The sequence below is a fragment of the Homalodisca vitripennis genome, chromosome X (genome assembly GCF_021130785.1).
Source record: "Homalodisca vitripennis isolate AUS2020 chromosome X, UT_GWSS_2.1, whole genome shotgun sequence".
Classification (NCBI taxonomy): Eukaryota; Metazoa; Arthropoda; class Insecta; order Hemiptera; family Cicadellidae; genus Homalodisca; species Homalodisca vitripennis.
In genome coordinates, this window is record NC_060215.1 from 81,973,513 (window position 1) to 82,045,601 (window position 72,089).

General features: G+C 31.8%; 1 protein-coding gene across 1 annotated transcript; it reads right to left on the reverse strand.

The window, feature by feature from the left end:
• Positions 1-16,617: 16,617 nt before the first annotated feature.
• LOC124369263 lies at positions 16,618-31,005 on the reverse strand. Its single transcript, XM_046827162.1, has 7 exons — positions 30,897-31,005; positions 29,429-29,547; positions 28,552-28,688; positions 25,465-25,535; positions 21,916-21,999; positions 18,812-19,046; positions 16,618-16,763 (listed from the first exon to the last, which is right to left on the reverse strand). Exons 2-6 carry the CDS (start codon positions 29,537-29,539, stop codon positions 18,814-18,816), a joined length of 636 nt encoding a protein of 211 aa, XP_046683118.1. The 5' UTR covers positions 29,540-29,547; positions 30,897-31,005; the 3' UTR covers positions 16,618-16,763; positions 18,812-18,813.
• Between the last annotated feature and the right edge of the window lie 41,084 nt (positions 31,006-72,089).

Consider the following 72,089-nt stretch of genomic DNA (forward strand, 5'->3'; position numbering starts at 1 on the left):
AATCTGCCAGAAGTTGAAAATTGTCTTAAGCTAGGAGCTGATAAGGACCTGGAGGATTGAGAGCTTCCTGTGAATGGGAGCCTCCGCAGACTAGGAGCTCCTAGAGAGCTGTAAGTGCCTTTATGACTTGAAAGCTGCAATCGAAATTAAGTTTCAAAATACCAAGTGCAGATGGATATCGTTAGCTCCAAGAGGTCGGAAGATACAGCATGCCGCCAGCTCCCACAATTCAGAATTTAGCTATAGGATGACAGTTGCCAAATTCCGGGAGATCCTAATATCTGAACTGAAGGTTGAATACTCCCAAATCCTGGTATTTTCGGGATGGGAGATCTGTGAATTTGAGAAGTCAAACACAGGGACTTGATAAAGGCCACAAACTATCAGAAGACGAGACCTTAGAGTTTCTACAGAGTTACTTTAATGTATATTTTTGTGGTATTTACGAAACTAGGTAAGTTATTGACAAACGTTTCAATGTATCAGTCATACTAATTGAAATCAGTTTAGTTATAACCTCAAACAGCCAATCAACAAAATCAGCATTTAAAAAAAAACTAAAATTCCTTTTGAAATTCCTTTTTTTATCCACCAAGGAACTGAGCATAAACATCCTTCAAAGAATGCATGAACAAACGTATACGAACGAAGCTAAAACTGTAGAAAAAGTGTTTTCTAATGTGCCAAGGAAACGTGCACAAACGAAGTACTGACAATTGATGTAGTTTTATTAAAGCATTCTTTTATAGGAATATTTTAAAGTTACATTGCCAACTTTACAGACATGGCGTTCTTCGTATTGTATCCGTATAGCTACAGGGTCCTATATACAGTTTCCGTGTCCAATTAATAAAACTAATACCATTATCCTCTACTGTTGTAGAAGGAAGCAGTTGTTGCCTGGATACTATAGAGTCATCATCGACTGTGATTTTTCCTTGGTTTACCAGCAAACATAAAGCGTCCCCTTGTCTAAGTATACCATACTCTTAACTTGTTCGGCCAATTTCTTTCAATATACGTATTATTTTAAGAGGTTTATAGAGTATCATTCTGAACACATGGGTAGACACCGCAGAATAAGTATAGTACATCATAAACATCATCACAAGTTTAACAAAAAAAGAAAAACTATGCATTTTAGATCTACAAGCTTACCTCTTTTTCAGTTGAACAACTGACCTAACAAATAGACTATGTTTAACTCTGTTTAAAATGATATTACATAATATCATAATGATAATCATATTGTACCGTTAGGCTAAGACACACATAACTCAGAAACACGGTAATACATTGCAAATCAAGTCCATACAAAAGATTTCCAAAACATGCAATTAATAAAAATTAATACTAATTTTTATAAACCGAACTAACAAACACAGGTTACTTCACAGCCCGTGAGTTCTGGTTACAGAGTGTTTTTTATTGGTTGGTGGCAGACATGTTGGTTAGGCCTTAATAATACAGTTTATAAAAATCGATTTACCCTCAACAAATCCTTCATCGTCTAAAACAAACTTTTAAAAAGTTATGGTCTGGAGAGGTAGTAAAGATATTTTGAGAAATGTTTTACTGAAAAAAGCTAAATATTTAAAAGTATCAAAATGTTCACAAAACTTACTAAACTCGAGAGGAATAGATAATGAAAGTGCTGGGATCATCTGGCAAGGGGAAACAGTGTTATACAGACATTATCAATTAGTTCCCACTCCGGTAACTTCTCCACTAATGTGAGGAAGACAGGTTGGTTACAGAAAATCTGCAAACAGAAAAAAAAACAAAAACATTTGAAAGTAATTCACACGATTGTGCTACAGTTCAAAAACAGAAAATAATAGTTCTCTCATAATATAAAAATATAGTATTTTATCTACCTACAACAATGATAGAAGCCAAAAAATCAAACATTCCAACAAAATAAAAAGTTGCAGAGGAGTAAATAAATATTAGCAGTGGGGATATATAAATAATGGATGTATGCTTCACAAGAAGAAATCTTATGGTTGGTATAGAAGCTTTCAGTAGCATAAAAATATCTTGTTTAGTTCGTCTAGAGCTTGTTTACAATCAACGAGATTAAATATAACATGTGTAAATAAAGTATCCAGATATAACTTTTATTTGAGAGACCCAATCAATTCTCTATTTTGGATTTTGTTGTCTCTTGGATTTATTATAATGTCATTTGCCAGTGGAAGAACTGGTTTGATTTGTCCTGGCTATTTTTAATACAGAATATATTGAATTTAAATTGTTTTATATAATGCCATGCTTAACAATAGTATACCCCATAAAATATATAATATAATAATTTTAACTTAAAGATAAATTCCGTTAATAATCTTAGTTAATACTACCTTTCAGCTGCAAGAGAAGATACTTACTTCATTGAGAGATATGTCTATGGTTTTGACAGATTTACACTGTTGTTTACTACTTTTTTGCCGTGCAGCTACTGCAAGTCCAATCAACAGCAACAATGCAAAACGGATCATAACTGCCCCTGTACATAATTGGAACACACAATTAGGGGTACATTATGTTCCAAAGTTTATTCATAATGGGGGAGAGTTTAGGTATGGAGAAACTATAGTACCATACATATCAATGCAAGCGTAGGTTGTGGCACGATTATGCAAGCTGTAACTTGGGAAGGGATAATCGATTGTATTCAACTATCGAGCAGTCGTTACTATTCATCTTTACTTCTCATCTATCTTCCTGAATCTTTTACCTTCACGGAGAAATTAACACGTAATTACACTACGACACAGAACATGAGTATAATATAATAATAAAATAAGCAGAAAGCAAGCAGAACATCGAACGCCGGAGAACAAAACGGATAGAAATAAACGGAACGAATCTTGCGTTGCCTCATACTAAGCATATGTTTACATGACAATGTGGCAATGCCACCGCCAGGTGAGGAGGAAAGTGGGAGCAGTCATACGGAACTGTCCATACGGCCATGCTTGCAATGATGTGTCCCGTATTACAGCTAAAATTATTTCTTGCTTAACTTCTATCGCTAATATTGGATTGTTTTGTTGTAAATCATATTTTAAGGCACGGCAGTTTTATTTAAAATCAATAAATCGTTTTGTAAAAAAAAATATGAGAATGTTCGTGTTTCAGGTTTATTACGAAAATTTTGAAATTATATGACTAATGATTAACACTCTTTAACGTATTTATGCTAATAAAAATCCTACTGTCAATTTCTAGCAACAAAATTAAAAATACACACAAACACTGATTACTTTCTACTTTTTACACTTTTACCACCATTTTTTGATATCCACTAAAAATAGCACAGAGGACGATGCAGTTCGTTCTTAGTAGAAATGTCTGCATTCATTTAACGAAATCTATATGGCACATATGATACCAATTGGTTTTAGTTTCTTGGACTATAAACATATTCGATCCGTTATTGGAACTCTCTATCAATTATATACGTATCGGTAATGGCGTTGGAGTGACTCTTGATATTACGTATTCATATTGTATAGCATGGGTTGAAGGTGTTTGATCGTGATACAGTAAATTATACAAGTAACGGTGGTGGCATTCTCTACAACAGTGGCAACCATTGGAATTATTAAATTATTAATTTTAATAAATATTATAATAGAAAATGTACCGCTTTATGTGGAACAAAAGGAAATTTTAACCTGGTTTGTCTGTTTCATACTTAACTATCCTCCCAGATTTTAAAATTAATTATTAAGTCTTTACTTTGAATGTTTATCATTCAACTTGCAAATGTGGTAGTGGTTTTTATTTTAAGATAAGAGGTGTCACTCACCTTACTCACTCACCTTCCTCTCTTGTATCTACTGGACACCTCCAAAGTAAATTTCTTCAAGTGTATTTTCTTACCTCTTTTTCTTCATAAGTTAGAACAAAACGAACATTCATTTTATCTAACAAAGCATACTGTTATCTGTTATCAAGTTTGCATAGTTCATTGCCAATATTTATGTTGCTGTAAGATACGGTGGACTATACATTGGAAACTTATCAGAGAACGACCAACAGAGTACTGGAAACTAACAGTGGATGAATGGACACTGGAAAAGGTACCCGTAGCAAAAAATTAGGCACCGGTACGTTAATTAAACAGTTATTTATTTTTTGGACATGCTCAACTATTGAAGACAAACAAATAATTTTATCGCTGGCGACAGCTAAGCTGTAATATTCTATCAGAGTGTAACAAAAATCTTGAGGACTATAATATGAACTATTAAAAAGGTTTATATTAAAACTGTAATCTTAATATAATAATTAAATCATTGTAACTCATACACTTTTTAATTACCTGAAAATCTCTTATCGTAATATTTAAAACGTGCATGAAAATTGAAATTGATCATAAATTTTAGAAACTTTAAAAATAGTCAAGCTGGAATCTTTTAATCCTAGTGCATTTTGAATATTTAAATTTCCATTCAATAGGCAATACCATATTATTATTCTTTTTTTACAACTTGTTAATCGTCATTAAAAAGAATAATAATATGGTATTTTAATGACGATTAACAAGTTGTAAAAAAAGAATAATAATATGGTATTGCCTATTCAATGGAAATTTAAATATTCAAAATGCACTAGGATTTAAAGATTCCAGCTTGAATATTTTTAAAGTTTCTAAAATTTATGATCAATTTCAATCTTGTAACCGTCGTGGAAGATTGAAAGCATAACAGGGTTTTGGACGTTTGCTTTCGTTGTATGTTACAAAATTGTATAACACTACTATTTTCTTGGAATTATGAAAGACAAATTCTTTTTCATACCAGTCTTGAGTTCTTCTGCCTTTGTATCATCATTACAGGGAAACCATTGTTTTTTATGTTTGTATTTGTTATAATTTTATTTGCTGTTATTGATTTTTCTACGTCCTTATTGAATGTTATATTTAATTATCGTTAAACTGATACTATATCTATTTATGTTATTTGCGTCATTTAAAAATTTATTATTCCGATATTTATTATTTTTGTATTCAATATTTAAATATATACTCAGGTCCTACTTCGTCATTATTGGCTTTGTTGTTTTATGCATATTTATGATGGTTTATAACTAAAACTATTTATGATGGTTTTTACTATATAATTGTTAATAATAAATAAATTAACTATTACAAAAGGTTTTTACTGTCCGAAATATTCTTAGGATATTTTATAACAAATGAAAGGGTGTTTTGAATTTTAAATTACGTGCAAATGAATTATACATCTTATGTCCAAAGTAAAGCGGTGGTTGTTTCAGTAAAAGAAAGATGGAATCGATTAAAAAGTGACTTTCCTTGTAAATATTAGCAGGAATTTAATAATTAAAGTATATATTCATTATATTTATTATTTTTAATTTAATTTAAATTTGATTAATCCTAGGTATTTCCTAAAATGTACAACATGTACTTATCATGACAATATATAAAAGTAGGTCATTCATAAATTACACAAGTGCGTACCCATCACATTAATCAAAACTAGTTTACTTTTACTAACAGTACGCGTTTTAACAAACAATCCATAGCGTACTCTGCTGATTACTAGTGACCTACACTGAATTTTACATTATTAATGTAATAACTATTATGTTTACAGAAAGTAAACAAAGACACTGTACTGTAAGCACTTGATCCAGTGTTAACGTCGACTATTCACTAGTGAGTGAGTGAAGTGGATATTTTGTTTTAGTCACATCCCGGCCCCGCGTAACTCATTATTTCCGTATACGCGTGGTGTAATTTCAAGGACACAGCTACAGCTTACTCCTGCCATCCTGCAAGGGCTAAATTGTGATTAACCTATAACAATTACGGGTTTTTAGCGATTATTGTAGTTATCTAATTGCTAAATTCGTACTCTATTTGGAGAGACCAATCATAGGTGGTTGGTCGACGAATGCAGACCTATTGTGACCTCCATTATGTAGTTTAGTTTTTATAATTAGTAGTGTATTTATTTTTTTATTAAGTGCATGTCTTAGAGCTTAGAGTGAAGTTGCCACACAACATAGTGGTTGTGATTCTTGACTTACGTTTGTCACAACGCTCTGGTATGATTTGTTTATTTTAACCTACTTTGTTATTATATGTTAGGTTAGTTATTTCCCTGAAGAAGAGATCAGATCTCGAAACGTAGTGTTACCGATTTTTTGTGTCACTGAACGATGGCAAATGTCTGGAACAATCCTGTTTCCTTCCTTCTCATGTAGTATTTTACTCTTGATATCTTTGTCAGAATACTTAGGGATACCGTATAGTATGGTGTTCTTCAAGGGTAGGTTCCGGTCATTAATTTCAGCAATGACAGTTTCTGAATCAAAAACCTTATTATTTTTTAATACTTTAACCTCAGTAACTAGGGATTAAATCATATACTCGTTAGCCAAGACTCTTGGTTCAAGCTGGGATAATTGATCTTAAATTTAACCGACATCCGACTTTATGGCTTCAACCCCAATGGAGAAACTGCCAATTGGTTCGATTTTCTCTGCCCAGTCTTCAATTTTGTTCATCAGTTTATTTACAATTAAAGTTTGTGCAACTATCGGGTCCTCAATTAGCGGTTTACAATCCACTCTGCTACAGTACCATTCTCTGTTTAAGTCCTTAAAGAGCTGAGTATACTCGGTTTTGGATAAATTCAAGCAATCTCGGCGGAACCAGTGCTTGCAACCACCATCGCATTCAATACCCTCCTCAGAATCCAAAAGCATTTTTATACATGTTATACAAGAGGTGGAATCCTATGGCATTATGTAAGTAGTAGTAATTCAACCAACTCCAGAAGTATTATTAAATTATTTCATAAACTTTGCCAGAGGTCCTTAATACCTGGAGCTACTCGATCCACCCCAGTTTGCTCGAATGCAATCAGTTAGGACAGGAAATATTTCACGTAGCTTTTACTGTAGTACTGCACAGCAAAGCCGATGATGATATTAAAAACTGATGATAAGCGAGAGTTTCACAATAAAAAATTGTTAGTGGCCATATTCAATGTACACAGCAAATCAAAAAACATCTTTATTTCCATTATGGTACAAAGATTAAGAAATCGTAGGCGCACAATTTTACATTTATAATATAAAATTACTTCATTGAGAAATAAAAACCGACAGACAAATAGACTTCTCACTCAGGATAATGCTTGAGGCCTCTGCCCCCTCCTTTCAGTTATCCTACCCCAAACTAATTTTACCCCGCACCTCTACCTACCACGCTGGCAACCAACACTGCACGCTCCCACTCTCACGCCTACCCCCTCCCCCCCCACACACACACACACACACACACACACACACACACACACACACACACACACACACACACACACTCACAAAACTATCACCATGCGATCACAAATGTAAAAACACGCTCCCATCCTGTAATCCAATTTTGGACAATAAATTCTGTAATCAGATGTTATAATCCTTTCTGTATTATCACGACCCACACTTTTTAACCAATTTTTTACTTTTATTGTATAAGTTGATAATGTATATGAAAACATATCCTTTGGAATTTCTGGTAAATTTCTATAAATAATGTGAGAAACATAAAATGTATTTGTTTTTGAAAAATTTATATTTAGCCTGGGTGTAAATATGGAGGATGTAAAATTTCTTGTTGCACAATGGTGAGTCAGAAAATCAAGTATACTTTTGTAATGTTTGAAAATATATATAACAACTACTCTAACAAACAGTTGTCTTATATCATTCATTTTGGTGAGCAGCGCCTCCGATGCGTAATTCCTATTTTTCCCAGTGCTGCTTTAAGTATTGCTTTCTACTAGTCTGATTTTAAGATTTGGCTTATGAGTATGTGGTTAACCTCTGATTTTAGTGTAGGAGGTTATGTATTTGTCATTTCGAGTTGGTATTACTCTGTTTCTGGTATACTTTTGTATTTGGTTACTGTGGCATTTTGAAATTGTATGTATTCTTGGTTTGCGTCTTTTTTGGAGAATTTTAAGTTTGTTGCTGTCAATAAACGTTTCAACTCTTTTTGATTTGTTGTGTTGTCGATAATTACCACAGTATTCCTTAGTCATACTTTTACATCATACAGATATCAATAATAAGTCATATTGATTGTCTGCAAGAGAGCGCGCGGTAAAGACAATGTGAAAGACGTAGTGTAAAAACGTACGGAAAAGCGTCTGATATTTGGGTTAAACTCTATGGAAAGTGTTCACAATGGTTTTATTCTAATATTTTTGGATTCTCGGAACAATCATCTGTAAGTTATATGTATTTGTGAGCAACGTAAAGTGAATATATCCGGACTGTGTCTTGATCAAATTTAACGTTGTAAACGAACATAACCTAAACAACTCTAGGTTAATTCTGGATCAAGATGAGCTTTACCCATGCAGTGCCATAAATCATGAGACATTAAGTAAACCTACTAGGAATAATGTGGACTGTAGTTGGTTTTACCCTAGTAAAAGATAAAAAGGAGTAAATAAAACCTTAAGAAATAACTCTGAACTAAATGTGACTATATAAAGTGTACAAAACGTCTCAAACTTATCCAACTAAGCATATAATTGGTAGTGTCCAGTGTAATAAAATCTATTGAACTGGAGAAATGGGTTTTTGTATCAAGAGTTGCTACCAACGTGAAAACTGACAAGCTTGCCCTCAGACTTTGGCAGTAGGAAGTTGGCTCAAGCATTCGGGCTTTCCTTATGACAGTTCCCATCCCTGCAGTCACCTTAAGAAACACTACGTCGTTAACCTTCTTGTGGACCCCCTTCACGTTAAGAACATCAATGTAGTTACACAACCTACTAGATCCCTAATCTTTTAGAATGTCTGCATTCTCTGTCCACACACTGCCTTGAAATTCCGCATTTCCCGCGAATTGTTGTTTGACTTGTTTTAAGTAAAAACCAAGAAATATCCTCATCATGGGTGCTCTCTCATTGGTGATCCGCCCAAAGAGTGACCGCTAACAGAGCCTTATTGGCTACAGGTATGGAATATGATAATCCCTTTTTTATAAAGTTCAATAATATCTGTGCTACTAAGTACATTAAATGCTACACAAGTTTCTGTGTTTGGTATATCTCTAAAAACTGTACATATTGAAGTAGTGAAAGGCATCTGATGCTTTTCAGTTGCACTCACCCGTTTTGTTTCTAGACGTAACCTCTGCATTGACTTGTGTAATGACTTTGGCCGCAACATCGTGGGAGCTCGAAATGCTCTCCACGACACACTTTTCTCCTCTGGCCAAATTGAAGTTGAGAACTTTTCAGTTATAAATTATATCTAATTCCATTACTAACTCCCTTATACGTTTCATCAAGGTGGCATGTAGGAAATTCCCATAAGAGTGCCAAGTATCACTTCACCAAACGTGTTAGAGGGAAATACGTTTTAACAGTCCCCCTCTCCATATCCCTAACTTGTCAAATAGAGGCGATCCAAAATTCTCGTCCGATCACTCCTCTCTCGAGAAGCCCGAATGATCCTCAGGCGGTGACTCCAGATCGCCTCCTCATTGGTGCCCCTCGTACCTGAGCACAACCTGAGTATACACCCCTCTGAATGGCTAAAGATCGTGCAGCTCGTCCAAGCTTCCTACCAGCGAACCTGAAGTAAGGCAATCTTATTCTGGTGCAGCAGGACACACAATCTCACTCTTACCTTCACAAATGAATTCCCTGGTAGTGACATTGTGATGCATGTGGAAACTCCAGGTGAAACCCTTGTGATACCTGCGGTCAAGATGTTTCCACTTCCTCTCAACTAAGCTCTACTCTACGGATTTTCTTTCTCTAAGTGTTTTAAATTAGCTTTAAAGTGTGTTTTGGTTTGTTTTGTTGAATTCAAAGAGGTCGGTGTATAATGTTTACAACTCTGTTTCATTAAATAAAATATGATTTCATTGTTTAGATTAATTTGGTTTCTTATTGTGTTCTCTCTCTAATGCTCAATAAGCTTGCTGCATTTCATTGTATAGATGATGACGAAGACTAAGAATCAGTTGCACACGATTGGCCGAGATAATTTTAAACACCTCTGGTATATCACCTGACGTACGCGATCACGTGACATGGCCTGATCGGTTGGCACGAAGATCCTTGTTTGCTGTCCAGGCTAGCAGTCGTTCGAAAATGTGACTCAGTGTGGAATGGGTCTCTAACTCTCTCGTTTCTTGTGCCGGTTACTCGTCTCGTTAAACTGTTTTATTTGCGTAATGTAAGTAACGACAATTTAAACATAACTGTGTCGGCCCTTTAGAAGGATGCTATATATCAGCCGTGCCGTGCTGTACGTTTTATATATATATATATACAGGGTGTATATTATGTCTGGAAACACCCAAATATATCCCTTTAATAATTTAAATATAAATTTGAAACCTCTTACAATCGTGATAGAGATTGGGCATCTACTTTTTGGAAACAATGTTTTGTTATGTCACACCAACGGGGGACGTCCTGCCGAGGGTATCGTGAATATTCTTAATGGAAGCCTATACCTTGTGATACATAATTTTAAAGGTAATAGCTTACTGAATTGAATGCCACAAACGCGCATCTCAAAGGAATTATTCTATCAGAAAATAGAGCATTTTTAGTATTGAAAATTTACTGATGTTCAACAATGTAATTTTAACATGGTTCTTGCCACAAAATGTGTTTACACTAATTTTTTTAGCATTTTTTAAATGTTCAATTAAAATAAAATAAACAATTTATTTTTAAGCTGGTTTCATTAGTACAAATTTACCAGTTTTTATTACAATGAATAAAACTTATGAGTCACTTTCTCTGATTACTTATGAATCTGTACTTGGTGTTTTCCAGTCAGCAGGAAGGTTTAAAGAGACAAAGGTCACTTAGCCTATGAGAAACATTATTGTGTTATTAATCATCTGGTCTACAGGTTTCCGTTTGTTGAGCATGGAGGAGCTTTCACTAGACAGGTCTAAGCTTGGGAATTACAAATGGACAACGGTCATATCATTCCTGTCGAGTTAATCAGTGTCTCTGAAAGCATTGCTGTCAACAAGTTATCTAATTACAGTAGTTCAGTTTTTATTTGGCATTTTAATGGAATTGTCTGAAAGAGAACGAATTACTCTGTTGATGATGCGAGGATATGGCGATCGTCAAAGATCTTATCGGGAAGTTTGTAATTTGTTTAATGACACTTTCCCAGAAAGGAATCCCATAAGTGTTTCAACAATATCAAAAACTATTGAGCGTTTTGAAATGACAGGGAGTGTACGTAATCGGCCAAAGTCGGGTAGGATACAATCTGCACTAGATGTTTTGCAAACATTTATTGAAGACCCACATACATCGCTCAGAAAAGCTGCACAGCAACATGATATGCACCCTATGTCTGGTGAGTAAGATTTTTGAAAATTAATAAATACAAACCATTTTAAAGTTCATTTAGTCCAACAGTTAAGTGAGGATGATTACGACAGAAGAGTTGAGTTTTGTGAACTTGTGATGCGCAAATGTGATGACAATAGAGATTTTCTGACCAACATACTATTTTCTGATGAGGCAACTTTTTTCCTAAATGGCAATGTTAACAGGCACAATTGCCGTTACTGGGCTAGTGAAAACCCACATTGGATTACTGAGTCCCATTCACAGCAACCACAAAAACTGAACGTATGGTGTGGAATTTTAGGTAACAAAATTGTTGGACCCTTTTTCATCAATGGAAATTTAAATGCCGAACTTTACTACAATATGCTCCAAAATGAAATAATCCCAGCTATTCAAATTGCATCAGGAGAATACTTTGATAATGTATGGTTTCAGCAGGATGGTGCTCCACCCCATTATGGGAGACAGGTAAAGAGAGTATTTGGATTTAAGGTTTCCTCATAAATGGATTGGCCGAAGAGGAGAAATCGAATGGCCTCCAAGATCTCCGGATTTGTCACCAATCGATTATTTCCTATGGGGTCATTTAAAATCCAATGTTTTATAGAAGAAAGCCTCATAATTTGGAAGACCTAAGAAGAAACAGGATTATAGAGGAGATTGCTTTGATAACTGAAGAAATGTTAGGCAACTCTGTCGAATCATTTTACACAAGATTGGCTCATTGTCAAACCGTATAGAAAGGAACACAGTTCGAACAATTGCTTTGACACCAAATGCAGGTAAAAACGTTTGTTGTAAGACTTTTCTAACAGCATACATTATTTTTTATTTGTAATAAGAAATCAATAACATAAGTATTTCCATAATTGTACTGTAATAAAAAACTGGCAAATTTTGTGCTAATAGAACCAGCTTTAAAATGAAATTTTTGTTTTATTTAATTGAACATTTAAAAAAATGCTAAAAAATTAGTGTAACACATTTTGTGGCAAGAACCCATGTTAAAATTACATTGTTGAACATCAGTAAATTTTCAATACTAAAAATGCTCTATTTTCTGATAGAATAATTCCCTTGAGATGCGGTTTGTGGCATTCAATTCAGTAAGCTATTACCTTTAAAATTATTTATCACAAGGTATAGGCTTCCATTAAGAATATTCACGATACCCTCGGCAGGACGTCCCCCGTTGGTGTGACATAACAAAACATTGTTCCAAAAAAGTAGATGCCCAATCTCTATCACGATTGTAAGAGGTTTCAAATTTATATTTAAATTATTAAAGGATATATTTGGGTGTTTCCAGACATAATATACACCCTGTATATATATATATATGGATACGACTTCGGTGAGTGGCATCATTCTTCTATTCAACCCCTCCTTCTTTCTACACACCTTGTCCTTTCCAACCAAGTCTTCGTTACGCAAGCTTTGACCTGGGATTACCACGTGAATTCAATAGGAGACTATATTTTTTCCAACGAAGGCACTACTTATGACATACTATGGCCTAAGCATGCCATAAGCGGTACCTTCTAGGGCAAACATTAATAGTCTCCTGCTGAAGTTACGTGGTAATACCAGGTCAAAGCTCAATCTGGGTATATCCATAAGAACTTAACATAGTCTGTCTCTTCCACCATGGTCTCGTCAGCTATAAGTATTGTGCGAAGGTCTGAGTTTACTGATAAAAAACATTAACATTTGACAAAAATTAAATTATATTATTAGATGGTATTAGCTTTTTAACCGAAGTAAAATGTTAACACCAACTTATTTATATAATCTCTTGATCGGAACAGCAATGAAAACGTTACTAGAGCACTGCGAATGACGGAGGATTAAAAAGGACAAAATTAGACATATTTGGTCAAAATTGGGTTTCTTAGACGTTTATGTATGTATTTTTTACCGTAGCAACACCGAAAACTTCACTCTGGCTTGTGAAATATGTAAAATACCATGTTCGCTTTCACTAAACTTAGTACGGACGTACTATATCTCAACTCTGCTATATTGCCGTCTGCTACTTACTATTTCGAGTAATAGTCATCCCTTTTTGTCATTACTTTTCTTTTTTAAGAATATGAGATTTCAACGCAATAGAGTATTGAAGTTGAGCCAAAAAGTTGAACAAGTTAAAACAATCTTCCATCTACGGGCATATATCCTTATGTATTATAAAGAATTACTTCACGTGCATTGAAATAATTAAAGAATATAGTTGCTTGAGAAGAATCACCACATGTCTATGATCAAACAATTTATTTCATAGTTCTATTGTTAAGTTCAAGAATGTGTTTATTTTGAGGGATAAGAAATAAAAAAAGTTTAAGAGTGATAAGTAATGCCGAAATTTACTGAGTTATTTGAATTTTTTAACATAACAGTAAACCTTAGGTAAATATGGGTAAATACTTCTTTTCACACGTGATTTTATAGAGTATGGAAAATACAAATATCCTGGTCAAGTCCTGACAGTTTATTATTATTGTTTTTGCTTATACATTTTTTTACATTTTATATTTTAATAGATAGTACTTTGAGATAGGACTGTTTAATATTCATAAGATATGATTGACTGATGATGATAAATTATAATATATATTTACGACATATACTTCCTATGGAATAATGGTCTTAAGTGAAAATCGTACGTCAGTGATTGTAAATTAAAATATTACATGTTTAGAAATAAAGCGTCAAAAATAAAATAGTAGATGTTATACTCGTATGTACGATGGTGTAATGCAGGAAGCATGTTTGATTTCATTTCAAATACTAACGTTTATGTATGCCTAAATAATTTAAATGTTTCCCCGTTTGAACGAGATTTCAGCATCAAATACTTTTCTATCTGCACAAAATAACTTTAAATAATGCCTGCTAACTCAAACCTGCTAAACATTATTTATCAAACCTGCTCCTTCGCAGGCAGGAGTTCGTTTTCTCAACAAGTTGCCAAATTCAATCAAAAACGCCCCAACGCCCAAGGCGTTAAAAGCTCGTTTAAAACGCTTTTTAGCGTCTCAAGCATTTTATAATGCTGACGAGTTTATGGCATTCGACTGGGTGACCGCACAATTGGAACACTGACAGCCGGCGTTGGAAAATGGGAAAATTGGCATGAGTAAATGTGGTGCGACTGAAATTCTGTATGTTTGACTGGTCTCAATGTGGAGTGATTGGTCCAAATTATAGAAAAATGACTATTGCTATACATTTTTGTAATGTTCTGGCAAAATAAAATTAAAAAAAAAAAAAAAAAAAAAAACACATATTTATAAATATTTTAAACAATGCTTAGAAATAAATCTTCTAACGTTATTTCGATGTAAAAATATAATATCATAGTAAGGAGAATTAAATTCATAAAATACTGTTTATGAGACAGCATTTTTGCCGTTAAGTGGGCAGTACTTTTTATTTATGCACAGCACTGAAATACAATTTAAAATGTTTTTGTAATATTATGATTAGACTAATAATAGTTAATGGTAACAACGCCTCTCTTAATGTTCATTGTAGAGTGCTATATACATTTTTATTCAAAGATATAATTGTATTTAACTTGTTTAACTAGGAAAGATGTAACGCATTTTGATAAAATAAGTAATATAATGCGTGAGTTCATTATTTTTTAGTATTATTGCATTTTAACGGTTTCTTATCTTTATGGAAAATGAAACTAAATTAAATATATAGTATGATAACGTTATAATTATTTAAAATTTAAATGCTGGACTATAATTTTGTGTGTGTGTTATTTTTATATAAAAATGCATGGTTTTTATACGAATTATTTTTATTTGAAAAGGTTAAAAACTGGTTTAATTTAAATTATTTACATCTTTATTAACTATTTTTAATTTACGTTTACTGATGTTCATGAGTATTAGTATAGTAATATTATATAATTATTAATCCAAATACTTGCTGTATTAAATACCATGCATTCTCTATTCTTTAGTTTTATTTTGTATTAACGTACTAACTTTTATCCATTTGATTTAATTTTCTAAGATAACGTTATATTTTTAACTACAACGTTAATTTGTGAATTATAAATCAAAAAGTTTTCTTCAATTTCGTGATTATTGTTATTGACCAAGTCAAGTTTATATTGATAATGTATAACTGTGAGTAATTAGTGAGGGTATAAAATTAATACTCTTGGAAATATTTAAATTATTTTCATAACTCGTAAAGTTTCTTTATTAAATGGACTTAAGTGGAGCGGATGCTCTATTTTTGCATACATGAGTTATTATCAATAAACCGTACACCAAGGTCTGTATAACTGTAGTTGTTCAAAACGATGATTTCAAAGGAAACTTTTCAGCCTTTTTGAACAAATTGTATTCTAAGATTAATATAAATGTAAGGACTATAAGAACCTTACTTATTAAAATTAAATCTTATGAAAAGCATTACCTAAGTGCAATGTATTTGATTATATTTTACTTACTTTAATAAGTTGATTGAATAGGTTACGTCTTAATTATGAATATAGCAAAATTCACTGGTATCCTGTATATTCGACTGTAATATTTTATTCTGCCTGTTTACTTCAGAGTAAGTGCATTATAATGTAAGTCCATTAATGTAGTATTTGCTGGTAATTTATTTCCCTTATCTTATTTATTTTAGATACTATTATTTTACGATACGTGCGCGAAGTCAGTTTTCCCGGACACATAACGTGCTTATCTACAAATGATTCATGAACAGGAAGTTTTGCAAAAAATATTATTCATACATATGCATTTATATTTCCTATGCAAGCAGTACAGTATTATATTTCAAACAAAAGTAAAATAATAAAATGTATACTATAACTCTAAAAAAGTTATTTGAAAACATATAGATTATCATGTTATATAGTTATTATTTTAAATTATAGATTTTTTATTTTAATAAAGTTTATATTTATGCATGTGTTAACTAATTTATCTTAGCATTTTTATTTCATCGTAACAACACTTGTATATCTTATATAAGATATAGGTCAAGTGTTTAGGAACATTACAGCCTGTTGTCTGGATGAATAATTTTCTGAAGTATTAACTACGTTGAAATTTTAATTTATTTTAATTACAACAAACCATAAATGATTAAAATATCTCATATTTATGTTATTGTTGTTTAAGTTTTGACATTTTCGATTATTCCATATTTACATTTAAAAATATAAATGTAGGTTTTTATAAAAAGGAACTCAATAACAAATGTTTTATTTTATTTTTAAGTTAATTTAGGAGTATTCGTTATTTATTACTATATTTCGACGATTTGTTTCTCTCCCACACAACTTCGACTGCGCTGCTTCATTATAGCGTGTGAGAGTTTTTTCATCTTAACTATCTGAAAAAGTTTAAAGGTTAGTAGTATAAAATTTATTGAAAGTTTTCAATTAGCTTAGTATTAAAGTCTTTCATATGTATAAAGCAACAATAAGGAGAAATTACTAATAGAAAACATTATACTTAAACTTACATTTAAGACCTCTTATTTATATCTTATAATACTTACTCTAAGTTAATGAAAAGTAATCAAACATAATATAATAACTATAATGATGAACTGATTAATTGTTGCTTATTATTTGGAACACACAAGTACGTCTTGTTTCACTGTCAACTATGTGGCAGTACATCAGTAAATATGTATACCCCTTACGGTACAGCAAGAGATCATTATAACTACATTTCTTACATTCCACATTACGATGTTTGACTTCAGCTCTTCAAACTGTTCTAGACTTCTTTATTTTCATTGAATATTATTATTACGCATTATTCATGCTGGCCAAATCTATGTTAATTGTTCACATAAAATCTTAACATAGATTTTCTTATTTGAAACAATTGTTTTTAATTATCTTGTATTTTACATCCCCAATATAACGGTGGTGTTAATTTATCATGAAATGTCATTTAACACAACGTATTCTTAGATATATTTTCTAATAGCCAATAGATACTAATAACCAATGTTTAGGTTTATATGTCTATTGAAACTGGTCTTAACTAAAATTTACATACAACATACATATACACGCACGCACACACGCACACATTACACATACATAATATATACAAATATTATACAAATATTACACATGCGTATGTGTGAATGTGTATCTTGGTTGTATAATTGTTTTACTACTACTATTTACTTTAATTAATGACTTAAAAAGTTTTAAATACATCTCTGGATATGGTACAAGGTAAAGGTCTCATTGGAGTTATTGATGGAGTAAGATCTGAATAATTCCTGTCGCACCAAATCCAACATTCATTACTGATTCATTAAGAAGAGATGTATGTCATTCGATAACATTCCCCATTTTCATTATGAATCCAATTTCTCCCAGGCCAACGTTAAAATAATAATTGTTTATAAACCTCCAAAAATCAAAATTTCGACAACTTAAATCAAGCATTCAGGCATACTACTGAACATCAGTCTTCTCTATACTACAAATTTGAAGGGACTCGTGCAATAACAATTTAAGTTATTGTTGTTCATATATCTTATGAAATAGATTTTTCAAAACCTCTTCGTGTTTAGCTTTAACGAATTTGTAGGTATTGCACTAGCCTGCTAGCCTTATTGAAATTATATTAACTTGTCCTTCCGTTCTTGCAGCTAGTTAGTGAAATCAATGTAAGTTTGGAGAAGACCTATCCTGAAATCAATGGAAATTATTGCATAACCTATAATATTCGTTCTTTATTAAACTATGATTGTTTCATATACACGATCATCTTCTCAGATATGTCTAAATTATCTGGTTTTAAAAGCACTCATGTTCCAGTTTAACCTTCTGGTATTTACTAAACATGAGGTTTCCGGATATGCAAAGTTGATTCTCACAAATGATCTTGCTTTTCTGAACCAATAATTAAAATTTTGAAAAATAAAAAAACCCACAAAGACTGAAACCATTTGTTGCCATACGTGACTTGATACACTTATTTAATGACAACCTACAAGTGTTTTAGTGTTTTATAATCATGTCTGACTAGGGTTTATTACGAATTGTAATCACTGAATTTGTAATTATATAATATGAATACATAGTTCAACTACATCCGCCAATCACAAAATAATGTAAAGGAAAATACTTGGACAGTAAATACAACGAAGAATACCTTCCGAGGTAACCGCATGAGTCACGAGGTAATTTTCTCTAAAAACTAGCAAATGTAAACATACTGCGTTACCTGAATAAGTAATAATTAGTTTCAATTTGACTAAAATTTAAATATATACCATTGTAGCTATATGATGGTTCTTTTCCAATACAGCCTTAATGCGTTGTATTTTTTACCAATCATTAATAAACCACTAGTTTAAAATAACACCAATAAAATAAAGTTTTTACAAAATAAAAATATTTCATTTACCTTTAGAACAATATGGGGCTACGATATTTTGACACTGCGTTAGAGAATGGGTTTGGTGGTAACGTGCAAACTTGCTGTGTCACACACCGATTAGGCAACTTCATCGGTAGGACGTAGAATTCCGGGTAAGGTAGTCCACTGTCTATGACGATCTCCTCGATCTTCCGTAAGCAAGACAGGCCAATAGGACGGCAATCGTAGGAGGTCCCGAATATAGTGAGATCCAAATACGTCTCTGTACAATAAATTAAAAATAATATTGTAATACCTGTACAAAAGTTAATATTTAAAACGTATTATTAATATTATTATTGGACATCAGTTCTATGGAAAACCCCCGCATTTGAAAGGTAAAATTTCACTAACAACATGGCTAAATTGCGTACAACCTTTTGAAAATTTTTCAATAAACCAATACTGACCAGAAATTACAATATATAACGTGATGTTTTTGGATGTCTTGTATTTTTGAAATAGCTTTCATACATTTTATTTACCTAATACATTCAACTTTCTTGGTATGATCTAGAGAATTCCTGCTTATCGAATTCCATTCATGAGTAATGTACTTAGATAAAAGTCAAATGTGATACGACGAATAAAGAAATTTGTGTCATTTAAGAGCCTAAACAGTAAACACTTTCTAAGATGATTTCACATCTTTGGAGTAGCAGTTTCCAAAAAAGGAAGTTTTTTTGTTTATGATTAGTATTTTATTTAGACCATTGATGGAACACTCTTAAAGATGGTGTCTTATTGATCGCCAAAGATTATATTCGAAGCAGCGGTGGCACAAAACAGTAAGGGGTCAGGGACAAAATGTAACCAGTAATCTACTGGATTTGGAAGCAAGGGCCTAAAGAAATAACCCAACTTTAAGCGTTTTAAACGGGCAGAAAATACAACAGATTTCAAACATTTAACGAAACGTTTGGGTGCGCTGATCGATTGTGGGTCAGTAGGGATCATCCAGTAGCAAGGGATAAATCAGGTGCCATCGCTTTTTTCCTGGAAGATTGAGGTATAGAATATGTTATGTCAAAATAGAATTTAGGTTCGAGAAATTAGAGTATATTTGACAACTGCAGTGAGAGCGGAGGTAGAGAGAGCGGCAAGGAGACAAACGATGCCGCAGTTTTTCGACCACATCAACATAGAGCGCTGCAGGTTTACGCGGGAAGAATGGAGGTTGGTGGCAGAACGCAGAATGGGATTGAAAGGTTAAACAGCATATTTAAGTATGCTTTTTCCGACTTCCTCACATGCCTCAAACACCGGTTTCCAGCGCAACTACGGCGATTCTGGAGACAGATTCATCATCCGCTTGGATGACCAATCGACCAGGTGTGAGAAGAGACTCTGAAAGTGGCTGAGGGCGCAGCTCTTTTAGTTTACGAATTGTTGTCTCAAAGGCCCTATTGTTAATTTTTAATTTCAGTGAAGAGTTTAAACTACCAATCACTGACTCAACGTCTCTGTCCGAAAAAATAATAAATAATAGAGTGTTCTTTCACTTTACGAAACTTTGTGACAAAGATACGACTTAATAAAGAAAATAAAAGTGAAATCAAAAGTTTCTTTGTTACAAAGATCCATATTAAGAAAATGAGGACATAATTACAAATAGATTCGTAGAAACAACAACTATTTCATCTTTTCATCTCAATCATTCGATTAGGCTGTTTATACTACGGATATTTGTATCAACGGCCCAAATATAAATTAAAAATTGAGAAGTAGTATAAGGTTCTTGGAATAAAGACATGTTTTCAGAATAAGAGGAACGTATACATTTTTGTATACTGATTTAAACCATTATTGATGAATAATTTTGACAATTGTTGTTATATTACTGGTATTTTTTTATTATTGTATTTTACACTATTGCAATAGTGGTTAGTTTTTGCATTATTATTGTACTTCAACTTTTGTCGTAACAATTTTATAGTGACAGAGTTGCCGTAGAAAGAAAAAATAAATAAGCACTTAAAGCCTTCCTGTAATGAGAAATGTGGCAAAATTTCACGCAGAATGAATCGTTTATTGTGCGCAAGGAAGATATTATACAGATTTGTTTCCATTATTGTTCTACCTCGTTTTGTTAGATTGTTTTTTTGTGTGCAGCTTAGATCTGTAACAGATCAATCCATTTATTAAAGTTGCTAATGTTTCAGAATCATTTACATATTTATGTATTAGCAAAAGGTAGATTGGTTCAAAGGTAAATATGTAGTTTTGAAGCTTTTATTTCAAGTAATTTGTCTTTATTTCATGAAAAACATTCTTAATTAACTAGATTATTCAGAGATTGGACCAATATTGAAATATTAGATGTGAGGAATGCTTTTTCAGGCTGCTTAGATGTGAAGAAGCTCATAGAAGCTTTACCTCATTAGGCTGGATTTGTTCAAAGTCACATTTTGAAGTTTATATCCTCTTTTCCCAAGATTAACATTATGAAAAAGAGGTGTGGAGGAGCAAGCTTCGAAGAGCCTTACTATTTCCACAGTCTTTTTAAGTCGTCTTTCATACCATTATAGTTGATATTTGCAAGATATGTGAAGGAGTGAGGATGTGCTGAGAGAAGAATTGCCTTATTCATTGATTTCATAAGGCATTTTTCACCCTATTATTTTATGTGGAGGATTGTTATGTGGAGGAGCCATAGAGAAACTAATCAATAGAAGCCTCACTTCTTAACCTAGCTTTTTGGATTAACTTTTAAATGCTTGTAAATTGATTTTAAGCCTACGAATAGCACATTATTAAGGTAATTTTTGAAGATCAGAACTTACAATTTTCATCTCAATTTTTGAATTAATATGGTACTGTTGTACTATTTCAAAAAGTTCATGGTTCATAATATTATAATCGTAGTGCACGCTTGCTTTTATAACGGTAAAATTCTTGTTAACTTACACATTTTTTTTTTTATTTGATGATCAATCCTATGAATTACATTACAACAATTTTAAGAGTCATGATCTTCTGTACTTTTAAATTTACAGAATTGTTATTTTCAATATGTTTTTTTTAATATTTTAATATCCCATAACATTTACCCTATATTATGAAATTACCAATTATGGTAATTTCCAACTCACCTCCAAATTCCGGGCAATTATATAAGAGATATGTATCACAGCCTGCATATCCGAACACGTATTGTGTGAAAGTAGAATAAGGATCTGAAACAAGAAAACAGTTTATTGTACTTTGTCTTCACAACTGATAATCATATGAAACTTAAGTAACATGCAAATTATATTTGTATATTAAACAATATTTTTAATGTCTTTTTACATACAGTTATTGTTATAAAAAAATTGGTAATCTTATTGGAATAGGTTAAAATTTATATTCCGAAATAGGGGAATAGTTATTTAGACAAAATTTTAGAGGTAACCCGTTTTTTTAAATAAACATTTATGATGAGGAATACTGTTCAGATCCTCCATTTTACATCTACACTACAACTACAACTGAAATTTAATAACAAAAATACTTTAACGGTTTTGAGATGAAAATAATAAAGTTTCGTTCAAAGGTAAAGATGTTTGTAAAATTTTATAATATGGAAATACGAGGCAAACAATTATATTAAACACAGACGATGACGATAAAATCTTACATTGTGATGTAAATATTTAAGAGGTTTAAAAATCTTCATCCCTTGTACAGTTTTTATCAATGAATTGATCTCTATTCTTTGATTTTTAGATCACAACAAATGGAAGCAAAAATCGTTAAAAAGTGGGTTACAAAATAGTTTTTACCCTCAATTAGAAATTATTGTCATTGCTAAAATATGATATAATATTACATTATTTATAAAACATATAAATTACATGGTAATACATTTTATTAAACTCTTTTTATCATAATTTGATTTTAAATGTTTACGAAAAGTACATGAATATTGTTTAATTCTTCCACGCTCACAAGGAACTGTTTTATAGGAAATATTTCTAATACAGTCTCTATAATTCTTTTTTTGTTCTCTTAGAACAATAAGCTTATAAATTGCACTAAGTCCTGTAAGAACCTTTGCCCTGCTTCCGGAGTGACAGGATATTCAGGATGGGTAAGGTTAGGGAATAGGGGCCGCCTCCTATCGAGATCCTTGAGGAAGAATTAGGGCACTACATCTCAAAGTCACTGTATCGTTTCCCCGGAAGAAAGGGAGGCCAGCTCTGAACCAGCCTCTCCAGTCAAAGTAGGTAGGGGGTGGCACACCCTTGTTGAGGTTGACAAGAACCTCTGAGGATAGGGAACAAAACCCACCAACTCCAACAGTCATCTCCCACAGTAGACTAGATCTATCAAATTTCCCATGAACCCCAGAATCTCGACATTTGCGGTTAATGATGTGCCGCTCCTGGACACCCATAAGGCTGCCCAGATTGAAGTGACACATCAGATTTTGCTGTGCCCAGTGGTGACTATAATATACTTAGTTATTATCTTTGCTATAATGTTAATTGTGAAATAATAAAATATTTTTAATTTCTTCACAACGGATATATTCTTTCTCCTCTAAATGTACTTTTTACATTTTCTTTTACAATTTCTATAATATGCATTCTTATTATTTTTACATGGCATTTTATGATTCCAACAATCAAACAATTATTTTCTATATTTATGATTAAAATCCATACAATAATAGTATAGTCTTTATGTCTTATTTATGTCTTTATAAAATTCTTTCAAATCTTTCAACGCTTTATATTTTGAAAATTTCTTTTGAGCCTCCATTTATATGTGGGAAAAAGTTTTAATCGAGAATTTGAAAATTAACAAAATTAGGCAAAACGAACAGAATTTTAGGTTAAATACCACTATATTCTTCTTTTCATTATTACAATTTTACAAATAGAAAAAAGAGATTTTTTCAAGTTATTAAGCAATATTTATATAAATTCTTTAACATATTTAATTTTCAAAGCTCCTAATGTTATTTAAATCTTCTAACATATCAGTTTTTACATAGTTTTTATAGCCATATGGTAATGTTTCAGTCCTATTTTCCTAGACAACTCGTTTTCATATTTGGAACATTACGCTAATTTGTTCATTATCGCAGTGTAAAGTTCGTGTTTATAGCTTTATATAACATTAATTTAGCTAAACTCTGTAGTATTTCCGAACAAGCATCTCTTTAGATTTTCTGTTGACATCGCTTTATCTACAAAGCTTCTATTAATCCCTTTGTATTTAACTAGATTTTTATCAAGATTTTTATACGACTACATCTTCGATCACAAACGACAAGATTCTTCTAATATCTTACCATTCAGCTCTTCTTTCGATTTATCGATAACATTCTTATTTTTTGTACTAACGTATTCGTGATTTTTCGTATAATCACTCCTTTTAAACTCGACCAAATTTTCTTTAACAATTTTTTAAGGTTCCTTCGTCATCTCCAGAAGATAGCCGTCTGTATCCATATAACCAAGATTCGTATCTGAATTATATTTTTTCGATTTATCGTAATAAAACTCGTACATATGCAATTCGTAAAGGTCAAGAACAGAAAATATATGTAAATTGGTTTGCTAAATTTAGCTTTTACTCGTACATGTGGCTCGCAATGCGGTTTAGCGAAAGTTGTGAAGCTTTTGAAGTTTGTTTTCTTCGATTGTTTTATTGAAAATTCTTCATTGCCTAGTTTGATATCACATCTATTTCAAACACTTTCCATACTCTTTCCAAAGACAAAAGTTTTCATCAGCTTAAAAGTCTTTTTCGAAGTCGCTTACCGCTTTGGTCCTTATATTTGTGTTCTATGTATTATATCATGTACGGTTTTTGGTCAAAAGCAATTACAACTTTTCAAATTTCTCGAATGAACGACATACTCCGTTTTCTATAGTAAAGTTATGCACAACTTGTTTTTATAATGTTCTGAGCAAGAGATAAGTTTCTATGTCTTTCATACAAATTTTCAGAATGTTCTAGATAAGCTTCTAAAAAATATGAAAAATCTTCATCTCCCGAAAGTTTCAAAACTGTGTCTTTCCACTGTAATTTCGTAAAGTTTTTGGATCCATACACTTTATTTCGTCGTACGGCAATTTTAACGTTAAAGTACAACCGTAGAAATTATTTGCATCTACTTAAAGAAGATAATTTTCAGGTATTGTATCGTCAAAATCGTTTAACTATTTTTTATTTGCTTTAATATATCTTTTGGCATGTTGTAATCGTTTATCAACCGCTAATCGCTAATTAATTGTAGCTCAATTTTTTCATTGCATCCCAAGCATAACTAGAGGGTGTTAGATAAATTAATGAGGTGGATCGAGTTTTTAGTGCAAGTTCTGTTTGTATTAATCGTATTTCGTAATAATACATGTGTTGGTTAAAGAATTTAATTTGTATTTGAAAACTAAGTTTCATTTCTTTTAATAAGTCTATTGTAAAATTTATGTTGGTTTGCTAAAGTTGCAGCGGTAAATTAATAAAGTAAAAGTAATTAGAAACGTTAAAAATACTTTTTAGATATTTAATGCTTTAAATTATCTTACAATTCAGCTCATTACTTGATTTTCCTTATTGAATGTAACAAGTTTTACAGAGGTTTTAATACTCATGTGTCATTTATATTGTCTAAATTAATTCTAAATAAACACATTTAATATTCTTACTTGCTCTTCGATATGTTCCTGTAGTAATATCAGTAGCAATTGTAGTTACAACCTCGTTGGAGCCATCGCAACTGCAAAATAGTAATTGATTAAGCAACGAAACATGATAGTTTAGCTAGAAAAAATGTTTAGAGTTATTAAATATTTTTTTCTTATTGGGTAATATTCAATCCAGATTATATTAGTAAATATTTATGTAAAATATTAGATGAAAATCAAATAAGTTATATTATGTTAAACCTTTTAATTCAGATGTAAATTGCCCAAAAATATTCGGTTACCATGTTAAACCTTGTACCGTTTACCACATAGCGCCTCTTTTGCACCAAACCTAACAAATATACACTGGTACAAATTCACCTATATGTGTTGAACATTGAGAAATTGCAGGGTTAACATAGGAATGTACTGAATAAATAATTTTTATGTAAGGCCGCTTAACTGGTACTACATTCTACTACATATTGCATTTATTTTGTTAAGCACGCACACACCACTGTGTTTATACGACAAATGCAGGTTAAGGGTTACTAATATTAGATTAACATTTTTATCTGATGATATGAATCTTATTTCAATTTCCTCTACGCGTAAAAGTAATCAAATAATACAATATGAGAGAATACGTATAATGAAAGGTGAAAAAACAAAGTATCTACAAACAGTACATTTGTGCTTTGTTACTCTCAGTTACTATATCTATATGTCAAAAGTGAAATTTAATTACACTTGATTTTATTGATTAGTTAAAATATTAGATATATACGTAATTCCTACACCACCTACTATAGTCAAATATCTCAGTAAAATTGGAGTTGTTCGAACTGTTACTGTCAATCAGTGTGGTTGCAGCCTCAACTGTCAAAAACTCTGTCGGAACTGCATTAATTCCTTCGTATCTTAAAAATCTACCTGTTTACACCTATATGTGCTCTAAGTTGTTTAAAATTCACAGTGTATACTCAACATTATAGTAAAATATAATTTAAAGCTGTACATGTTAGCTAAACTTTTTTATTTTTGTGTTGTATAAACAATAAGACGCTTTTTTCAGTAAAATGTTCTTTTCAGCATCAAAATAAAATAATATACTTTTAAAGATCATCTTCAGATCTTATTGTTATATCCCAGAGACAGCCCGATATAGAAACCTAACCCCTAAAAGACCTTATTTCGGTGTTCTCTTTCCACAATTTATTTCTATCAGCTGCATGATATCAAATCTACGTATCTCAGTGTGTAAATGTAAACAACTTCTCTATATATTTGTGCATCATCACTATTACGGATGCGGATCCAATACCAAGAGTTCCTAATACCAGAGAGCTTCCAAAGGCCGGGAACTGACAGAGGTTTGGAGCTTCCAGTTCGAAGATGGAAGGACCAAAGACCACAATCTTCAAGAGGCCGTGCGATTAAGATTAGAATCTGTCAGAGTCGGCTAAGTATCGGCGGAATGTGATAGAGGGTGAGTGATCTTATAAACCATGAGGTCTCAGAAAGGAAGAGTTGGCAGAATTTTGTAAAGGCCAAGAAACGCCCTAAGACCTCGATCTGCCAGAAGTTGAAAATTGTCTAAAAGTGGGAGTTGATAAGGACCTGGAGGGTTGAGAGCTTCCTGTGAATGGGAGCCTCCGCAGACCAGGAACTCTTAGAGAGCTGTAAGTGCCTTTATGACTTGAAATCTGCAATCGACCTTAAATTTCAAAATGCCAAGTGCAGCCGGAAATCTGGAGCTCCAAGAGGTCGGAAGATACAGCATGCCGGCAGTTCCTACAGTTCGGAATTAAGCTATAGGATGGCAGTTGCCAAATTCCGGGAGATCCTAATATCGGAACTCAAGTTTTGAATACGCCCAAATCCTGGTACTTGCCGCATGGAAGATCTGTGAGTTCGAGAAGTTAAAAAGAGGGACACGATAGAGGCCACAAACTGTCGGAAGACGAGACCTTAGAGTTTCTACAGAGTTAGATCAATGTATATTTTTGTGGTATTTAAGGAACTAGGAAAGTTATTCACATAAATTTAAATGTACCAGTCTTATGGACTTAAATCCGTTTAGTTGTAACCTCAAACAGCAAATGAACAAAATCAGCAGTCTATTTAAAAAAACACTAAACGCAGTACTTTTGAAATTCCTTTTTTTATCCACCAAGGAACTGAGCACAAACATCCTCCAAAGAATGCATGAACAAACGTACACAAACGATAGCAAAATTGATTTCTTATGTGCCCAGGAAACGTGCACAAACGAAGTACTGACGATGTATGTAGTTTTATTAAAGTATTCATTTATAAGAATATTTTAAAGTTACATTGCCAACTTTACAGACATGTGGTTCTTCATATTGTATCCGTATAGCTATAGTGCCCGTATTCTTCCAGAGACCGTGTCCCATTCATAAAACTAATACCAATATCCTCTACTGTTGTAGAAAGGAAGCAGTCGTTGCCTGGATACTATAGAATCATTATCGACTGTGATTTTTTCTTGGTTTACCAGGGAACATGAGCGTCCCCTTGTCTAAGTATACCATACTCTTGTTCGGTCAATTTCTTTCAATATACGTATTATTTTAAGAGGTTTATAGAGTATCATTCTGAACACATGGGTAGACACCGCAGAATAAGTATAGTACATCATAAACATCATCAGTTGGACAAGTAACCAAACAAATAGACTACAAACTCTGTTTAAAATTATATTACAAGTCATATTGTACCAATAGGCTAGGACACACAGAATTCAGAAACACTGTAATACATGGCGAGTCAAAGCCATGAATAACATCTCCAAAATAAGCACTTAATTATAATAATACTAATTTTTATGAACAGAACTAAACAACACAGGTTATAACACAGCTCGTGAGTTCTGGATACAAAGTGTTTTTACTGGTTGGTGCGAGCAGACACGTTGTTTAGTTCATAATAATAAGTTTATAAAAATCGTTTTACCCCAACAAACCCTTCATCGTCTAAAACAAACTTTTTAAAAAGTTATGATCTGGAGTAAAGATATTTTTAGAAATGTTTTACTGAAAAAAGCTAAATACTTGAAAGTATCAAAATTTTTACAAGACTTACTAAACTCGAGAGGAATAGATAATGAAAGTGCTGGGATCATCTGGCAACGGGAACAGGGTTACACAGACATTATCAATTAGTTCCCACTCCGGTAACTTCTCCACTAATGTGAGGAAGACAGGTTGGTTACAGAAAATCTGCAAACAGAAAAAAACAAAAACATTTGAAAGTAATTGACACGATGGTGCTACAGTTCAAAAACAGAAAATAATAGTTCTCTCATAATTTAAAATATAGTATTTTATCTACCTACAACAATGATAGAAGCCAAAAATCAACCATTCCAACAAAATAAAAAGTTGCAGAGGAGTAAATAAATATTAGCAGTGGAGATATATAAATAATGGATGTATGCTTCACAAGAAGAAATCTTATGGTTGGTATAGAAGCTTTCAGTAGCATGAAAATATCTTCTTTAGTTCTTCTAGAGCTTTTTTACAATCAACGAGATTAAATATAACATGTGTAAATAAAGTACCCAGATATAACTTTTATTTGAGAGACCCAATCAATTCTTTATTTTGGATTTTGTTGTCTCACTGCCATGCAAACTAATTTAATCATCTGAATTGTTTTAACAATGACTTAAGCAAGTTTTTGTGGAGAGTAAAGGGCATATTATTTTTGCAACCTTAGAGTATATGTGCAGTTTCAGACCTTTTGAATATTATAATTATAATGTCGTTTGCCAGTGGGAGAACTGGTGTGAATTGTACTGACGAGTTTTAATGTACTTAATTTGAATTGTTTTACATAATGCCATGCTTAACAATAGTATACCCCATAAAATATATAATATAATAATCGTAACTTAAAGGTAAATTCCATTAATAATCTTAGTTAATACTACCTTTCAGCTTCAAGAGAAGATACTTACTTCATTGAGAGATATGTCTATGGTTTTGACAGATTTACACTGTTGTTTACTATTTTTTTGCCGTGCAGCTACTGCAAGTCCAATCAACAGCAACAATGCAAAACGGATCATAACTGCCCCTGTACATAATTGGAACACACAATTAGGGGTACATTATGTTCCAAAGTTTATTCATAATGGGGGAGAGTTTAGGTATGGAGAAACTATAGTACCATACATATCAATGCAAGCGTAGGTTGTGGCACGATTATGCAAGCTGTAACTTGGGAAGGGATAATCGTTTGTATTCAACTATCGATCAGTCGTTACTACTCATCTTTACTTCTCATCTATCTTCGTGAATCTTTTACCTTCACGGATAAATTAGCACGTAATTACACTACGACACAGAACATGAGTAAAATATAATAATAAAATAAGCAGAAATCAAGCAGAATAATCGAACGCCGGAGAACAAAACGGATATAAACAACCGGAACGAATCATGTGTCGCCTCATACTAAGCATATGTTTACATGACAATGTGGCAACGCCACCGCCAGGTGAGGAGGAAAGTGGGGAGCAGTAACTGTCCATACGGCCATGCTTGCAATGATGTGTCCCGTATTACAGCTAAAATTATTTCTTGCTTAACTCCTTGCTAAAATTGATTTTTTTTGTAAATAATATTTTAAAAACCCGCAGTCAGTTTTATTTACAATCATTAAATCGTTTCGTAAAGAAAAATATTAGAACGTTCGTGTTCCAGGTTAATTATGAAAATTTTGAAATTATATTTCTAATATATGATTAACACTCTTTAACGTATTTATGCTAATAAAAATCCTACTGTCAACTTCTAGCTACAAAATTAAAAAAATACACACAAACACTGATTACTTTCTATTTTTCACCCATTTACTACTATCTTTTGATATCCACTAAAAATAGCACAGAGGACGATGCAGTTCTTTCTTAGTAGAAATGTCTGTATTCATTTAACGAAAAACTATATTGCACATATGATACAAATTGGTTCTATTTTCTTGGACTATAAACATATTCGATCCGTTATTGGAACTATCTATCAATTATATAAGTATCGGTAATGGCGTCTGACCTTAAGAGTCTGCTTATAGATTTTAATCACATTGTTGGAGTGGCTCTTGATATTACGTATTCATATTGTATAGCATGGGTTGAAGGTGTTCGATCATGATACAGTAAATGATACAAGTAACGGTGGTGGCATTCTGTACAGCAGTGGCAACCATTGGAATTATTAAATTATTTATTTCAATAAATATTATGATAGAAAAGGTACCACTTTATGTGGTACAAAAGGAAATTTTAACCTGGTTTGTCTGCCTCATACTTAACTATCCTCCCAGATTTTAAAATTATTTATTAAGTCTTTACTTTGAATGTGTATCATTTAACTTGCAAATGTGGTAGTGGTTTTTATTTTAAGATAAGAGGTGTCACTCACCTTACTCACTCACCTTCCTCTCTTGTATCTACTGGACACCTGCAAATTAAATTTCTTCAAGTGTATTTTCTTACCTATTTTTCTTCATAAGTTAGAACAAAACGAACATTCACTTTATCTAACAAAGCACACTGTTATCTGTTATCAAGTTTGCATAGTTCATTGCCAATATTTATGTTGCTGTAAGATAAGGTGGACAAAACAATGGAAACTTATCAGAGAACTAACAACAGACTGCTGCAAACTAACAGTGGATGAATGGACACTGAAAAAGGTACCTGTAGCTAAAAATGAGGTACCGGTATGTTAGTTAAAGTTATTTATTTTTGGACATGCTCAACTATTGAATGCAATTAAATAATTTATATCGCTGGCGACAACTAAGCTGTAATATTCCATCAGAGTGTATCAGAACTCTTGAGGACCATAATATGAACTATTAAAAAGGTTTATTTTAAAACTGTAATCTTAATATAATAATTAAAGCATTGTAACTCATACTCTTTTTAATTACCTGAAAATCTCTTATCGTAATATTTAAAACGTTCATGAAAATTTAAATTGATCATAAATTTTAGAACCTTTAAAAATAGTCAACCTGGAATCTTTAAACCCTAGTGCATTTTGAATATTTGAATTTCCATGTAATAGGCAATACCATATTATTATTCTTTGTTTACAACTTGTTAATGACGGTGGAAAATTGAAAGGATAACAGGGTTTTGGACATTTGCTTTCGTTGTATGTTACAAAATTGTATAACACTACTATGATCTTGAAATTATGAAAGACAAATAATTCTTTTTCATACCAGTATTGACTTCTTCTGCTTTTATATCACCATTACAGGGAGACCATTGTTTACTATGTTTGTATTTGTTATAATTTTATTTGCTGTTATTGATTTTTCTACGTCCTTATTGACTGTTAATATTTAATTATCGTTAAACTGATGTTATATTTATTTATGTTATCGCGTCATGTAAACATTTATTATTGTGATATATTATTATTTTTGTATTCAATATTTAAATATATACTCAGGTCCTACTTCTTCATTATTGGCTTTGTTGTTTTATGCATATTTATGAAGGTTTATAACTAAAAATGTTACTATATAATTTGTAATAATAAATACATTAACTATTACCAACTTTTTTTAGCTGTTCGAAATATTCTTAGGATATTTTATAACAAATGAAACAGTGTTTTGAGTTTTAAATTACGTGTAAATGAATTATACAACTTATGTCCAAATAAAACGGTGGTTTTTGAGTTAAAGAAAGGTGGAATCGATAAAAAAGTGACTTTCCTTGTAAATATTAGCAGGAATTTAGTAATTAAATTATATATTCATAAAGACAGTTATTAGTGCGTTGGAATTTAGAAAACATGCTAGTGCGGTATTACCGTCGATCGGGAAAAAGTACCCCAGCTGTTCCTATGGTCTAGCTCCTCTAAAGTATAGACAGGTTAGGCAAAGAAAGAGCCTTTGAGTAGAATGGGTTTTGAGGGAGAGCACAGGCCTTTTGGGTGACTCAGCGATTAGGTAACTTCATAGGCTGAGTATGTAGTACATATGTACATATGTATTAGTTTCATACTGGCAGGTCGTTATCCACAATAATCTCTTCTACCTTTTTGAGACACAACAGCCCAATAGGGCCGGCAGGTGTAGGAATATCCGTAAATAAGAGGAATTGTTTCTTCCATAGATAAAATACCAAATATTATTAATGTTAATAAAAGTGAAACTTTAGACAACATGTTATAACGTTTTACACTATAAGTAACTAAAAATTCTAAAGTTGTAGCTATCTATAATAAGAATTAAGGGATGAAATTCTTAGTGATGATGCACCATAATAATGGCTATCACTTAAAAAATCTACTTTAGTTTTTATGCCCTTAAATGATCCATCAACAAGGAGGTGTGTATTAAAAAACCAGCTTATAAAAATAAAATATAATCCTTAAGGGTATATTAACTAAACTATCAATAATAATAAATAACATATCTACCATAGCTCTTTTCTTTACTGTGCGTTTTTAAATTTCGGTTTTAATAAATATTCTGATCTACAACTAGTAAATTTGCACGAATTGTGTATATTTCACTCAACATTATATTTCCAGAAGATACGTAAAGTATATTAAGTGTTTATAATAAAACGTAGTTAAATAATTAATGGTTAAAATAACAGTTGATTATGTTACTTAATTTATTGTTATTTATATTTAACTCATTCTGCTATGCAAGTTAAGGTATAACAAAAATTAGTAAAGTTTAACGAACTCTAAACGCACTGTGAATGTAACTAAATATTTCTCCAACGTTTTTATAGAAAATTATGACTGATTAATCACTAAGAACGGGAATTGAAACAAAATTTATCTTTTTTATATCGTAGAAATGTAGGCTAAATGACCTTATCTTGTACTATTTGAAGATCAATCCAAAGTAGAGGGCTATTAAAAAATTGATTTCCTTTTATATGTGAAATGAACTTTTGGTTCAACCGTACTCTACGCAACATAGTATATGACAACAGTTTTATCCCCATTATTCTACTGTAATTAGTCACTGTCTCTAACCATAATGGTAGTAATACTCTACAGGCAGATGTGAGATATAATAGTGTAGCCTATGGCGATTTTAAATTAATATATAACAGTTGAAGTATAGTTATTTATGTATTTTTAAACGTATCATGGTCGTAGGTTATATCGAATATGACAAGTATTCTAATTCATACATCTGTTCACTGATGAAGGCTTGGTATAAAGTCTTGGTATAAAATTCTGGTAACATAATAGTTTTCAATATTGGATTAACACTTGCAATAAAAATATATTTTAACTGTTACGTATGTTCCATTGTCTAGTTAAAATTTGGCAACGTAACAGGTTTTGTAAAAAGAATGTTAAATGGGTAATTTATAATTTTGTTTAAAAGCTTTGTATCTACGTTTAAAGCATTGCTTGGTTTACCTCTTCGTTTTTTTCTAAAAGGTCTTTTACATTTTCATTTAAAAAGAAGTCATCATATTTGCTAGGTCACATCCATCTTTTAATTGAGTGAGTTCCAATAAATTGCATGATTGTATTTGTACCCAAACACTCTCATCTGGTTCTTTCTGTGTCACTTATGTCAAGTCTCGCACTATAATACTATTTTAACAGTTAAATACTCGTAATTTAATAGCTCAGAATTTATTAGCTAATTTAAGTAGATACTTTAATAGCTACGAGTGTGAGTGGTCATGATGTATAATTCAATTCCTTAGAACGACTTTAAATTGACTTTAATAGTTCTATAAGCAGAGATGACGATTTAACTAGTTGAGATAAACAAAATAATGATGTAATGAGTGACACATATTTATTGAACTAAACCTTCATTTGAAACCTTTTGAGCTCATCATATTAATATATTATTATTTTAATTTTGATACTACGAATCTAATCCTAAACTCTCTATCTTATAGCATTAAGACCTCTCCCCTGAGATATATCACCCACCTCAACGGTGACAATCCTGTACAATAAAATCTAAATTTCTATAAATTCTGCTAACATAACTATTTCTATAACTCACCCAATGGACAAAACCCGGCTCCATTTTTTTAATGTCCAGTGCATGCACATGACAACACACTCAAATTTAAAAATTAATCCCTTCCGAGGGTAAAAGACATGTCCAACTTGCTGGGGTTTTCGGGCCACATGAACAAGATTCGTCTTGCTGGTCACGTATAGAGTTCCTTAACCTCTGGTAAGTCAACTACGTTTCTCAAACTGTACAAATTAAGCGTAATTTATCATTGTACTCTCTAAAATTCATATTCATTGACTTTTTAAAGCGTACACTCGACTATGTTTATGAAGTTAGAATATCTGTAAAATATTCGGTAATAAACTCATTCCAAACCAATATTTAAGAAATATTTGTATAACCCAATAATGAAGTTCACCATGAAGATACATACTAAATAAGATACCACTGACGCCAAGGGCAAACTATCTGCAGACCAAGTAGGCAACGGGAGACCTCTTACTACTATATTACAGTTTAATGACTATAGGTTGGGCCTAATTATCATAATTTGTTAATATTGTAATCTATTTATATCAATATCATAAAATATAATTCACCCCCATACTCCGTAGATGTGCATCCAAGATACGTGTAACATCCAACATAAACCAAACACGCTCTGTGTTACCACGGAGAAAGTATATGCTCACCCCATACTCTATACATGTGCATCCAAGATACGTGTCACATCCAATATAACAAAACACGCTCTGTGTTACCACGGAGAAAGTATATGCTCACCCCCATACTCTGTACATGTGCATCCAAGATACGTGTCACATCCAACATAACCAAACACACTCTGTGTTACCACGGAGAAAGTATATGCTCACCCCCATACTCTGTACATGTGCATCCAAGATACGTGTCACATCCAACATAACCAAACACACTCTGTGTTACCACGGAGAAAGTATCTGCAATATTAGAGTATTGAAACATTTGTGTTATTTAAAAAAACTAAGCTGAATTAACTAATAAACTACGGATATTATATAAATGTGTACAGATTGTGAAGAGAAAAACTAAATAAATAAAAATTCCTTTATTTCGTAAGCTTTTTTCAGTACATAACTGTTATTCAGAATAACTTGCGTCAAATTTATATATATATATGCGTAATAACTACTTACCAACTAAATAAAAATAACGTACACACAACACACAAATTATAACAAAGATTACAAAAACAGTTAAAACGCTATATATCAAATATTTTTATGCAAGTGAAATACAGAAATGAAAATCATGTAAATAAAATATATAAAAGTTCTAAAACCGACAAACTAATACAAAAAACAACCACTTAATATGCAAATCCTTTACTAACATCTTAGTTGCTGCTTTAATTTTCTTGTTATAAACATGCTAACAGCATAAGACTTTATGGAGTCAGGGAGGTTTTTATACAAGGTTGGGCTAAAGCAGCTGAAGCTTCTCCTCATGGCCTCAAGCCGCACTTGAGGAAAGTGAAGCTTTTGGTCTTGGCGGGTGCTCCTTCGAGTGATCTCTTCCCGATACGACAGTTTGTGTCCAAGATACCGAGGCTCTCCAAGACATAGGATTTTGTGAGTCATGCAGTTTGTCAGGACCTTGCATAGTCTTCCATTGGGGTCAACCTGACCTTCTCTCTATAAAAGAGGGATACATGTTCCTGCCAATTCAGTCAAAACCTAACGGCCGAGTTTTTCGCTTTTTGAATGCTACAAGCATCCCCGCTGATATACTATTTCCGTATGAAGGCTAGCAGTAGTTAAACATTGATAATATAAGTTACTGCATGATCTGAAGCTTTGCGGACTCTGGATGGATATATCTACATCCATACATACCCCTCAGTCTACCCAAGGCACGCTGCGTAGCATATGTAACGTGGTCACTAAAAGTTAGGCCTGAATCCAGTATGACTTCCAAAGTTTTCACTTTGTCACACAACTGCCAGACTACTGCCACACAGTCTGATCTGTATATTAGTCTCGCCGAGGGTCTGTAAAATAGTGTGTGGGGCCACGTGAAGAACTGTGCATTTGTCTGTGTTGAGCTTAAAGCCATTAGTCACTAACCACAGGCGTACACTGAGTAAATCAGCTGTTGATTTACCCAATAGGCTCGCTCAATCTCTCTGGGTCAAATGACAAGTGCAACTGACAATCATCCGCGGAGTACAATCACTATATAAATAAATGAGGAGTACAATACTGCACAAACCTGGGAAAATCAGAACCAGATTGAGTACCCTTTCCTTAGATTGTTTGTCCCTGCATGAAAATAAATTACTGATGTGCTAGTCCCAATGTACTGCAACAATCTGCTCTTAATACCTATTATATCCCCCCTGTTAATACTGCGCATTAACTCCCCTATCTACACAGTTTTTACTTGCGTAGCGCAAGTATGAGTCTTTTATTAATAAAACATTTTCTATACCGGTCTTCTTTGTGAAAGAAGATAACAATTTAGAGGGTAAATATGCAGCGGTTTGATACGCTCGTAAACTGATGCTACTGTTGGCCGAACGATGGTAGTCCTCTTCAACAGGGGTAGTAGTATGGTCGGCACGTAAGGACGATGTTGAATGTCGCAGCTCGGCCGCCATCAATAGTGCATTAGCAGCGCATCAGTCTGCAAACCCCTGACTTTTCCCCCACCCTCATCTCCAGTTCCACCATCTCCTCCTTCAGACACTTAACGTCAGCCTCCAGCACCTCAATAGTGGTTAAAAGACACTTCCGTTCAACATTCAAGGCAGCTAACTTGTCCTCACTTTCCTCTCGCAGTCTGACTAATCTAATATATATACAACCGCATGTGTAACTGACTGACTGACTGACTGACTGACTCACTCACTCACGTATACTAATTCTAACCTACTTCCAGATGAGTTAGAGACTTGAAATTTGGTACACAGATAGCTTTCCACGTGTAACCACCAGGAAAAATCCCGAAAAGTGAGAATTTTTCATTTTCAAACCCCTCAAAAAATTCCCAAAAAATCGCGCATCATTCTTCACCCCTGCAGGCATTTTTTGTAAGCCCGATAGCGGGCGAACCGTTGGAGCTAGCTCGGATCTGACGGAAAATTCTATGGTCAGGAATGAAGTGAACTACAAAAAAGGTCTAATGACTTTTTGCTCTATCTTCCATGGTTAAGCGACAAAACGCTCGAACATTTGAAATTCCAGAGATTTTTTCGATAAAAATAATGTTTTCAAGCCCGATAGCGGCCGAACCGTTGGTCGTAGCTCAAATCTGATTGACCATCAAATTAGCAAATTGCGCGATCTACAGAAAAGGTCCAGTAATCTTTTGCCCTATCTCGATTGGTTTGGCCGAAAAAAAACGTGATTATGTACAATTTTGTTGTAACTTTTACGCGAAACTTTTGTTTTTGGGGTCGATAGCGGCGAAACCATTGGTCGGAGGTCAAAATAAGACTAACGTTTTATTTAGGAAATAAGATGACCTACAAAAAAAGGTCCAGTGACTTTTTACTATATTTCCCTTAGTTTGACCGCAAAACGCGATTAAGTGAAAATATTGGACATTTTCGCCTAAAAATTTACATTCCGGGCTTGATAGCGGCTAAACGGTTGGTCGTAACTCAAAACAAATTTTAAACGGGATTTAGGAAATCACGTGATCTACAGAAAAGGTTCAGTGACTTCGGGAGTTAGCTGAGCGTTAGCTAAGCGTCAATAGTAGATAGGGACAGAGGAATATTTATTATGTTCACAGACACAATACCCTCTAAAAAAAAGGCCCAAGTGTGTCATTAACCCCCGGTAATATTAACCCCCCCCCCCGGGGATTTCCTGGTTATGACCTGATAACCTCCTGTACATTCAACCCCCTGATGTGTTAACCCCCTGGTAACATTAAAACCCCCCCAGGGAATTTCCTGCCATGACCTCAATGTCCGAATTTTACCAGTCACCAAATCTCTTAACCCCCCCCCCCTGGGAAGATCCTGGTATGACCAGATAACCCCCTGGAGACTTATCCCCCGGTAACGTTAACCCCCCCTGGGAATTTGTTCATATGACCAGACAATATCCTGACGAAATTAAACCCTCTCTTGTCTTAACCTCCTTAACTTAATCACCCACCCAGGGAATTTCTCGCCTTGACTAGATAGTCTCCTGGTGATATTAAACCCCCTGTTCGACTTAAAATACTGCCTTTGAGGTCGGTTTTTATTATGTTTATACTAAACAATTCAAGATAGCTGACCCGTGCCAGACTTTTCTCCCGAGCTCATTTCTGGCTAAACCATAGGTCGTAGATCAGATCTGAGGGCACAATCGAAAGACAAAATTAAATTTCCAACAAGAAAGGTCCAGTCACTTTTTGTCGTATCTCTAACGGTTTAACCGCAAAATGCCCTCAAAGTCAAAAGTTTTTACGAATCCGGAAAAAATCTATGAAAAAGGTCAATTTTTAAATCCCTTGTCATTTACTTAATGTCCGGACTTAACCAGTCACCGAATTCCGCTTATCCCCGAATTTGCAAGCGTTTACTTTGGGGGCCTGGGGGCGTAGCCCCCAGCGAGCCGAAGGCGAGTTCTGTATTTATATCTTTACTAACAGATTGTTACTGTTTCTGATTCTCACATCTAAGTTGTTGTAATTGAGACTTGAGGTGACAGATCTCTTCCACGTACTTTTCCTCAAGCTTATCAAATTCTAAACCATCACATTTATATGGTTTTATCTTTAAAGCTGCTGTTGAAGTCAGCACACTTTATGCACATCAGTTGTAAGGTTATGACTCAGTTTTTTCTAAATCTAGCCTACAGTCAGAATTTTCTTTATTTAAATCATTCAACTTAGTTATAAGGGCAGTTATATGAGGAACACTTTTTCCTACAATGCCCTCCCCATATGTGACCACAATTGAGCGTAGTTCGGTAAGGAACCTAGAGGCTAGCTCGATCACCTCACCGTCAATAAAAAATAAGCCATCAGTAAAGTTTGACATTTCACTGGAACGGGTGACAAAAGCCATTATATTGTGTAACTAATATATGTTGACAAATTATTAAGTGGAATACCCTAACTAAATTAAAATACTTAACATAACTTGACTAATGTATTTACTCTAAATGAAAAATAATATAAATATAAAATAATACAGTCTAACTAAATATATTAATGTATTAAAACGAGCTCGTATGGTGGTTAAATAATAATTGGCAGGACTAGTAAGTCTACAAAAGGCCAAACATTTCGACTTACGATTCCGGCTGTGTAGTAAAACCGATTCCGGCATACACACAAAAACTATGACGATGGAAGAAATGCGAACAATGAACTATAAGTTCTATTTAGACTTCTTGCATTTTGCAATAAACTATAATTTATTAATTAATGGCACTATGATATGACTAAGTGGTATATAGAACTTGGATTGAGAAAATAAATTGAACATTTCAAGAATAGTAATGGTAATACGTGATATAATAAAATTTCCTTTTGCGACATTCTGTCACAGAGCTCATTTTCATTTGATATGGTTGATTATTACTTTGTGACTTCCGATTGTGACAATTCCAACATTAATGTTTGAAGCTACTATACTATGGCTTGTGGTATGCGCGGAAATGTTTTTGGATTAGCTTTTGGTTGTTTACGGTATATTACTTATTTTATGTTTATGATTATGGATTATTTGAAATTGGCAATCCTATTAACATACATTGAACTGCTGGATCGTGTTTAATAAACAACATTATTATTTTGCTTTGCATTCCCATCCAAACTTGTATGATATACAAACAAATGTGTTACTAGAAATGTTTTATTAGTTTCGGGATTTGATAATGAACATTTACTTTCAGAATCTAAACGTGTTTTATACCTACAAAAATATTCCATTTATATTCCAGAACCTTTTTGGGCTTTTAAGTAGTTATAATATGTAATAAGCAAAACTTCTTGAAACCTAATGCTTTTTATGGTGTCTGGAGTAAATATTCTCCAATTCGATACCCAATATAAACATAACCACATACTTTATGTTTTCATATTGGACCTACATTTGATTGTAAATATGTTGTATTTACCTAAATCCATTTAATTATTTAGCAAAAAAGTTTTTATTTTGGTATCTCATTTAAATATTTTTTTTAACATTTATATTTGATAAATATTTTATATATTTTGTATACGTTTTGTTTATAATAACCACAAATGTATGCTTCTTCTAAACTGAAGTTCATTGTGCAACTTCAAAGGAAAAAAGTTTTAACAAATTCAAGGATTTTTTTTTTATTTTTGTACAATTTAAATATTTTTATATGAAGTTTTGAACGAACTAAATTGTGATATTTGAAAAACAATGATCATAATCAATAAAGCAATACTTTAAATTTTTTCGCTATTGGACGCACCCTTACTGAATTATTTAAATTCATAATATATCTAGGCCAAATTTTGAACCCCCATCACAGATATCACCTCCATCATTTTTAGATCGTAGCCACCTTACTTTGTGTTACAATGATATAAACAAATATCCTTAATTCAGTAATACAATATAATATGTTGGTAAACTATGACCAAGTAACTCTGAAGTTCTCCAGAGAAGATTTCTGTTACTCATAGTAGACCCATTTTAATACGGGAATAAGTAGCAAAAACATATAAGCCAATAAGTAAATTTTAAAATGAAATTATCAGTAAAAGTATATTATGAAAGAATCTCCATGTAAAGGCAAAAATGATTATTTAAAACTTTATATTCGATTGACTTACTTGCTCTCCTTATAGTTCCTGTGGAAATCTGCCTTGCAATTGTGGTTATAATTTCGTTTGAGCCATCACAGCTGAAAATATGTTATAATTGTTATAAAAATATCAATAGTAGAAAAATATGAAATAAAGTATTTTGCATTGAAATATTAAACATTTCAGTATTTAACTGTTCCATTATATTACAGTTGATGAAATTCTTACTAGACACAGTAAAGAATACAGGACAGCACGTGATTTGTATTGAGTATATATTATGTCATAATATCCATTTTAATTTACACATCCACACGCGCGCGCGCATTTCTTATTTTAAAAACCTTACATTATTATATAAATTGCTTGTTAGGACTTCAATTCTTAAGATATTTACATACACAAATTTATAAATAAATAAATATATATATATATATATATATATATATATATATACATATATATGCTCGTCAGTGAAGAAGATTATACTCAGAATGAGCATATTCTGATGTTTTCCAAAAACAGATTTATGATTGTTTGTAATATGGTTGGCCGTTTTCAAGAATTCTTGTCTCAGATATGGAAGACAACTGTTAATTATGCTTCTAATATGAGGAAAATTATATATTTCGCTGCTAAGATTACTTGTAGTATTATAAACTCAAACGGACTAAATTATTTAAAACTTATTTTACTTACTATACTCTAGATGTGTACATTTGATAAGTGTTAGGGTCTTCTGGTAAGGGGAACAGAGTTATGCAGACGTTATCTATAATTTCCATTTCGTCTGATCTCGGCACCATTGTCAAGAATATTGGCTGATCGCAATACATCTAGATAAAGAAACAAGTGATTAAATGCACTTGTACACCCAATTACTATTATAGGCTAAGCGACATGACAATGATGACTGTACCAATACACGAGTTATATTAAGTCCTTACGTATAGACAACGCTTGCCATAGTGTAAAATACTACTTGGTATTTAATAATCTTGCTTGAGCCAATTAAGGACTAGTTAACTTGGAATTAAATTATATAACTGTAACCCCAACATCAAGGCTCCGAATGAAGACTGGGTAATAGCTAATTACGTCGGAATTTCCTCATTCATGTACTATACTAGAAACACTTATAGAACATTTCATTAAGACTTTATACTAAAACTAAATAAATCAAATTTAATCCAATAGCGTTTTCAATCAGCCTAAATATGTATTGGGGTACATCAACTGTGTTACCAACCGTGTCTAGTAAGTCTCATAAAAGCATTGAGAATTCACCAGCTACGCCTGCAACCCTATCTTACCACCTTAGGGCAAAATTGGGGCGGTCAACTGAAAATGGGCTCATAGCTCTATGTACCCTTTTTCGCAGAACGGATATTTGTCGCCATATTGTTGCCTGTAAACAGGTGAAAGTTTCCTAGGGAGATCTTAATAAATGATATTGGTTTAGTGGAATCCTTCAGCTGAACATTTGCAACAAATAAACCAGCTGTCTGCAGATGCCTTGTTGTTCAGAGCTCTGGGAATTTTTACTTGTTGTCTGTCTATCAAATATTATTATTATTAGTATTTGAAAATGAGTGATAGTGAAACTAGTAGTGTAGAAAATGGTGTGCTACGAAAGAGATGTAAAATCATCCACAAACAAAAGAACAGGAAATGTGAAAATATAAACACAAAACGAGAGTGTGGTGAAGGTTATGTTTCTTCGTCGGGGAAACAGGTTAATACCAAAGAACACGGGTTGATTACTGACTGTAGTAAAATCAAATGTTTTGAAAATTTATCTGTTGATTGTCAAATTGAAATTTTTAACTTATTCTACAATGTATACAAGATTCAATGTTATCCAAATGTATGGAATTAGCAGGAGAACAAAACGCAAAAAACTGTAAATTCAAAATAATCCAGAGAGCATATTTACTTATATCTCAGATCTGTAGAAAGGAACTAAAGCAAAAGTCTGCCGTAATTGTATTCTAAAACTGTTCCTAGTTTCGATAAAACACCTTCGTATTGTACAGAAAAAGATTTTGCTCAGTAATTCTTTTGAAAGAGAAGCGTGGTTTACATGTCTAAGAAAATAAGAGATGATGTAGTTACACATATAGAACAGAATCTTTTCAGTATTCCCCATGATGAATCGCATTATTGCAGTTTCAAAAGAAACTTGTTATATTTTGATAATACGTTACTAAATGTTAAAGACGAATTTATTATTGAAGGAATAATATAAAGAAAAAAACCAACATAACTTTAACAGTGAGTTGCAAAATGTATTATGAGTATTTTAAAACTAAATTTTATTTTGCTATTCGTAGGCCAAAGGCTGATATATGCGATTTATATGAAGAATCTAAAATTAAATTAAAAAATAAACCAGATGGTCCTTGTAAACCATTTTTTCTCTTCATAAGAAAAAAGTTCAAAAAAGGAAAGATTACATAGATTACTTAGATTACATAGCTAAGTGCCACGAATATACTTTATACTTAGACATATACTTTGAATAATCATTCAAAAAAATGTCCCTATTCATAACTGAATGTAAATACTAGATTTTATAAACGTAAGTTTTGGTTATACTGTTTCAGTATACATATTAAAACGATACGTTTTGTTATTTTTTTACAGAATTTGATGGACAAAAGAATCCTAATTCAGTTGTGTCATTTTTATATGATTAACTAAAGAAGCAAATGGAAAAGTTCCCTGAAATAAAAACAATGGTATTTTTATCTGACGCTGCTGGGGGTCAGAACCGGAAATTACGTTCACAAGATACCGTACAGCTATTCACGGTTCGTGACCATAGCTTTTGGCAATGCGATAGGAACTTTGGTTTTATACGAAGATGTTTTAAACAAAGCTGAAGTTATTAGAAATCATATTTAATTTCAATGGTATTGTGCAGAAAAAAATGTTCCTTTTGAAGGAATAATGGATCCAGACTTGTTACAAGAATGCGATGTATTCTTGGGGCCATTTTTTACTCTAAACCTCTAAACAAAATAAGTTTTTAAAATTATGAAGTAGGTCATTATAAAATACTTGGGTTATGGGGCCATTGTGTTTTATCAAACATACTATAATGAATACTATGAGATACTCAGCGTATCGAAATCTGCTGTACAAGGTTATAATAATGTATATAAAAAGAAGTCACCTCGTTCTTAAATCAGTTAAAAAATTTGATGATGTCAGAGGACTTTTTAAGTTTTTGACGGAAGAGGACATTTAATTTAATGAAAAAAAAAAAATTATATGTAAAATACTAAAGCATTATGTAGCTTACTAGCTCTATATGTAAGCTAATAAAGTGTTTGTACCTAACTTTGAAGCCTTTCTTTTATGTTCTGCTTTTAAAAATCGTACTGGCTAAAAATGGCACGTAGCTGCCCATTTATTTTAGTTATTTATTTTTGTTATATGATTTATTAAAGTTTCAAATGGCATATATTAAGTTAATTGAATATATTAATTTCAATTAATATTTCAGTTATGTTACATTTATTATTGAGAAAAGACATTAGAGGAATGTAAAATTTAAACTAAAATTTCTCAAAACGCACTTTTTGCTTGTGTCCTTTTTCCGAAGACCGCCTCACTTGGGATTATTGTATCTAAATTTTAATACAATCTGCCTCCATTCTGATGCTGTTTGATACATAAGCTGGCAATATTTTCTCACAGTTTCAAATTTGTACTGGAAAAATCATCCTCACCGCTAAAAAGATCTTTATTTATAATATATATTTCTTTCCTCTTTTGATAAAACAATATGCATCGGTTTATTTGTATGATATCATGCCTGGAATCAAACAAATAGTTTACAGCAAATGTTAATTTGTTTATGAATTACAATGTTTATATATTTATGTTAAATATAAAAATAGGGTGCATATGTTAACTGGAAATGTCTATTTGAGAGAAGCTATGTAATAAGTGTATTATTTTCTAAGTATACCGATATATAATATATCAAACCTTATGTCTAACACATAACATTAATAAATTAATATTCTCAGTTGTCAGCCTTGAATAGTAATTCCTTCATACTTAGACTATTTTATCTAATCTAGAGAGTTGGTAATAAATCAAAACCACAAGTACACATGTTTTTAAGGTATTTATATTTTAAAGGATTTAATGTTACTTGTAAACGAAACCTATAAATGTCTTAAGAAGTTTGTATTCTTTTAAACTTTATTAACAAGAAGAGACTGATCCATTATTTTATTCCTTCATTAAAGTTCAAATAACTTAGTTATTCAGATAGCTCTTTTTTGGTCGGAAAGATTTTCCTGCATGTTCTAAGAAGTAACCTAAGGCCCTCCTTGGGTTTTTGACACCACGGTCTCATACACAGGAGTTTTATAACTTTTCATTTTTTAAAAGGTATTAGGTTAGAAAACATGTAAAAAATAAATTAGATATATCTAACAATAATTTTAATTTAATTGTAGATAAGCTAAATATTACTTTTAAACTCATATTAGTAACCTATTTTTTTAAAAGTTTTACAATATTATTATATATTCTAATATATTTTTCTACTGTTGTAATGGAAACAGTTAATTTTTCCTCACACTAATAGTGAATTTTAGTTGTTGTCTTATCCATATAGCTTTTTTGAGGAAATATACTTGTAGGTATTGTAAAAGAAAAATTACCCTTTTATAAAAGTTTTTTTTTCTACAATATATTGAATTTCGATTACAAATTGAGCAATCATTAGCATTTTGTTAATTTGATTTATATTCTATAACCATTTAAGAGCTTTTAAACCTGTTTCTCTTGGTGTAAAATTTATGTATATGTTCTTTTACACACAGAACTATATGTATCCAAAAACTACCATTCAGGGCTACAAAGATAATTTAGTTAGTACGAGTATTTTCTTTAATTATGTTTTTATAAAGAGCAATGTCAAAAAAAGAATTTTCTTCTTCGAAACAAATTACCTCAGCAAAACGTATTTTATTTGCCACTCTCTTGGTGTTTAGGAATACATAGGTTTTCAAAAAGAATACATAGCGAATATTTGTGGGCAACCTTATCTCATCATCTAATGGTAATTACTAGGAATACAATACCATTGTGGTCTTGTCTGCATACGCAATACCATTATATATATATATATTGATTTCAGTATCTAGAATATACAGGCTGGAACCACTTTCATAACAGAATTAAATTTCATATGGCCACTCTTTAAATTTAGGCTCATAGGGTTTCCGACCTGTATATTTTTTCTTATTTTTGTCCAGATAAATAAAACTTTTCAAATGCATGTTTCTTTTGTAATGCGCATATTCCAACTGAATTATATCCGAAGAACATTGTTCAGCTACTAGCATTAGCTTCGACGCTGCCTGATCTGTTTCATTTGTTTATTATATTCCGATGAAGTTAAATTTTAAACGAAGAAATTTATTTCGACTCCTATTGTGCTTTCACAATCAGATTTTTATTTAAAAATCTTTTTAAGGGCAAAGCTTGATTTACTGATTTTTGTGTGTTGTTGCTATAGATTTTAATTTGCTATTTACGGGCCATATAAATCTTTATAATATCGTGTAAAACTGGTTATTAGGCTTTATGTTATAGGGTTGTGAATTTTTATTAATCCAAATGTTAGTTCTGTGTCCACCAGATACCATAATGAGCACGTTATAAGCGAAGAAGAAATGTGTGCAATCGATTTTGGCATAGTTGTCATCCTAACTTCTCATCGGACTCAGAGGCACCTCTCATTAATCTCTGTATATCAAATAGAAGTACAAGTTAAAAATAAATGTACATTAGTTTAATCTTTTTTGTGACAATTGGGAAAATGCATCTTTAACGTATTTTGCTGGTGAGTGGGAGTCGTGCCTGTTAACAGACCCAATAAGCGCGGCCGGCCAGGTATCACTCCCTCTCGGGGCTGCTTTCCGCATTCATTAGTCTGATATTTAAAAACATAGGAGAACTGAGTCTTTCCTATTATTATAGGGCTGGAAATCTTGTTCCCTTGTAATTTGTTTTTTGTTCAAGTTTTAACAAAGTTTTTCTTGTCAGTTAAAATAGAGGTGCGTCTGAGGATGAACATCCTCGGATACACATTACCAGACGAATAGGAATGATGAGACCTTTTAGAGCTAGAAATCATTGTTGTAAAAAGGGTCATAAATTGTGCAATCACTTGCCTACGTTTATAAAATTAAATGAAAGTCAACAACGAAGTAAAATAATTATATAAGATTTCCTATTATGTATTGTAGAAGAAACATTTTTTACTATAAAAAGATAAATAAATTATTCAAGATTTTAACATATAGTTTTGAGGAATAAACTAGGAAATGTAGCTGAATGTTAGTATACAGCGGGATTGCTTGCGTATTTAAATGAGTCAACAGTGTCTTTGTCGTTCCATTACTTCGCAGGGGCATACATTGTTATTTTTATAGTAATATAAATATTTATGTGTATATGATCTGTTGCTCGACTAGATGCATATTTAATTAAATATTTGATAAGGGGATTTGTATGTGTGTGTATGCTTTTTCTTTATAGTATATGTGGTATGAATGTGTGTGAGTGTGGTTGTTTATTGTCTTTTCTCTCTTGAAAGTTCTACCTTTCAGATGAAAAATTAATAATAATAGTAAACAAAATAATATTTTGATCGGTAATGACTACTTGTGCCCACAGGAAGCATTCGCTTTTCTAGTTTTTAGAATTATTCCTACAGCAATTCGTAAGTAAATTCATTGTTGTGTGTAAACTGGTACATCTTAAAAGGTTTTTCAATGTATAATGTGTATAACTGTTTTATTTGAATTTTATTATTTTTTTCTGTTAAAAACATGTAAGTAATGTGGTGAATGAAACAAATCCATTCAATTCAATATGGAGATGCATTTTAAAAACTTATTCAAGTAAGAATACTAGTGCTGTGCAAGTTTACTTTACTGACGTAATATTATTGTTCTGAGCAGTACTGTAAACAATACAAGGGCTGCAGTTATTAAAAATGCATCACTCAGAGATTTATGGTTTTTGCCATTATTAAATTACCTTTCGAGACTTCCACGGTTGGAACATTGGAAATTTTTTTATTACGATAAAAACATATTCTATGTTTTTAAGGTTGCATGAAGGTTTACCGATTTTCAGACATATTTACAATGGACAATTGTATGGTGCTTTTAAGACTCATATAAGCTTTTAAGATTTTAAATATTAATATCTATAATGATGTGATGGATGCAATATGATTTATGTGTTAGATATAGCATTATTTTATCAGCCTCACTTCTTTATTTTTACGTATTTGAAAATTTTTAAATATGAGTATGGAATAATTCTTGCAAATATCAGTTACATATAATTATTTGTATTAAGTAAAATACATTTTTTCTTTGGTTTGTCATTTGGAAATAACTTAAAGAACTTAAGTAGTGTTTATAAATGAAAAGCATCAATCATTTAATATTAGAGGTATATCCCTCTTTGGCTTACTTGTGATCTTATATAGTAAAAAAACAAACGTAAACAATTTCTGCCTGAAGTAAAATAAAAAGTATGAACAAGAGATGAATAATTATAATAAATATTCAACATTTGTGTACATTCTTGTTCAAACGCAAGCATATATGGTTTGTTTAGATAAAGAAAAAAATAAACATCGTATCCATATATAACTGTATAATATAGATACTTCCATCATTAATTGTGCTTTGATCAATAGTGTTAACACTAAAACAACTTCTTATAGGACTGTACCGTGCAGAAGTTAGTCCTAGTATGCAGAGTAGAATTGCACGATACATGTTTGTAAACCTGGACAGAAACACATTTACAATCATACATAATTAGAAGTGTAATAACGTTTGTATTTAATTTAGATGGATAAGATTGATAAAAGAGGAATATTAAAAATAAGTATAAACTAAGCAAAATCAATGTTTTTGACTACAGAATACGGGTTTCGTTGTACACACAATATTAATTTTATTTTGGAAATAGTAATGGGATCAGACTTAAGACCACTTTTTATCCTATCACGGATTAACAATTTACATAAATTTTTTATTCGGTAAAGTGTGAAATTAAAATTTCTTGATGGTATTTAATGGATATGTGTGACAGAACGTTTATGTTTTAAGGTATCGTTCATCTATTTAGTTCCCGTTCTTATCAAGTTATAAGTTTTGTTTGATTTCTGAACACTTTAGAACAATGTGTCTAGAATATAATAAATGATATTCTAATGTTGCGTTTTTTTGAACTGAGTATGCAGATTTATATTAAAGGTGTTGATTGTATTGTTATACTACATTGTCTTTGTTGAAAGAAGAAGAATAATTTTCTTAATTTAAATCTCAACTTAAATCCGGATGATTAATTAATGTTACTTTAAGCACCAAACATACTTCATTCAACTAAGTGAACTACCGAAACAAACCTACTTCATTTATAGCGCAATGAAATTATATATTTAAAGAAAAATATTATAGTATGTACATGTACTTAAAGGTCATCATGAGTACTAAAATAAATAAAAATCGGTTCTTAAACGAAATAGTAATTTTATTTGTGGATGTTTAGTTATGTTTCACCAAGTGTTAATACATGAAAAATAATATTAAATATTAAATAAAAAGTAATACACATTTTATTTCTTAGGATTTGTGTAATATTTCAGTCACAGAATGTGTTCGTTTGTAATAACAATATAAGGTGCTCTGACTATCAAAGTTACTGACGAATCTAAATTATGACTAATCTGATACGAGTATATCATTCCTCAAGTATGACAATGTTCTGTACCCAAACGATGTTAAACTGATCGAAAATATACTATTTCTCTTAACCTAACCTCAGAGTGTTGGTGGAGCAAAATTGCAAATCAATCACCTACAAGTGAAAATATTTCAAAAACATAACATTATATAATTATAACTAAGAGAATATTTTTAAAAATGGTGAATGGATATCAAACATTTTTATTAAATTATTAACAGAAATTTAACAATTGAGGCCTCCAATCTGAGCCATTATTTCATATATCATTTCTTTCCATTTAAAAAAAAGTAATTTAATAATTACCAGCACAACAGTCAAGTAAAAATAGTCCCTACAAAATACTTCTAAAGTTTTATATATTAAATCAGAAATGTATAATTTAAAGTATTACATTTATGTGTATGTTTTTAAGTATATAAATTTAATTATTATATTTGAGTTTTTTATGAATATTACGTAATTAGCTACAGAAAGAATTCTGTAGGAGTAAAGTTGTAGAATTTGTTATATTCTATTGCTATATATCAATCAATTTCGGATAAAAACTAAATAGATAATAACTTTTTAACATTAAAGAATAAATTGACCCTCGTCTATTGATTGCTACTTGACAATCAGCCGTTAACATTTAATATATATCTTCTAAATCACAATCTTTTTGAGATTTGTCTCTTTATTATCTCAAAGAGAGAGAAAGAGAGAGATCCTAACTATATTACAAGGTTTTATATTACAGAAAGCTTATGTTATTGTAAATATTAAAACTAAGTTTCTTTCACGGTCTATTTATTAGGGACAACTCCGTAAAATTTTTAATAGATTACGAAAAACTTTATTTTCCACTCAGAACCGTACTACATTTAAGCATCTGCAGCAGGTGTGATGTACCGTAATTATTTCGCACATCGACAGTGACATAAATGACCGTTGTTGAAGAGTTTGGTGCTCTACGCAATAAAAACGATAACACATTCTTTCTCAAGTTACTGATAACATTCCAATGTTAGTCTAGAACCTCCATTCTTCAATGTAACGAACCACTTTACCCTTTGTGATTGGTTTGAATACTTATTGGCTGAGTTTCTACGTGTGGTTTAACTCTATCAACTGTTGAATGAGAATGTTTACATGTTAAGTATTGGGCAAGTTTGTTCATGCAAATACATAATTTTACAGAGAATTTAAATATGCCCAACGTTTTCATAGCATACAAGGGTTTTAATAGATAGGTCTTGGTATAAATATGTATTTAAATATTTTACATAATCTCAGTTTAGGTTAGTAGAGTTTTCGACCGATTACTGGTTTACACTAATAGTTCACCCCCAATGTTTCATAAACTACATGTACACTTAGTTCAGAAAACGTACAATAGTTTGGTGTATCACAATCTGAATTACTTTGGAACTCCATTAAGAAATAATAAAAATGGATTCTATAGTAAATTGAGACTGATTTTTTTGTTTTCCGTGACTTTATTTTTGGTGTTTTCGGTTTTCTAAGTTTGATAAGAATGATTGTTTAACCAAGCACAAAAGTAATAACTACCCAAAAACAAAAAGAATGGCCATTTCGATTTTTAAATCAACATGTTCTATTATGTTTAGCAATGTTCTACAGGTTTAATTAAGGAATTGTAGGCTACTTAAAATTTTTATTTGAAAGGCAACCATTTAAAGAATCCTTCTTCCGTACTGGAATTTTCTTACGCTTAGTTGACAAATAATAGTAGAAAAACTGTGTCTGCTAAAAATCTGCGTCTTCTAAACTTGTTCAAGGAAGATTGCCAGTTTTACTTCTTGTACATCCATTATTACCCATATTTCTGACGATATTATCAATTATTCGCAAATGTAAGTCGCATTTGTTAAAGTAGTTCTTGTGTACTTGTAAGTTGACATTGTGAGGTTCGACATACATTTCACATTACGAAATTAAACACGAGTCTGACTTACTCAACTGACTTTTCTAGATTGGCCGTGGGTACAGGAAATTGGTTGGTTCACTTAAAATCAATACAGAGGTCTATGTTGAGGTTAGAAAAGTGTTCGAGTATCTTACCGCCTAAACTACTCGAATCGCCCGTCAGCTGGATCTGTAACTTGATTCGCCCACTTGTCCACACTTGACAGGAGTTGACGGTGTGTACTAGCTCGCTTTCTCTCTTCGCCCTCCTACTCGGCTAATGTAAAACAGGCTTTAGGGCTTCCTTTTGGCAGTGACGAAATAGTTTATTGTATGGGGTAAGGGTGTGGATTAAAATTCTGCGGATTCTCTTCACAAATAGACACCGAATATTATTTGTCTTTTCAGTGTCACACCTCAAAGTTTGTACGATTCAATAATAATTTAGGTCGTGGGTCTCAGCACAATATTCCGTATAGAACAATCCGTACTCCATAAGTTTCCTCTATAGGATAGATAGGATAGATGTTGCATATATAAAGCGGATAAGTATATTTATACCTTTTTCTAAGAGCCTTAATGAAACTAAGGGACAGAATTTAAGGGAAAAGAGGGCAAATGTATCAAACTCACTAAATAAATTAATAATCCTTCTCAACTAACACAACTAAAGTGCTCGTTGTTTAACTACTGCCAAACTAAAGCGCAGTATGTTTAACTAATTTATAAGTGCTGAAACACCATTTGAATACACTTAAAAAGAAGCAGACTATAAATATGACTCATTAAACTAATGAGAACTATTGAGACTTAGACATAAGTCTAAGTCATCTGGAATGATATTTATTGAAGGATAAAATAAAAATCCAAATAAGAAATATTTATGGTTTATTTAAAAATTACAATATAATATTTTTAGTATGGATAGAACGTAAATTAAGCAACTCGTTCACAGTACTAGTAAACGATGCCTAAAAATTACATAAAGTTAATTAATTGCTTATGAGAAGTTCCTGAATAGCAGATAGCTGTTTAGTATTTTATGTTTTACTTCGTAAACAATATAAATTGTTTAATACATCATTTAATAATTACAGTCTTATTTCATATGCGATGTAAATTACGTTATGTACGTAATGTTGTTAAGATCTTGTGTTGTGTTTCAAAGGAACTCCTCTGTACACCAACCGCAATGTTATATTTGTCCTAACTCAAGTAACAGGTCGGTTTTTACCAACCTCAAGATGATATATAGCTTCTACCGATCTCCTACCAATTTTATACTGCATAATACTCCTATACTGTTTACGCTGTCTAGTATGGACCGATAATTGTTCATTCTGGATTTTTATTGTGGTTTATATGATATAAGGCTCTGTACCTAACCACACTTTACAACTTAGATAAATTTAGTAATATGTAAATGATTGTTTTAAAGTATTATGAAAGTGCGCTTTAACCAGAAAAAACTTTTTAAATAACAATCTACTGGCTTTTAACACTTGCATACCAAATTAGAACATAACATAATAAATAATTAGAACTTAACATAGTTTTACTGGTTTGGAACCAGTACATGGATGGATTTTTTGTCTGTTTGACTTTTATTATAATTTTATGTTACTTTTTGCTACTGTTCCTCATTTTTATAGAAGGGAAACGCTGTGGAGTTCATTAAATACAGAATGAGAAGAAGGACGAGATTTTCCTGTCAAAGTGTTAAAGAAAGGCTTTGGTGGAGGAACAACTAAACTTGGTGGTTTGTTGATAAATGGTTTCGCCATATCGTTAAATAGTGGACCTAGAGGAGGATGATGGTAAGGAGGAAATGGAGCGATTTCGTTCAACAAAGGATCAGGTAAAGGGAAGGGTACGGGAATATTGTTATCAAACACAGAGCCTGACAGTGGAATAGGTATTCCTGGCAAACGGATGTCTTTAACAAAAGGGTCAGGCAGAGGAATGACAGGACGTTCGTCAAATACTAAATCAGGTGATGGCGTAAGTATGTTGGGAACGTCCTCTACGAACGGCTGTACCAGAGGGAAGGATTGTATTGGCGGTTCATCACAAACGATGTCAGGTGGATCAAGATATATTTCAGCTATATCATTTAGTATGACGTCCAGTCGTGGGAGAGGAGCGATAGGCAACTCGTCTACGAAGGGGTCAGGGGGAATAAAAGGTGTTTCAGGTAATTTGTTGAAGTAAGGATTCGGCGGAGGCACACATTCTGGTTCAGTGACACATCTGTGAGGTAGTCTCATCGGTACTATGTAGAAGTCTTGCTCCGGTAGCCCCTGGGTCTCCACCACATCGATCACGTTGCGGAGGAAGGACAAAGGCACCGGATGGTATGCAAAAGTTGTTCCGAACACGAAAGGTTCAAAATCATCTGTGACACATAACATTTTCAAATAACTGTATATTCATATGGAACTTATTTACAGTTTGTATTGCTTTTTCAAGACCACACTTAGGTTTATATATAACACATGTACACAAGTATCTTTATCTTTATTATCATTTTTTATAACCTAACTTTATTATTTTTAATGTGTAGCACTATTGAGTTACAATCAAACTATGTTTGTGAAGTAATTTATGAATATAAGTTAATGGTACTTATTATTAGTCAATATTTAAATATATATTGTTATTTTAACTAGTTTAGGCAAGATTCTTCATTATTTTCATGTAATATTTACTTTGAACTATTTTGTATACAATTGAATACGAGCATGTTTATTGGGTGTATTCTTGAAACTGTTTAAAACGTAGACATTTCGATCTTTAAGATATCGTATATAAATCCCGTAATTTTTTAAATGAAAATTATTTTTAATGAGAATTAATAGCAATATTAGCAAAAGCTTACCTCCAAAGTTACTGCATCTGTACTGGAAATATGTCTCAACACCATCAAAACCAAACATGTGATCAGTCACAGTGTCGAACAGAGCTGAAATCAATTACAACACATTAGAAACTGCGGGGACATCAGTTATTGCCTTTGAGGAACGTTGGATTTCACTTTAATTTTTTTCTAATTTCATTATAATTTTTCTACGAGTATTTTAAGTTGCTATTCGTTGACATTAGATTATTTCACCTCCCCTTTAATATATCATGATATCAAAGAATAGGTATGCAGCAACATTTTCGAATAACGTATACGTTATTTTAAACAATAATCTTCGACTTTAAAGAAACACTGTTCAAATGGCTTAGATCCCAACTTACGAGTGTAGTCTAAGCTTACTTCCGTACTATAACAGTGTCAGCTAAAAATTAAGTTGATAATGATATCTCATAGTTTGCAGTTACAAACTATGAGATGTCCTTATCTCATAGTTTATTATGAGATAATCTTCTTTTTTATTACGCTTATTAAAAAAGAAACAAATTTGTACATTCTAAAAATGTATATTGTGTAGTTAACATAACACCAAAGGCACATAGTACACATAGAAGAATAAAAATGTGAAATTACATTTATAAATAAATTTACCTAGTTACAATCTGCATATCTGACACATATCATAAACATAAAAAATTCACATATACAACTCACCAACTGCTTACAACTTTAACTTATTTATGTAGGTCCCGATTTAAAGAACGTTTGTGGTAGGTTTTAGCTCACAGTGCAGTGCAAGTTTAATAAAGTTAAATTTTATTCCAGACAGTATAAATTCCATCAGAAAATGAAAGACGATGCGATACAATACAAGTATTGATCATTATTTTGTTTGAGAAATCTAACCATCATTAAGTTGTACATCGAAGAAAACTTTAAAGTATAAAGAAAGAGAAGATGAGTAAAATGTTCATCCTCACGGATAGTTACTTGTACAGCATGCTTCAAAATGTTTACCTAAAATTTATAATGCTGAATGTGATGAACTCTTATATATGCAATAATGTATTGAAATGTTTTTCAATTCCTATACACGCTTAAACTGTATCCTACCTTCCCAAATCGCAGTAACGGATTAAAGTTCTGGGAGAGGAATGAGATGTTACGTGTGAAAATCCTTAAAATATTTTTTTTAAATAACGCATAGCAAAGAGTGCAAGAGTGGAAACTGTTTCACCAACTGCAAAGACTGTTGGTATGACTAATTTCAATAAGAGGTGACAAAATGAAATGAATCATAAATTCCACACTAATAAAATCTATAAAAACTCCCTTTGTCACTTAATTAACAATATGGTCTAAAAAGTAGTAACGACTTATCAAATAAATGAATACTTAACTCAATCTTTGAACAGGTCTACGTTTACGGGGAAGCATTGTTTATATATATATATATATATATATATATATATATATATATATATATATATATATATATATAAACTCTTCACCTATAATAAACCAATGTCAAAATAACATTAATAAAATAATATTCGTAATGGCATTATGGTGCGTACAGATTAGAAACAATAAATTTAAATTGTTGTATGTCATTTGCTTACCATGTAAATGCATATTTAACCACACTTGACTTTATTATATTTAGGAAGTAAAGTTGATTTTACCTACTTGCTATCCTTTGGACTCCAAAGGAAATCTGCATTGTCATGAATGTCGTAACAACATGGGAACCATCGCAGCTGAAAATGTTCAGTAAATTATAATTAATATTAATCAAATGCAATATTATAACTACTCCATTATTTTGTTATTTACGTTATATGAAAGGTTCTTTATAGCAAATCCAAGACTAATTATTTGAAGTTAGAAAAATTTAATGAAGGTGAATGCTTTAAAAATAGGTACTGTATCGTTACTTGGAAAATAAAAACCTACTATTTGAATTTTACGGGTAATATTTTAATTTATAATTAGATTTTCTAAATGTGATTTTATTAGACGATTAAACAACCTTTTTTAGAAGCATTTTATGTATTATATAACTTATTTCAAACTGTAAATATGTCGAGTACTATATGCTAATGTAAAGTTTTACAATAATCCTGCCAATTAATTACAATACAAGTTTACAACTCTAGATGCTTTTATAGATTAATCAGAAAATTCCATTATAACTCTAAAGATTATATTTTCTCATTAATGCTGTCGGCCAACAAAACTTTTAATTTCCTAATGGTTTTAGATAACCTTGTATATGGACATTTTCAAACACATTTTTATCACAATATCGTAGCCAAATTTTTATAGATATCACAGTAATTGTAACAAGTATTTGTAACAACTTACTACACACGTGACTCGTATCCCAGGTACATATCTGGGTTATCCACTGCGGGGAAGTATGTTATGCAAACATTATCCAGTTTTCGATTTTCCTCAGTGTCTGGCAATAAATTTATAAAAATGGGTCCATTAGAATAAGCCTGCAAACAATTAAACATGCAAGTTATTACGTATTGCATTCATTTTAAGATAATCTCGGGAGAATTCAGCATAGATTATTCTGGTCCAGCCTAAAATTAGTCATGCCAATACTTCTAATCTGAAACTTACTCTATACATTCCTACTTTATCATTTAAATAATTATATATACTTGTTTTCTATATTTTTATTTACCTTCCCTTATTTAACATTTTATATTTTATTATTAGATGAATAAATTCAAGTTTTTACATTCAATTCAAGGCAAATTTACATGTCAATTAATAAATGTTACCAAAATAAAATATGGTTCAGAGGCTATTAAAAAATACAAGTCTGGCTCTCTAATAATTAAATAGTAATTATGTAATCAGAATGTGATACGTAAAATATAAAATAAAGTTGGTAGGGACAGAATACAGGTCAGTAAACATTCCTATCCCAATTTCTAACGCATAATATTATAATCGTGCAATGGTTCTTAAATAAGATATGAATCTATGTATCGATGTGTTTAATAACTGCAATCACGTTTCCATAATACACAATCAAACAAATGGCCTAAATCCCTCATTTCACAGAATATGAAGTATAATATGTCTATTTAATATTATTATTTGTCTACTTCTTGTTTAACAAAACAGCGATAAAATATTTATACTAAATTATTGAACTAAGGTACATTAGAACAATATTGATACTGTTACATCTTTTACAAAGAAAAATAAAGTTTAATTAATAAAATAGTAAGACTTTAAAATAACAGCAAAGACAACTTGGAAAAATATAAAAGTAATGCTCTTAATAAAATCGTCTTTACTCCGCGTCTTCACGTCTGTGTTTCATTTATATATATATATATATATATATATATATATATATATATATATAAATTAAGGTCAAATTATATCTTTATTTTGTTTTTATTTCCATATAACAGTATAAAAAACACTCTATTGGACCATACAAAGCAGGCATTGATGTTATTCTGACGAAGTAAATACTGAAATAATAACTATAAGAGTATCCGTTATCCTAACAAGCCCCGCAACTATTGTACTTACAAAGTATATACCTATATCAATCCAGTCCACTTTCTTGCATGACTCTTGAGTGCCAAATCGATTTGCACCAGTGAGACCAACAAGAGTCAGGAGATAGAGAAAATTCATGTTCATGTACTCCCTAAAACAATTAAACCAATGTAAAACACATCCAGTATACCCACTTGCTAAATATTATATCAAATTCTTATCACTATATTAAATATGACCACCTGCTGTATTTAAAGTAATATGAATAATTTAGAGAATAAAAGCATTATTAATTGTAGATACACTTTATATATACAATTGAGATAAAAAACTCAGTAAATGTTTTTTACAGTTAGCTAGTCTTTATAAAGTGAGTTTTCAAAAAATGTCTTTGAGTTGCATAAATAAGCTGTAATACTATGCTCAATTCCATCACCCAAGAACAAGAAAAACAAGAAGTAATGAACTCATTCATGATTAAGAGCGTGATACCCAAATATTTAGCACTAATTCACTACGTGGTCAGTGCTAATTAAGTATTACACAATTACAATAATTTGTTTTTAACTAGGCAAAATAGATTTAGGTATGAAACATGAATTATATTAGTATTTAGATAGTTGAATGAAAAACATTTTGGACCTTAAATGTGCAGTAGGTGAACAAAAATATTTTACTTAACATTTCTACAGGCCTTTGTAGGATAAACATTAAAATTTAAAATTTTTAAACATTTAAAAAGAAAAAAGAATATATAAAAAGAAATCTTTACACACACGAATATAACTATATAATACGTTAACAAAAAATGTCCGCTATAAATGAATAAAATTGTTAATGTCGACGTGGGAAATGTGGTATATTAACCTAAACAAGTGTTGATTGCTGTCTTTCATTTGTTTTAATTTAAACATGATATAGAAATCTTTCAACGATAATTGTAAACAGAAAAAGAACAAAATAAATTAAATAATGAAAATGAAATAATGAAAATTCTTAAACCATGTGAGAATTTTAAAAATAGAAGTAAAAGAATAGCGTATGTTGCTACAAACTTTATGTTCATTTGAATAAGAATAAATATATTATAAATATTTACACTTTTACTCTAGTTTTTTTTTTTCCAGAAATTCCCCATTGCATTAACATCCGATATGCCCGTGTCACAGAATAGCCACTTTACAACTATATAGATCTTTTCCTACAACCAATCCTTATTACACCTATAGTATCAACTATACTATTCAAACATGTTTCTAGGTTCCTTATCGGTTTTTATAAAACGTAGCAACGAGTTTTATTGCAATTAGGTGTATCAGAGGCGGAGATCATTATCACAGGCGGGTACAGGGACCTGCCCTTGACCGTCACGTTGTCATCGTTACTAACCGAACACACACACACACACACACACACACGCACGCACACACACTCTCCCATCCTACTCCTTGATAAATGGATAGTTTACTTTAGCCACACTTTACCATTTTAAATTTATTTATTTTTGCCACCGCTTGAATAAAAACTATCACTTACACAGTAAAATTCAAGAAGTAATAAACATATCTATTTATCTTTTTTACTTTATTCTTTCTCTATATCTAACATATCCAGCGTGTTATTTAAATTTTATGTTGGTGGCTAGATGCAACTGGCCCTATGCACAGGCAGATTGCCCATGTGGGCTTTTCAGTATTCTTATATTTATTGTGCTATTCGTTACATCTATCTTACATTTTCATCTATATATAAGCTGATGTATACATAATTATAGCTATACACTATGATTTTGAGATTCTAAACAAAAATGTAAGGCCGAAGGTTCTGGTGTTTACTACTTCCTCTCCACTTTTGCCTTCTTGTCCTTATTGTTTCAGATGACGTTCTGTGATGCCACTGGAAGTACCGATAGTAATGTTCTCTTTAGTCTCTCAAACTTCCTTGCACATGCGACATGAGTAGTGCGTTTGGTTCCGTGCAATGACGTTTGGTTTATTCTTGACAATTTGGACCTTCATATTATATGTTTGGTTTATGACGTACAACTTTTTATGATGTCAAGTTAGACACTAGCTAGTTCATTGCCACGCAATCATAAGTTTTTAATTGCTTATATATGCTTAAACTTATTGCTATATTTTTTAAACACCAAAATAAGACATATTCAAATCCTATACAGTTTTTTTGTAATAGTAATTTGAAATAGATCGATAGCAAATTTTTAGTTAATCTTCTACTGGTTTAGTTAATCTTTGAGGTGGTGCAATATTTTGGTTGGGAAAATATGATATTTTTAGTTTAAGTTCAGAACCGTCTTATATAACTTCAATGACGAGACGAAATTAAATTAAAATGTTATTGGTCAATTAACGAGGAACCACAAGGACATAGAATATGATATGTGTGCAAAATAAGGATGGAATGTTTTTTTAAAGTGTACGTGAGTTGCCGATTCGTGGAATGAGTGTTTCTGTTATTAATGTATGACTTAACTAAATATTCACAATTTAAAGTTTTTAAATGTTTTATGTTTTAATTGTAAGTAAGTGTCAAAATAATTTTTCTTATCTTCACAAATGGTTTCATAAAGGTATGTTATAACAAATTTCTTTAAAAATTCATGTAAACTGATTGCACCCTCTCAAGCCCTGACTTTTTGGATAAATTAATGATTTACTGATATTTATAATTAATATTTTAGTGTTTATCTTTGGATGCTTTTACTTATTGATATGTTACATTTTAATGTAATTGAATTATGGAATTAACATCAGAACATTATTTGAACTAGTATTCGTAAATACTTACTTTACGAATACTAGAACGAAATTGATCTCTTAAGTACAAATGAGTATTTATGCATTAGAATATAATATATTTCTTTCTGTATATCTATATAATTCTAAATGTCTTGACCTGAAATATTAAGTCATCAAAGTAACCATAATTAAACAAGACAGACACTTAAGAACATTATACATTGTTATGAAATCATCTAATATTTTCCAAGTTTATTGAAAGAGATAGTGAAAGCATTATGGGCAAAAAAGAAAGAGCAGATTTATTTAAAGTAAGCAGGATTTAAAGCTTAAATATATTTTTCTGTCTTGGTGTGTATTCTAATAAATATTTCCATATAGAATGGTCTTTATTTATGTTTCCATTCTTTTTCATTTTAAATCAATCACTTCTATATGTTGCAGTACAATAATATAAAAGGGATGGAATAACTCTAAGTAAATATTATATAATTTTACCTGGTATATTCAAGAGAACTTGAATATAATACATCAGTATATTTGTTTAGTGAAATAAATTGAACACTATCACATGTACAGATATACGCGTTTAACACAAGAGAATGATACGTATTGTTTACTCTACAGAAGTTATCAAGCATTGTTTAAATATTTACCATCTTGTACCGATAGCTTGATATTTGATATCATTGCCACCTTGAATATTGTGATGTTCTTTGATTCGAATTTAATTGTTTCCTTTAATTCCAAACACTGTAGTATTGCTATATTTGATAAATGTTATGTTCTATAGACAGAATTAAGTCAAGATTTTGTTAGTATAACACTTTTGAATAAATACTGGAATACCATACAAAATGAAGACTTTTATTCCAAAACAGTAACAAACTGGTCACATTCTACAGTCTAGGAAACATACTCTGCAGGAGAAATGCACAAACGAAAATATTTAAATTATCTACGGACTTATTAAAAACCGTAATATCTCCTGGGTGACCAAGACAATTACAACATTACACAGTGTATAAAAACAAAACATGAAGACTATTATTGTAAGGAAATGGGAATCTATTGTGCAATAGTAAAGGTAAAGCTATAATAAATAGGTTAAAAAATATATTTGTATATTCTTTCAGTGTTTATAGTATTTGTGAATGTTCTTAAACAGCAATGAATAACATTAGAATTATAGCAACATACAGTGAAGAAATGTCTAAACACAAAAGTAAACGCTGTACATTTATGTGCTTTGAGATCTAATACGCTCCTAATCGATTAATTATTATCAACTGAGAAATCTCCAATAAAATTTTTACTATCACTAGGATTTTTTTTATCAAATTTATATGGCGACCCTATACTGTAAGTCCATTAAAAAAAGTATAAAAGTAGGGGTGAAGTAAAAAAATCCATATAGATATTACCACTTATGTGAGAAATTTTGGAAAATACTGACTTGATCCAAATAGCAGCATATAAAGATATGAAAAATTACCAAACAGACAGATTAAAGACAGACGGCACATGTAATACACTTATTATCTAATTAGTGATATACTGATACAAAATATAGGGCACCATTTTTATTTTTATTTTATTTTATTTTCCAACGGCAGCAGCCAATTTACAAATACAAACATAGATGTCCATTTAGCACATTTTGATACTGGATTATTACATTGTGGGTTTTCTCAAAACAGCTGTCCGACTTGTGGTGTTCTGTACGACGGACTCGGCTTTTATTGATTGAAATGTAGTTTCTAGTTGTCAGGAGAACCACACCGTCCATCAATAAGTTAGATATAATATTTATTTTTCCAATGATCCGGGCCTCCACCCAAAAGCCACCTTTCAGGTGAATATTTTAAACATATGTCAATAAGGTCAATTAAAATAGTCTTGACCCGGATACACTAACACTTAAAGTGCTTCGTGTGCTACCACAAAAATTGATACAGTTACTCAGTTAACGATGGTTACGTGATGTGGATGACAGCGATCATATTGAATTATCGCATCTTGAAATTGAATACTTAACTACTAGTTTTATTTTAATATATCAACTAAATTTTGTAAGCTTTTCATTAAACATATCATAGACAGTGCGCATATTCTCAAACAACTCTCTTACGTACAAAAAGTAACCTATGAAAAATCAAAGACATTTTCTAGGAGATTACAAAACCCCACTCAAGATCTCAGCTTAAACCAACATGAACCCTAATTGCCCCGCTTTTCGACAGTGCCCATTGAGAGTGATAGTCACGGGCGCACCTGGCTGAACTTGTCCAACGGTAAATGAGTGCGTGTTGTTGGCGTACATAGATCTGGAGCTCATGGTTGTCACTTCTGACAATCATACACTTCCAGGCATCTGCAGTACTAACATCACCGGAGCAAATGAAGTGGTGGTCGAACGGCAAAGGATTATATTAAAGCATTTGGAGCACCTCATTACCAGTTGACTTGCCGCAGAATCCAATGTGATCGTTGCTACTCTACCGCACCGACACGATTTGGCCGCTAATCATCCCGCCAACCAACGAACATCGCTCATCAATTATTACATTAATGAACTATGAGGGAGGCACGTTGGTGTATGCCTACTACATTTTAACCAAATCCCCAGACTTTTTAAAGGTTACAACTAAGACTACCGGGTAACCGAGTGTTTGCCAAACTGATGCTGAAGAGCTTGTTAATAGTTGATTAAAAGCCTGATTCTATTCACCCTGTGCCTAAGAACTACGCTAGAACCGTCATGAAATGTTGATCTTGATCGGCCACCTAATCTTCTGGGGTGGTTTCAGCCTTTAAATCCTACATCCAGATCACAGCCATACATATAGATCCATCTATACAATGTGAACCCAACTCCAAGCACACAACAAAAATCAACTGTTAAAGAGAAAAATCCAAATTCTAAGCTGAAATACCGAATTGCAAATAAATTAATAGTTGTGCTCCAGAACACACAAATCTACAAAAATAAGGCACACTAGTTTTCTTTCTTGTTTAGACAAACTCAGTTCAGACATTTGTTGTAACAAAACATGGTAAAACAAAAACAATATGTACAGGACGTAGTACACCAACCACAAGGTATATATTATATAAGATTTAAACAAAGAGGAACTGTAAAAAATAGGGATGTATTTAAATAGCATTGGCCTTCAAATGGTTAAACATTTAAGACAAGTTACAGAATTGAAACATTCCTCGATAACATCCTAAAGACTGAAAAAGTCTTCAACTGAATGTAGGTCCCTAGTTCCCTATAAATGTTAGTACATTAGTTTGACTTAGATTGAATTGAGGTTGTTCCTTCCTCATATATAGGTCATGCTCATGATTTAAACTAATTAAAAGGAGTTTATTACAATAAAAAGAGAAAAATATAAGTAAAGAGGCAAGGAAAATGATACCACGCATTACGAAACGTCCTCTGCAGCTTTCGTTCGGTATTATTCCTTAGAGGACCATTAAAGCCTTTTATTGAGCAAAAAATATTTAAATTTACGGTACCGCAGAACCCCCAAACGCAATGACGCATCTCAACTTGGACTCAAGTAGGCCCAAGTATCCCAATTTCAGAACATCATACGAAGTAAATAGTAAAGAAAGTTAACTCAGAGCGAACGTAAGAAAATTAAATTAAATGAAAAATTCCTTTTTCAAAGAGGCGGAGTGAGAAAACATGTTAGACTTATAAAGGATATATTGGGTAAATGTATCATGATACTGTCTAGACAATATCCTCAACCTTAAAATTTTTGTAATATAGTGAATAGTGGGTATGAAATGAAAGCTATTCAAGAGATCAAGGACACACCAAAGAGGTTTTTTTAGGTGCTTCGAGAAAACTGATATCGAAATCCCCGGTATGTAGAATCTTGTTATTTACCTTTGTAAGTACAGACAACAGAACACAGAAAGCCTGTCATATTATACATTAACCAGACCCTCTGGAGCAGATACACACATATGATTACTATTCCAAATTCAGGGCCAGACAGCCATCACCTCAAAATGAAGGCCAATGCTGAGCTTTACAAGGTTATCGAGAGGTTTTGCAAGCCACCATGAATTATTGCTATTCTTAAAATAGCAGGCATGAGACGTAGCCTCTAATCGAAAGAAAATATCCTTCATCAGCGGTCAGCCAATGTTCACTTACGCAAACGAAAACGAATCCTTCAGTATACAATACTGCTTCAACTTCATTAATCTTCTTAGTAAATTCCTCTCACATTTTGTGCATCATATAGCTCCAAAATACTCATTATAAACTGTATTACTACATGTTTGAGTATCAAGTGTGTGCCATAGCATTAATTATTAGCAATGAAAGTAATATTTTGACACATATCATTTGCATCATTTGTAGTATTTCTTCCTATGCTATTGCTAGATCTGCTAACAATTTCTATTATGGAAGCCGCACTTTATACTACATTAAATCAACGGCGTGCATACTTCTAATATCATAGGAGAGAGCTTTGCATTGACCAGCATGAACAGTCAAGGATCGATTAAAAATAACTGATTGTTGAATGGAACTAATAATAATGTGGCTCCCCTTATTGTATGTCGTGCACTAATATCGGATAAAAATGAAATGATCGGACAGGAAAATAGGGTATTTGGATATGATAATTAAATATACAATAGAATGTGGAGTTTCCGTTTTGGATGCATTTTCACGAGTAAAAACTATTAAAAATATTGTGTAACTTGTTATAACTCGTGTCGTCTTAGATTTACAATAAATATAATACAATAATTCTGGGCAGGCACTAGTCTGTCCAATTGCTCGACAGTCATGTCACATGCATGTACGTCATGTACGTCAGAGTAGTTTGTGGTGTAGTATAAGTGTTTTAATGAGGATCACCTTCACTCTTTGTAGCGGTACAAAGTAAAGTGCTTTCCGACCGTGGATGTCAGCAGAGACTCTTCTGCACGTCACCGTAACTTCGTCAATTAATTTGGTTTTTGTGTTCATAACCAGTCCAAGCTTTGTGAGTTAGTTTTAATAATTTAGTTCACATCAAATAAGTTTAAGATCGGTGCGTTGCCAATATTAATTTGGTTTGTCATTTTTGAGTTACCAATTATCAATGTTTAGGTTTTTTTATTTAGTTTCAGTACTTGTGGTATTTCCCAAAAGCTAATGGCTTCAAAAATCCAACTTGAGTAGGGTCAAAAGTAGGTTAAACAGCGTATTTATATTTGCAAGCCGTTGGTGTAAAGAATTTTAACGAAAAGAAATTTAACGAGGATGTAGCTGATCCACAATTGTAATAGCTATTGACTAGGAAAATCCAATGGATTTAAAAGGCTTGTGAAACTTGATAAATGTTATGTAAGTAAAAAATATCTTAATTTACTTAAATGCCAAAAGAGAGTAAGTAAGTAAGTTAGTTATGCCAAGAAATTTGTTGAAATCAATTTTTAAATGTTATCATGAAAATAGTTTTTTATGCCATTTTGGTATAAATAAAACCACAGTTAATCTAATAAAGTAATTTAAAAAAAACTTTATAATTTAAAAATGTTGGTGTTTGTTTGAGAGGTAAAGTAAGTAATGGGAGAGATAGAGGTAATCTGCATTCCAATTTCAACTAACGGCACCACCAAATCGGTTATGATTGCTCCGTAGACATGTTAATTTTCTGTCTAAAGTCTCATAAGATTTGTTATGTGCCATCGTGGCTTCGCACGCAATCTTTAGAACCGAAGTCCTTATATTACTTAGTAAATGCAATTATAATGTAATATGATGGGAGTCCTATAAACATTTTAAAATGTAAGTAGGCATACATCAGGTAGATATTATTTCAGTTCATGGTAAATAGTATCAGAGTTTAACTTAATTATCATATCATGTTTGGCACGTGTAGGAGCATTTCTGGTTCTAATTCATTATATACATAACGACGCAGCTGAATCTGCCTTGTCATCCCGATCAAGAAAACACAAATCTCGGCTCACACAGGTCTCAGAAACTTACTTCGGTCAAAAAGCGTATATTTCCAGTCCTTGTCATATATTTCAGGTATAAGATATTTCCAGTACCATAGTAGAGTTTGCCTTGTTCTGAAGAAGAAAAAGTATATATACTTACGTAGGACCGAGATGCCTACCTCGGTTAATAAGTGCCTACTTAAGACCGTTTAAATTCACTTACCTACTATGTCACAGTTTAGGTTGCCATATTACCTCGATCAAAATACTATATACCTTCGATTATCTAGTTCTCGAAGATCTATTATGGTCAAAATCGTGTTAACATAGTTGGTTTGCCTTGTCCTGATGAAGAAAATAAAACACATAAGTAGGACTGAAAAGCCTATTACGACATAGGGGAAGTCCTACCTACTTCTTATGTACTTTCGGTATAAGGGGGAAATCCTTATTAAGGTTAAGCAAAATTCCAAAATAGTCGTTATTAAAGTTTTGCGTTATACCAGTCTTGCTTTTTGGGCTGTAGCCAGGGAAGCAATGAATCGTTGAGGCATGTTAGTGTTCATTTCTCTGTTTTCCATAAACCACTGTTAAAATTCAATATCACAATGTTAAGGAATCACACCAGTTTAAAGTAACTTGTGTGAAAACATTCACAACTTTGTTCATCAAGGTTGGTTACGTAACAGTGTTTAAATAATATTTAAAATGCATTAGATTATTTAAATCTAACACTGGCGCAATCTGGATTAAAATGTATATATATACTTCATATTTTCTATCTGCATTACACTACTGATCAATCACGGTTTACTTAATATTTCATCAAATTTAAATGTAAACAGATGTTTCAGCCTATTTGTTGACATAAAACTGAAGATTTGAACAGCTGTTTACTGCCAGTTTAATTTGGATTATGAAACGTAAAAACTACATTTTTTCTGAATTTCAAAATATTCAAGGTAGTAACTTATTTTTTGCTTCATAAAACCTTCCATGGATTTCAATGAACATTAAAAAAAAGAATTGGACAAATTGGTCCAGGTGTTGTTGAGTTATGCGCTTACCAACACATTTTGCGATTCATTTTTATTTATAAGATTTGTGGACCATGACTGTAAGTGTCCTATCTGTTGTCTCTCTGAAGATTATTAATTTATTAATCCATTAGCTTTCCATTCACAATATCGAATGGTCCAAAAATAATAATTAATAAATAATATAAATTAATTCGTTTAATCACTCCTATTATCGACCGCGGGTTGAGTGCCCCTTTGTTTCCCGTCTTGTATTTCCTTATTGCTAAATAGCCATGATGGTACAACAACTTTATAATGATGTGTATAATAGTACAAAAATGGTACTAAAATATGATGTAACTGAAACATAAAATATCAACGTCAGGTCTAACTGTTCCTTGGTCTATATATAGTAATTTATTAATAAACGAGTCTGGTACAATATTATTCATTGGTGTTACAAAGAGGTACTAAAATGAAACAAAAATATGGTATTAAATTAACATAAGAATGTGAATGTCGGGTGCTAGTGTCTACCTGTTCCGTGGTTATATATTGCATTTTATTAATAAATGATTGTGGTAGATAATTATTAATTGGTGTTACAAAATGGTAGAAAAAATTATGTAAATTTAACATAAAAATGTTGATGTTGGGTGCAAGTGTCCACCTGTTCCCCGGTTTATACATAGTACTTTATTAATAAACTATTGTGGTACAAAATTATTTATTGGTATTATAAAAAGGTACAAAATGGTACAAAAATATGAAATAATGAAATGAAATAATGAAATTTATTCCTTTAAAAGTACGCATACAAAAACAACTTAATCATAGGAATATAAGTTGACCACAGTATCCAGTAATTGTGGCCAACGATAATTAATTTAAGAAAATTACAATATAAACAATTAATTTGTGAGTCCAGCAACAAATTAAAAACTCGCACTCCGTGGCGCCTGTGCTAAATTGAGGAACTAAAGATTATAATATTACATTATATGACAAAAGAAAAATTACAAATTTCTTACTTTAATAACTAATAACTAACTAATCTAGGTCTACATGCTTGTACCGTACATTATAAGACTCATTCCAAAGTACATATAAAAACAACTTAAGTGAGCAGATAGTATATTTAGAATATACATAGATGTAATTAATTATACAAGAGTAGCATTTAGAAAAGACACGTCATCATAAGAAAATAGCCAATTTTTTATTTGATTTAAAAAAGATTTCAAGTTGGAACATGATTTAATATGAGGTGGCAATTGATTCAAATACTTAGGAGCAATATACTGAAAAGACTGTTTAAAATTAGATTTGTTGACTTTAGGTAATCTAAATATTCGTTGTAAATTACTTCTTGTTTGGTAAGACAGGTTTTTCTGTACCAGTGCTGCCACTTCTAATATAAAAGATTTTTAAAACTTTGTAAACAAACAAATGGTTAATGGGTAATATTTTTAGATGACAAAACAAAGGGTAGAAGCTCTCTCTTTTGTGACAGTTGAGTTTCTTATAATATGATTTTGGGATACTCTGAGTTTTTCCAAATAGTTTTTAAAGGTTCCCCCCCCCCCCCAGCATTGCACACCATATTTTATCCTGGAATCAATTAGAGCAAAGTAAATAATTCGTAATAGACTGGGTTCACAGAAATTCTTCAAATAATAAAAAGTTTTGATTGAATATTTGATTTTCTTATATAATAATGAAATGTGATTTTGCCAATTTAAATTTTCGTCTAAGTTAATACCCAAGTACTTAAAACTAGTATTTTTTTCTATCACTTCACATTTGCAATCTTTCGACAAACAGTTAAAATTGTGCAGAGTTAACCCTGCCGGAAATTCAAAACTATTAACTAAACAAAAATTTACGTATCTTGTTTTCTTAACATTAATTACCATTTTGTTTACAAAACACCATGACCTTAATAGTTCTAAATCCTTATTTATATTCACCCAGATATCATAAATATTTTTCTCTGAATAAAAAAAGCAATGTCATCTGCAAAGAGCACTGTTTTGACCTTGAAAGGGTAATTCGAGTAAATCGTTTATAAAAACCAAAAATAAGGTAACCGATAGCACCGATCCTTGTGGCACACCAGCTTGGACAGTTAGTGGTGCGCTAAATTGATCTGCAATTTTGACTTTTTTGGACTCTATTACTTATAAAACTATTAAACCAATTGAGTGCAGTTCCCCGTACTCCAGCTGCTTCCAATTTAGATAGTAGTATATTATGATCGACAAGATCAAAAGCTGTTTTGAAGTGAATAAAAAGACCCGTTACTTTTTTGTTCGTGTTGAAATTGCTGTAAATATTTTCTGTAACCGATAGCAACGCATCTTCTGTTCCCATTCCTTTCCTAAACCCATATTGAGACGGGCTGAAAAATGTTATGCTGTCTTAATACTTTACGAGTCTGGTCCTTATTATTTTCTCCAAATATTTTAGAGAATATGGATAATAGACTGATTGGTCTTATATTGTCAATTTTAATAGATGAATTATTTTTAAATATTGGAACAACTATACTAATCTTAAGTTTATCAGGAAAAACGCCGTTCTGAAAGCTTAGATTTATAATATGAACCAAAACTGGAGCAATCGTTTCCGCTGTCTTTTTTACGAGGTTTACGGAAATGCCATCAAATCCAGTTGATTTTTGTTTTTTTAACATTTAATAGTGATCAAAACTTCATTTATATTAGTTGGCGCTATGAAAAAAGAGTTGTGACGTTGTCGGTAATGCCCCCGATGGTAGGCTGATAGCGGCGGCAGTGGTGACCGCGCGGGCGGACCGGGACTGACTCGACCTTGGACTCCGATAAGGTGATCATTGATATTATCAGCCACACTTTTAGGATTGTTGACAATCTCACCATTGCACAACTCCCACTTTATCTACATTTTTCCTTATTCCCGAACCTAATATGTTATTTATTACTTTCCTATATTGTGAAGAATCGCCATTAACTTACAGTTGTTAATCTTATTAGTGAAATATGCATTTTTTGCTGAATCGATTTCCCCTTTTAGCTTATTACAGAATAAATTGAAATATAATTTGAATGATTGGTCGTATGGGCGCTTTTTATAAATTGTGTATAGTTTTTTTTCCTTTTTTTATTTTGAAAAGTAAATTTGCATTTAACCATGGACTAAAAGTTTTAGCTTTCGTTACCTTGTTTTGCTTCTGAATTAATTTACAATTATTCAGAGATTCTGTCAGAGTCTTGTGGAACAACTCATAACTTATGTTTACATCGTTTGACGACAAACACGCACTCCAGTCTGCTTCTTTCAAGCTATCCGCAGCCATACTTAAATCTATTTTCTAGTAAAATCGCTTTTTTTTCCTTAAATCTATCGCTAGTAAAATTATTTGCTGAATGACTATGCAGTCTATATAGACATAGTAGTTTAAAATATGAGTGTTCAATAGTTATATTTAGCAATAAGCAATCAGCAGTTTCCATATCTAATTTAACTTGCGATACATTTATATTTTGGTCCACAAAGCACAAAATGCCCCCAGCTTTATAGCTGTTATTACAATTGGCAAAAGTATTGTAACCTGGCAGTTTGTAAAAATTTAATTCGTCATCGTTTATCCAAATTTCACTTAGAACAAGAAAATTATTTTTATTTTATATTTGACTTATCTCAGCCATTAGGTTATTAAAATTTTTTCTTACACTCCTTATATTTGCATATAGCAGAGAAAGTGAGCCCCTGGATTCAACATCGTAAAACCAGCACAAATCATTACAATATACCTTAGAGTCCATTTAGTAATACAATATCAAAAAACTTTTAAATTTAAATATTAGCAAAACATTTCAAACTCAAAATAGGCCCATGCATGATTCAATCATTTGTATGAAATATTAAACATGACTTACTTAAACTTATCAATGTCATCCAAGGTACTCACCGTATGTACCCTCTCCCCGGCAGCTTTCCTAACAAAAAACTTTCCATCACGGCACCAGACAAAAA

Coding starts and splice junctions, on each gene's coding strand:
- LOC124369263 (XM_046827162.1), bottom strand. CDS start 29,539: ATGATCCGTTTTGCATTGTTGCTGTTGATTGGACTTGCAGTAGCTGCA. Junction 25,536..28,551: donor ATCTATTCCTCTCGAGTTTA/GTAAGTCTTGTA, acceptor ACTATTTTGCAG/TTGCGATGGCTCCAACGAGG. Junction 22,000..25,464: donor AGGAACATATCGAAGAGCAA/GTAAGAATATTA, acceptor TTCTTGTTTCAG/ATCCTTATTCTACTTTCACA.